Below are 72,089 nucleotides of genomic sequence, written 5' to 3'. Positions count from 1 at the left end.
TCCAAGCAAAGCTTCCTCCCGGATTCGTTCCAGCCTCAAGCCTCCAACAAGAGCTCCTTCCAAGTCTTACTCAATGGTGATATAAAGGATGAATGATCACCAATACACATGGAAACAAGGGTTTCCTATGCAAAGTGGGGGAAGTGCAGAAAGCACCAAGGACTTCAGACCTGGTCTAAGGGCAAAATCTCAGCATAATAATCTTGCTCTCTTTTTCTCTCTCCTCTCTCTCCCTTAGGCCTTCCCTTTGATGTCTTTTTATACCATCTCCAAAGTAGTTTTTTAGTTAGGAGTTGGTTGGGAACCATTGGGCCACGTGCACTAACAGGTGATCAGCAGGTAAAACCCGCGATCTCTGCCTGAAAATAAGGAATTTTTTTTTTTTTTAAGTGTTTTAATACATACACGCAGGTTGGGTATACACAGACCCGCGTGTACACGCATTTAACTCAGGGCAATGTCACGTATAGGGGATAAAACACTGTTTTTTAAATTTTAGGACCAGGTCTGGAAGGAGGGGTTGCCCTAGGCCATGAGTGCAGCATCACAAACCATAAGAGTGAGATTTGGAACTATAACAAATTGAATTAAAACTTAAACCCACAATAAGTTTTCCCTCTAACAGTGCATGCTGGAATAATATTCTCACTTGGAGAAGTGCAGTTAGCAACCTTGTGTGAGAATAATCATTTTATTTCAGGGTTTGGACGAAATTTTTTGCTCTTGCATATCATATTCTTTCTATTCCAATCTTAAATGAAAAAAACACTCATTTTTACTCTTGTTAACTTTTAGCTGCAAAGCCTCTCTTATTAGTTTTTATCTATCAAGTGCCTTTATATAGTTGTTTGAATTTTTTTTAATAGGGATGATCAATAAAATTAAAATATGTAGAAAGTAGGAGTTACAGGTTTGAGTACGGTCAGTGATTCCATTTGTGAAATTATTTTATGACTGATTATCTATTGTTGACAGGCCAAATTATGGATCAGAAAGTGAGATGGAAGATGAAGCAACAACAGTGAAACTTGTGAATGGTTGCGGTTGAGTAAATAGAACATCTACTCAAATTTCTGTGAAGCTTCATGAAATAGGACTACGGGTGACTTTGCAACTCCTGAAAGTTGAAGAAGGCCTAAGTTCTGGAGCTATCATCTTCCATGAATTTGGTTTGTTGCTTGCTTCCCTTTCATTTTTTCTTATTTAGTGATTCCATATGATGTTGAATGAATAAAGACTAGAATGAATAATAGGTATGCTTGTTCTCATTTTCTAGAAGAAATGACCTTTATCTGTAAAACCAGGTTAGGCCATAAACTGGCAATGGTTCAATCCATAGCCATGAGAAATTCTGGTTATTTTTAAGAACTTGTTTCATTCGATGGAGAAAATAGCTTTTTGAATTTATCTCTAGGCTCAAGTTATTTCTCTCAACTTTTATCAATATTTATCCTATTTAGTGTGTGCTTGGGTGCAGTCAGTGACCAAAGTCCACATTTTCTATTATTGATCCTCTGTAAATTTGAGAAATTTCTAACACAAGATTGTTACAAAGAAAATTGATTGTGGGATAAGCATCTAGGTGCTAGGACTCCCTTCTAGTTTCTGTATAATGTTAGATGATGTGAGATGACCAAACCGTTTTTTATTTAATTTGCAAGAATTCTGTTGAATGGTGATTGAAAATAACTATGTACATGTTTAATCATTAGCTTTTGTATGTTTGACAACATCACAAATAGGGATCTTGTTTTATTATAAACACAGTGAAGAGAAGTTCAATATCATTTATGTACATCTACTTCATATTGTCAATATAGTGAATAAGCTTCTTTTTTTCTTGGATGCAGTTAAAAAACACCTGAAGAGGTCAAAATGTTAAGAGAAAAGATAGAACAGAGAGAGGAATTATGGAAACAGAGGAGAGTTGAGCAGGAAGCAAATGTTCATCGGAAGAAGTACCATAACCTTTACAACATGTGTTGTAGTTGTCAAACATGGGGATTTTATGCCATAAAGGTTTTCAATGTTTGGTGTAGTAGTCTTACTGGCATCTGTCTACATATAAAAGTTTTTAGTGTGTGGTGTAGTAGTATTTTGGCATCTGTCTATATCAGGACATCTGGATATCTTGTAATTGTCTTTCTGGCACAAGAATATTTTTGGAGCTGTCAAAGGCATTTGGTTGGCTTCCAGGCACCTGAAATTAGTAGTTATATGTTGCCAGGACTCAGAACACTAGGTATTTTGAGTTTCTACGTTGGAGGTAAAAGAATGAATTCCTACTGAGAAGGCCACAATTTTGCAGATATACAACATTTGGCTGAAATGGTGGTGAAATTTATGTGCCTTTCAGTGAACACATCCACTAGATTTTTTGTGGAAGAATGTTGTTGGTCCCATTAATTTTCATTTCTTTGGATTAAGTAGACAATGTTGTGAAATTGTAGACTTGCCAAGCAAGCATTAAAGCAAAATCCAAATTGGATGAATCCTCAAGAAAGGCTTGGTAAAGCCTCCAACTTTTTTAAAGTAGAAAGATTCGTCATGGACTCTTTCTCAAACATGCAACTGCTTCAATAAAGAAATAAATAATATTTTAGATAGTTACAACTTCTCAAGACTTCTACAAGGAAAGAGCCAACAACAATAAATTAATTAATCTCCAACCAACTTCACATGATTAAATACGATGCAACCAACTCCCCATATGAATGTGCAAGATGAAGTGGTCAAGTCTTGAAATAGTAAGTCGGCAACCTCAAACAAAACGAATCCAGGGAGATAAGGGCCAATGAGCTTAATGGACTGAGTAGAGGAATGAACTACTTTTCTTGGCCAATGGACAAAGTAGAAAAGAAAGATAATTGGGGGTGCCATCCATTTACACCCTCTAGCCATGGTCTGAGTGAGCATCCCTCGAACTTCAATCTAGTTTTCCAAGCCTTTAATATTATTTCTTTCCTCTGGTCTGAGCATCAATCCAAGATAATTTAGTTGGAAAAACATATTTAGGTAGTGCCCTCCTTTAGTATCCTATCCTGAAGCCCCAGTTGCATTGTTTAAAAGGAAGGTCCATGATGCCCCTGTTGAGTAGAGCTTCACTCCTGCCTGATAGTAACATATCAAGATTGGTTAGGATGTTCATGGTCCATTATAATGGGCATTTCCTAGGATGATCGTGGTCCATTATAAAGCCACTAGATAACACCTGTAAAACACCTTATCACTGCTCAATGATAAAAATCTATCATAACCACTAGCTTCAACCCTTTTCAAAATTCCCTTAGGTATCTGATATACAATCGGAATTTCCATATCCCATTGCTGATGATGAACAATCTCATCTTCCTTGACCTCGTCCATAGTAGACCCAATTGTCAACCTAGTATTTGAGATCAGTGAAATAGGATTTTTTACCGACTCCTAAGTTCAATATCTCATTAAAGTATTTAGATTACCAACAACCATATTAAACAAAAATTAAATTCATTGGTTCCTATAATTGTTTGAGACATCAAATATCTAACTGGTAAATTCATAGCTCACTACATTCAACGCTCACTACATCGGCAATAAAAGTGCTCTCCCCATGGTAATTAAAATGGTGGGATTATCTACAACGTGAAATATTTTGTAGATAATATTGTCTCCGTGACCAGATCAAATTCTTCCTTGATGCAAAATTAAGGTAATAAACTTATTGGTTGCATGGGTCAAAGTCCTCTATCTCACATTTTAGGTTCTTTGGATAGAGTGCATGAACCCACTTGTATCATAAAAGACATGATATATCACCTGTCTGTTAGACAACTCATAGGACTTTGGTTGGCTACTATGAAACTTTTCAGGGGTACCATCTCTATGTCCCTCCCTCTCACCAAGTGACTAAGCATCATGATGCTATCTTTGATGAGCCTTTTCATGATGACTACTAGGATCTCTTCTATAGCTCCTTTCCGGTGATGACTCTCAGCATGTGTCCATGGAACATACCTCTTCTTCTCCTATTGGGTTGCTTGTTGATGACTTCCAGCTGGTTGTAGTGAACCTTTCCTCATCTCCATCTTGTGTTGGTCCACCTTTACAAACTCCTTCGAATTCATCCTTTGTAGTTATTGAATAGTCTATGGGGAGTCGGGACTAAAAGGATTACTTCATCATCTAGTCCATCCTCTCCTGTGGATGTTTCTTCCATCCTTCCCTTACTAGATGAGGTCATCATTGTTGGTACTTCATCTTGAGGTGTACAACCTAGAAATGCTTCTCCTTCCAGAATGTAGTGATGCCCAGCTTTGAGATGATATTGTTCATGTGGATGTACAACAGTTTGATGAATATGGTAATTTCCCTCTACTACATCGTCTCCATATTTTCATTGATGGTTTGTTTCTTGGTGATCTCATGCTTCTTATTCTAGGTTGATCTTGGTGATGCATGGACCTTTCATGTTGATGTAGATAGTTTGTCTTGATGCATATTTTCTTTCCACTCATGGTTTTATGGATCATAATAACATTTTCCTGGACACATGAATCAATATGTGTCATGTTATGAGGATGATGTGCTCTCAAAGTCTGTCTGTGTTTTGAAACTTGTCCACAGTCCCAAAGGAAAGATGACTTAGCACTTGCACACATGTTGAGATTATTGGCAGCAGTAATGGGACCACAAACATACATAGTTTGGAAGCTCTGAGCTCATCATTGTGACTGGAAAATATAGAAAAGGATAAAATAGTAAAATATGACCAAGCTACTCATGCACTGGCTTTTAAATCAAACTGGAATTTATGATAATAAAGATGTTGTTAGGCTAAGTGGTGTGTTCTTTGTTAGCAATTTGTTATACACTAGCTAGTGTTGTTCCATTTGATATATGGGAGAGAAATTCATTTCCAGCAACAAATAAGAATATACTTTATGACAGTGAATTTGAAAGGACATTGGCATGAATTTCACATGGATCTATTCACTTAGTAGCCTATATCCAAATAATTACAACAACATTCATTCTCAGGTCTGATATTATTGCATGTCCAACAGATTTTTCCAAGAACTAAACAGATACATAGCTTTTCATGGAGGTTTGACATCCAAGAATATTTACACTCCATTTGTAAATCATTATGCAATCGTAGTGTTCATCATATAATGTTACACTGTAGCTACACAGTTTTGTATTGATTGGGTCATAGGATTGAACTCTATCGCAGTTGTTTTGACAATTACAAGTTACTGTGATTTCTCATATTTCTTCGATCCTTTCTATTCTTGTAGCTCATTCTTTCGTATCCAAAATAAATGTACATACAAGCCTATCTCTATCTTAATATGCATAATCTCTTTTGGTCTTGTTGTCCGCCTATTTTTCTCATATGTTTTGGGTTTCTTGTTATGTATCACACTATAACTCTTAGGTAGAAAAGTTTTGTAGTGTCCCTTAACACACTTTTCCACATTAATGCACGTCTGTAATCCTAATTTCTTCTCCTTGGTTGAGTCTGATGCAATTCACGAACTAGGTCTCACAAAATTTGATTCACTAGCAGCTCAACATTCCAAAATATATCTTTATATAACTCACTATCTCTTTGTATTCCAACGCAGGGATTTGAAATTGAAACGTTGTCTCTTTGTATTCCAAAGTTTTCTCCTTGTGGTCCACCCATTCATTTCACATTCTTTCAAATTTTGAAGATCAAAACAAAACAAATGCACCACGAAATATTCAAAAAGGAGTAACATAAGCCAACTCCATTGAGTGCATAAACCATGACATGGATAAATGATCATAATCATCATAAATAGGAGGGACCTTAAAACTTAAGACATAAAATTTATGATTAGCTTGTTCAAATTTCAAGTTAATGATATTGTCATTTATAGAATCCAGAGAAACAAAACATGTTCTTTCCACTTCAAGATGTTTCCTAGTTTTCACCTCTCCAAACTTATGTTCAGTCTCTTTTCTTGTTTCCATATGCATCTATTCTAGAAGATCATTAGTTATATTAGTCAGTTCACAACTTTTTCTTGGAGAGATATGCAACAATCAAAATTAATTGTTTCTATTGACTCCAACCAATTCTAATGCCCCTAGCCTCATCAACCCAGAGCATAATGATTGATTAGTGTGCTCCTTTCCTACCAAGAAATGTCCAAAGCGAGTTGACTTCTCCTTGAACTTACACATGGTTTATTGATGTATGAACAATTTTGGATCCAAAAACCATTGGGAATCTGGTATCTAACCTGAGAATTTTGATAAGAATATACTTATTGATGCAATAGATAGCCTCATCAATCATTGTTTCGTGTAGCCTTTAGTTCACTTACTAACTATCACAATGTCTAATCTCATCCTTTCACTCCATAAAGTGTTAAAAGGTCACAATTTCACTATTATTTTTCGGTGAAAATAGTTCCAAACCTATCTACCCTTATCTTCATCATAACTGAGTCATATAGACATATGAACACAAGGTACCCTGTTGTAATTTGAGGCTTTATATGCTAATTAAACTCGGCCCATCAAAATACTCAATCAAACAATTTTGAAAGGATAGGTATATCACTGCCAAATTTACACCCACTGTTTAAAAAGGCTTCTTTTTCTCTAAGTTTGAATTGAATAAGATCATTATATAACAAGCTTTGATGGTTTCCTTGCTTCAGAAATTAAACCACCAACACAAACCTGTTCTCATCAAGAATGTATATATAGAACTTGTTTCCCTTGAAAATTGAAGTGTTTGTCGAATAATAGGAAACACGAACCACTTGTTCATCTTTGAGTCTTGCCTTCCATTTGGAAATCTTCCATTCCTTTAATTATTTTAGCTTCTCATCAATTTCCCCTCTTGTTGAGAGATGCTTCATTCATTTTCTCCTACATTTCCTTCAGTTTTGCATCTTCAACACCATTTATATCTGACAAAACCCTGTCAATTGCAACATTTGTTGCAGTAGATACTAGAATTCTCATTGCTTCCCCACCCTTGAAAGTTCTCGTGAGAAAAAGTGATGACAATAATCATAATGTAACTTTTTCTAGACCCGAAAATTCCATGTACAATACATATTTTTTGAAAGTCTGAAGAATTATTGGAAAGTCTAAGGACTGGAGCTGCTCATGAGGTTGCAATTTGAAAAGTGCGATGCAACATTTCTTTCAAGGTTTGGTTTCTCCAACACATGGCAATTTTTTTTGTTATATCAATTCTTTGGATGCACAATATTCAGTTGGTAAGGCTACCATGCCATCTAATGGTGGTAAGAGATTTTTACACATAAAGAAATGATATTTTCTTTGAATATAGGGTTGACTATATTTGAAGGTTAATTGTGGGTAAATAGGGTTACAACAGACATAAGAGATTCCACTAGATGCAGGAGAGAAATGGGTGTAGGATTGGAGGAAGCATCATATGCCAATGTTTCCTTAACATGCATTAAATAGAACTGACAAACTTGTGGGTGAACATTGGTTACAACTGTGACAAAGCTAGGAAGAGGGGTAGCTAAGTGCATTAGGTTTGCAATATGGAAAACATAAATGGTAAAATGCTTAGGTGTAGTTTCAATAGGAAAAATTGACATGCATAGAGAGGGAACAATTTTGGTGAGGGTCCCCACATTAAGGCCACGAAATTAATGGCCTTCACACATTTAAGTAGGCTACAAAGGAACCTACAATGATACCCGGTCAAGCACACACAAAATTGATAGGAAATATTTGAATAACTCCTGTGGATTTATTATATTCACAAGATGTACATATTAATACATAGTTTTATGACCCTTGGTTTTCATCTTCCAAGAGGTCACTTGGACTTCAATGAATATTGGAATTCCTCCCCACCAACCCTAACAAATTAGGTGTCTAACAAAATTTTATACTAATGGATTCAACTTGCATCTACATGAAACACAAAGGAGGAATCCAACAACCTTTTTGAGAACCCACTTAAATTTTTTAGAAACTCTGCAATAATACCAGAAATGGTTGCAAACTACAAAATGCTTTGACCATTTTACCAACAACTTTGTTATAAATTGTTGGAAATTATTGTGTATAGACCCTTCTAAAATATGGCTCTTCTTTCGCACATTAACTATTAGACAAATCTTCTAGGATAGTGATGACTCTTTGAACTACAATCTTTCTTTGGCATGAAGAAAACATTAAAATTTACAAGCTCTAGATATAGAAACTATGAAATCAAGCACTGTGTCTACACCATATATTTTGGAATAAAAATAGATTACAACATAAGATAGTTGGAATACTTTTAGAGAATATGGTTTGCAATCTATTATTTCACTCTTTTTTTCCACATAGGATGAAGCCACTTTTTTTTTGCAATTTGATATTTTTACTGAGGTATTAAAGATATATATTTTTAAACTCCTAGTCATTGATTCAATGCATTTATCTTCGTTACCTCTTCTATATTTCTTGTTATTCAACAAGATCGTTTTAGGTGCCTATACTTGTTGAAGATCATGCATATCAAAGACATTCTCAAATTTTAGAATTTTTTGGGAAGTAGCTTTTTGAAACTAGCCTTTTTCAAAATTCTTGTATAGGAAACCATCCAAATTCTTGCATAGGAGGCTACTTTTGCATTATGGGTTAAATTTAGTGTTTTGACGTATCTTTCCATGGTTTCTCAATTAGATGGAATAGTTCCTCTGCCAATAATTATTGTGGAAGAAGGATAACTTCTCCTATTTAACAACGTATAAGAAGGCTAGGTTGGATTTAAGAAATATCCCATAATTTGGTACCTCATAATATATGTGCATGGATGATCTTAAGCTATGGGGCTCAATGTCAAGATTGAAAAATAAAGGATGCTATGAGGTCTGTCAGGGTTGGAGTGCAATATTTTATCGAAAATATTTCATAATAGTATACTATCATGGTGAAACAAAATACAAAGTTGGTTGATAATATGTAAACTTCAAAATCATTAAACCCTGTAGCATCAAGGAAAGCATAGGTCAAATTCAATGCATAGGTAGTATAAGCAAAGGTATAGAGCATCTATCATTATTTATTTCGATAATTATCTTTTCCAAGTTGATCTCTTTGTAAATTATATATTTTTGTGGAAGAATGGATAATCTCTCTAAATGAATGTGATAGAAGGAAGGATCACTTGGTGTTGGTTTTTTAGAAAGGACATGGGATGAATACCTCCGAATTGGGGTTTTATATGTGTTCTGCTAGGGCTTAATGCTTAGTACTATTAACATTCAATGCCCATTATTTGTCTTTAATTCTTTTCTTTGATAGCCTGGTCGTTTTGCAATGGCCCTGGGCAGCTGACATTGTCACAAGGCATGATAGAACCTAAAAGTGGGTGCCCTTGGGCATGAATTGAGTTTGCCAATTCTTTGGTTATTCATAGAGGTAGCAATTGCAATGATTGTTTCTCTAAAAATGTCAAGAAAGGTTGTCTTAAATAGATTCCTTAAGGTAATAGAATCCTTTCTGTTGAAACTCCCATGCACATATTTTTTGGTGTTCATTTTGGTGTATGTGATAAGTTAAATCAATGCACACTCTATGTAATTTTTTGGTTGATTTCTATCTAATTAGATTTTAAGGCTTGGGTATAAGAGCTTTGGAAACCATGTTTGGTTGTAATTATTTGTGGGCTAACAAATTATCTTTCTTTTTTCATTTAAAAAAGAATTTGACTATGCTGGTATTATTTCTTGAGGCCCTTGAATTTATTGTAATACCTTAGTGGTTTTGTCTCCATGTGATGGAAAAATTGTTAGCTGAGTAAGCTACCAAATAATGTTGTCTCATCTTGGTGGAATTCATAGAGTTGCCCATGTAGTTATGGTATTTTCTGGACTGTATTTTGGCACACATATGAGGTCTTATATTCCATGAATGAAATCAATTCTTTAATCCTATGCCATAGAGATTCGTTTAACAATAACCACAAGAAAAACCCTAGTAATACCATTATTTAGTCTTTGTTGGCAAGGGTTTGGATCTCCAAGCGGTGGGGTTTGGATCTATAAGTGGCACGATCGGTCAAAACAAGCTCTGAATATACTCCAAGGGTTTGGATCTCTAAGTGGCCATGGGTTTGGATCTACAAGCGATGGGGTTTGTATCTCCAGGTATTAAGCTACAATATCTAAATCATTTGGTACAATATATGTATCTTAAATGGTATCTACAAGAAATCATGATGGAATTAGGTTAATCGGTGAAACTTAAACTAGAATTCTCACTCAATCTCAAGCCATTAGATTTGTTACCTTTGTATTTTATACCTTAGCTATTGTCGGCATGGAATCTAGATTCTAGCGAAGGGGTGCTTAGGCGGGAACTTAGTGAAGAGATTTTGGGACTAACACATGGCACAATCAGCGAAAACAAGTAGGGGTTGTGAAATGGTGAAGTGGTGTGACAGAGTAGTGTTTAGGTATCATGAATACTTGGTACTAGGTGTGCCCACCAAATGTTTTCATTGTTTTGCTTAGTGTGGTCATGCATAACTTTAAAAAGGCTACAAACATATATAAATAATATTCAATAACATAACATCATATATATATATATATATATATCTATATATATATATATATATATATATATATATATATATATATATATATATATATATATATATATATATATATATATATATATAACTAATACATATAACTAGATTTAGACCAAATAAAAAACATATATATAATGGTCGTCGCAATTTCGACAAAAAACATGGTTCTTCTCAACTATGACCACAAATGTGGTACCATATAAGTAATTTGTCGCAATTATTTTTCCGTAGAAATAATACGTCACAATTATGACTCATGTCAAATAGGACTTAGTAATTGTGAAAAACATGGGCACCAAAACTAAAAATATGACATTTTTCTTAACCTTTGCGACAATATGGGCCATACTGTCATACTTTGTAGTCACAATTTAGTGCTATATGTAGTAGTGAAATATACAACTTACACAATATCATGAGAATCTAGTTACTGCACAGTCTCAACCCATCACTTTTTGTAGGCTCGAGAAATGCTCAATGTCAGGTGGGCCACCTATCCCAATAACTATTCATGATCATAATATAAACATGGGCATATGAAATTCATAATCACATGACAATAAAATAATAGTAGAAAAAATTCCCTTTTCCTCAATGAATTCCTCACATAACCAGGAATCTCAAGTATGTCATCCATACATGAATTCAATTCATAAACATGATTAGTCATTCTTCCATGAGAATGATCCCTGACATGGACTTGTCAGTTTTAGTGGAATTTTTCTACACATTCATTTAACCATAACCATGTTCATGAATATAACACACACATAATCACACATGTCAATGAGATCATAGTTTAGAGACTCCCTGCATCTATGAAAAGCATGCATAGAATTGCATCAACAATTTCCAATGCTACCAAAGGAATTATTTATCCAAATTCCTCCCCTTTACCTTTTTACCTTGATGTTATTACCAATGTTCTAGCTATTATTTTTTTTCAATTGTTTCTCACACAATACTCTCACTTGAAGGTGTACATTAGAATTATGGAAGTCTAGGAAGATGCACAAGGAGAAATAATGTAGCACTATATTTTATGACTTCTCCATATGTACATCTATAGGAGGTTGTGTGCAATCAAGTATGGTTGTAATGCATATTTTAACATGAGAAATGCAATTTTACCACTTGGCATGCAATTTCGACACCTTGGGGTGCATTCTAAGTATGGAATGTGATGTTTCATGGCATATAGGTTAGCACCTTTTCCTTATCATCCACAAAGTTTGCAATTTATGTACATGGCATGTAGTTTTTATGCAAGTGGACATTTTGGTACTATGAAAATAATAGGTAGAAAGAAAAGTTGGTCTTACAAAAAGAATATTTTGGCCCATGGGAGTATAAATCAGGGTAGGAGATGGTGTTGGTGAACAATATGAGTAGGTGCCCCCTTAGACATGGCATGGAAAAAAATCATCATAGAGGCTAACTTGGAAAATTGCCCATTCCAAAGACCTCCAAGCATGGGATTGGTGGTAAAATTTGACTTTGCCAAACTCAATGATGACATATTTCATGGTAGGATACTTAACAGTTTTGGAACTTGTCTTTTAATGATTAAGGCCCAAGAGGAGGATTGTCATCTTTGACATTGTAAAAAATATTAATGTCGAGGGCTGCAAATTACTTCCTAGATTACCAATGGATGAGAGGAATGGTGATCATCTTTAATTTGATCAAAGGGATAATATATATTTATTGGAAAATAAACTGTGACCTTGCCAAATGGTAAAGCTTATAAATTAGATAATCATTTTATACTTTTTCAAAACAATCTACATTGAGGATATTGTAAAATCTGTAAATAGGGGGAGGAAATGACTACGTGAGACAGGTCTTAAGGTGTAAGAATGATCACATCTTGATGACACTTAGATTGCTGATAAGATTAGTTTGAAGATTAAAGTTGTGAGTGTTAATATCATCTTGAAAAATCAAGGGATTGGTCTTCACCTAAGTCTTCATGAACCATTCCTTGGTTTCCTCCATCATATATAAATGATGTGGATGAAGGTTGAATGGATATATTAGTGATTTGAATATGTTCAACACAAGGCACAAGAAAACGAGGAGGAGAAGGAACGAAAGGGGTAGTAGATTCCTCCTCTATACGAATGTATGATATAGAATTTATGAATGCATCTATGAGTGTTGTTGTGTTGATGTGTATGTTGGTGACAATATATCTCTAAGTTGTGATTTGCTTCGTCTTGCTTGTATGGTTTCCTTGAAAGATAAACAGATTGGTGAAAATAAGTAAATAATTTGAACTATAACGAAAAATATGATATGAATATGTTATTAATTAGGGATCTAATACCAATGATTTGAGCCAACCCAGAATTCTACGATTATAATCGAAATTTGAAATCCAAAAATTACAAAACTAGATCTGAAATTTGAAAAATAAAGTAGACCAAAAATAAGAAATTAAGAAGGCCCTAACTATAGAAAAAACTTGAATAATTACAAAATAATAGCAAAGATACGAAGACAAGCAATGACAAAAAATACTAGTGATTTCAACCAGAATTAGATATTGACTTTGAAGAACAAATGTAAATGCTAGCAGGAAGTAGTTTGTAGTTGAGTAACCTAGAAAATAAATATGATACAAAGGAATTCTTCTAAGAAGGTATGGATGCCAACTCAAGTCAAATCAACAGCAGTATGGACGCTGACTACCTCAAATAGTCTCTTCCAAAATTTGTGCAATAGCACATTTCACAAACAACTTCATCAAGGTATGGATGCTAACTTAGGACCAAGGCAGTATGGATACTGCCCTTGCCCCAAATGGTCTCTTTCAGACCGCATTCATAAAAAGCCTCTACTCCAATGTCTAATGGTTATTTTATAGTTAGTCTTCCTTCTTTTTGTAGAAAAGAGGAGCTGCAAACTTTGATTAGAGACATTTATGAGTGAAAGTTGTAACCGAATATGCATGGAGTTACAAAGGATTTTATGATGACAGGGACATAATTTTTAGCTTTTCGGGTTACTTTGAAAATGTTTACACAATGTTTGGGCCTTGGGGGTGCTTCGTGAAATGTGGAGTGGATGGTTTATGGTTGGACCATGCTCTTCCATGATGGACTTCGCCATTGGAGGTGGTTTACTATTTGCTGCTAGACCTTGTTTGGATGTTTGAAAGACATTCTTCCTCGAAGTGTTGGATAAGTATGGAGCTTGGTGACTTCATGTTGTTGGTGCATGAAGGAAGTTTATGTGCTTGGAGTAGAGTTGGGTATTTCAAGGGAGGTTATTGAGCCCTAGATAGCATGGGGTTGCTTGGTTTCTTGCATGGATATTTACACTTGACATGTGTATTCTTGGGTTGAGGAAGTGGATATGTAGGTGTGGGAGTCCTTAAGGTGACACATGACCTTGGATATGCATTGTCCTTAAGGAGACACATGACCATGGTGATGCATTGGAGCTTTGGACATTTCAAGGATTGTCGGACCTTGGGGAGTAATGCTCATGCCATGGTGTTGTGGGGAAAAATGCCTATGCAGGACGATCCTATCCACCTAAGGTGTGACAGTGCCTTAGCAACAAACAGAGACAGCTATTCTGGTTTCTTCCTTTATGAAATGTGAAAGAAGAGAGATAAATGGACTTACCGGTGTCTTCCGTTTGTCCCTCGATCTGGTCTCTCTTCTCTTTGGGAGTTCACAGCTACTTGCCTTCTCACTCACCCAACTTCAACAGGTTCATGCAAGATCACAAGAGAACAACTACTTGCGACAAGAGAAGAACACTACACAAAGACAGATATTCACATTCATAACTAGTTTAGGATTAGAAATAAACCAAATACACTAATGCAATCATATATCAAGAATACATCAGCATATAGCAAAAACCAAGATAGTTTTATTGATGAATAACAAGGTTCAGGAAGAGATACAACCCAGAGGGCTCCAATCCAGCATCTCCTTCCCAGCAAATGGAATTCCTATCTTCACCCCCTTCAAAGCATTAAGCACCCAATGATTCCAATCTCAAACAAACAACAATTCTTTGCAATAACAAAATTCCAGCCTCTAGATCTCATGGAGGAGAGATCCATATATAGATGTTTGGAGAGAGGATGAGTCAGCTTGAGATCTGACTAGTATCATCTCCCTCTGTTAGTTCTTGATTCCACTTGGAGGTTCTTGCTTCCACTTGGAGATTTGGAACCTCTTACTCATCACCAGTCGAATTCCCTGAGGCAAGTGTCATTTTGGAAGCTTCCTGGGTTCTGACACCTTGAGAAATGAGCTTGCCACATGTCCACTCTCGTTCAGCGCAGGTAGCCAGTGTTCCCTTTCACATTCAACGCAGGTAGCCAGTGTTGGATTTGACATTCAGCGCAAACAGCTAGTGTAGCCACTGAAATGATCCTGAATTGACTTGTTTTTGAGCAGTTTCTGGTGGAGAACTTCTGTGAATTACTATGGTTTGTTGGCCTTGTTCCTCTAGGGGTAGGAACAACATGTTTAGGGACTTTGGATCCCTTAGATTATGGACATTTCATGCTCAATGCTGTAAGGCACAAAAATGTCTATAACAGTTGCCCCCTAAAGTATGAGGTTGTTTATCGGGTGAAATGCTTTATCAGGGGGATCCGAAGTTCATCCAATGCTGGGAGGAGACCTGTAATAAGATACAATACAATACATTATTTTTCATACTGCTTTCATGATCTAGCTGAGGCGGGCATTCCCATGCTCAGCTTTATAAATTCATTTTTCTGTACATGGAACAGACAATCGTCTGGTGGTAGACTGATAATTTTGATGAAATTATCATCCTTTGAGTAGGATGATTATCTGCTGCAATGATGTACATGTCAATGTCTTTATCTTTCCTGAATATATATCGCAGCCCGGATGGATGAAACTAGATCCGGGGTCTTCAAACTCGTTCGATCTTCACTCTAAGTACAAGTCGATCCATGTGAGAAATGTTTTGAAGTCGAACATAGAAAGACATCGCTTGATTACCGGTCAATGATGTAAACCGTTAACAAGCGCGAGAGGAATCACCGATAATGATAATGACCCTCAAGGTACTGCAGTACAATTCACGTGGTGTGAATAAAGGACTTGGCGTCGAACACCACACAAAGTCTTTTGGTCCAAGGTCATTGATGTATACCTGTCGCCGGAAGTGAGAAACTTGCCATTGAGGCATGCAAGCTTCAAAGTACTGAAGGGGTTGTTCCTAGATCAACTTCTTGGATAATGAGCTGATGTCGACAAGAAGTGATCCGTCAAAGGAGGGCCTTAATGAATCCCACATCAATGACACAGAACGGAGCTAATGGTTTTAATGGAGGTGAAAACGATCTGTGACATATGATTCAGGGTGGTGGTCATGAAAGGATGAAGGACAATGTATGGCAGTGGATGGGACACGGTTGACTTTTCTGAACGACTTCTCTTGAACATATGGCGACACTGATGCGATGGATTGGTAGCATTACCGCAAATATGGATGGTATGGCGAGACCATGGATGTGACCGGTGAATGAAACAACCCAACCCGATTGTGGTACGGAGGAAAAGTGTCATGTTCAAGAGCGACTTGCTACCATCAAAGTTTTCTTGAGTTTCTCCCAATTTTTCCCCAGTCATTGCTGACTAGTACCTCTTTATTTTTGTCAAGCTTGAGGAGGATAACATATGCTTGTTCTATAACCTGCCCTTCGGGCAAGCCCATCGCTATGTTTTAACGAGCCTAGCGATAGTGAAACTCATTCTCGTCTAAAGACAAGTTTGTCGCTATTTAATTATTTTAACGAGTCTAACGACAAGGATAACTCGGTCCTTTTCATTTTTAGAGAGTCTGAAAAGGTACATAAAGTTAACTCCGAAATTCCTTTTTCGTCATCTAATCCCTTAAGTCCGAAAAAGTATAAAACAATACAGAAGGGATGAGTTTTCGATAGTTCTAACGAGCCGAATAAAACAAGCGCTCGATCTTTTTGTGCAACAATCCCTCAGGTCCAAAAAGATTAAAATCTAGAGGAGGGATAGCACTTCCTGTCCCTTTAACGATCCGGAAGGCCAAGGACTCGGTAATCTTTTCATATTTTACGAGTCAGATGAAAAGAGCTTAAAGGAGACTCGTCTTTTGAGGAACGAGTGATAAACAGGGTTAGCAGCTAATTCCAGGTACAGGTTGGAATTTTCCAATTACGGCAGTGTCACAAGGATGGCTAGGTGAAATCACTCTTCGCAGCTGTTCCTCAAAATGGGTAAACAAACATATGGAGGTGAACGATCGGCCAATGGAAAAGTGGAGGTGACGGTGCAAACACGACCAAGGCTTTAATGGCTGATGATATTAAATTCACAGTGGTTATTTATCGGGATAGTTCATTTTTTAACGAGCTTAAACGCGGGTGGAAACATTTGCTCGATCTTATGTTTATTTTTTAACGAGCATGAACTATGTGCTAAAACTGCTCGGATCTTGCGTTTATTTTTTAACGAGCATGAACTGTGTGCTAAAACTGCTCGATTACCCAGTCATATGATAAGAGTGTCTCATTGAGATTCTATTTTTTATGGAGCTTCATCTCACAAAGCTATGCCCCGCATCCTTTCTTTATGCAAGTTAGGAAACTGCTAACCCAAAAAACAGATAAATAACCGCTCTTTGCTTGCACTCCAAAAGGTTTGCATGCCTCCAGGTATAAAGTATGATTTCAAGGTTACCTCTACTTCTTTTCCTTCAAAAAAATTGTTTTAAAGAGAGAGGCTTACCTCTTTCAGGTTACCCAAAGATTGTCTCATTAATCTTTCAAACAAAACACTTCTTCGGCGATATCTACCGAAATAGACAACGGTGAGCGACGATGCCCGCCAACTCACATAACTTTGACAAAATAATCTTATTCTAGAACAACCCCTCTTCGAATCACGGACGGGGTATGGACTAGTCATATTCTGCCGCGGAAACCTACCCTATACCCAAAGTTTTCCTGCCGAAGCAGACCAGGACGCATGCCCCCTGGGTTCCAGTCATATCCTCCTGGATTACTCGCGCTCATTAGGAGGACAGACCGTGGGTTGAGACACTTCTTGCGTGCATAGACCATTTAGGGATGGTACATGACTATTTGCAATGTGTGATCCGGGAAATGAAAGTTGGTCCACGAGCTTGACCACTCTTCCTTCATGCGGAAAACACATTGCTCTAAAGAGTGAGGAGACTATAGCTCTTATGCAATATATATAGTCTCGTCCAAGGAGTAGGTTATAATCCAAGGGTCCTTGAATGACCATCACGTTCATTTGAACGGCCTTCCCTTTCAATGTTATGGGCACATTGGGGAGGATCCCTAAAGGTCGACTGGTTCCTTTATCAAAACCTGATAGATTTCTCATTTCAGGCAAAAGTGCTGGCGAACCAAGCGCTTTCCAAGCAATAGAGGAAAGGATACTCACAGATCCCCCCTCATCAATGATAGTGCCAGCCATTACCATTCTGTATATTTGAACGATAATTCTGAATGGTATGCTTGCCGGCAACCGGGGTCTGCCTAGTTGGTTCCAGTCGAACGAGACAACCAGGTTGATTGGTGGTGGGACCGAATAGACGGCCGGGTATGACTCTGACGAAGTTCCTTCCTGCGAAAAAGGAATGGGCAAATCGCCCCCTTGTTCGTCGGAGTCTGTGTTGATGAAGAGAATTTGGACGGTGTCGTCTTTATTCTCCTCTGTGATGGTATCATTCGAGGATAGAGCCTCTGAAGGCAAAACCGGGTCAACTGCCATATCAACCTGTTGACTTTCGTCAGGCATGGATCCAGACGGTTCATCTTCAATGTTAGGTGCTTCGGCTGACCATCTGGGCGGGCCAGCCGGGTTCTCAACTAGTGAAGGACTTGGCAGGAGTTTTTGATATCCAGGAGGAAGTTGCGCTCGTAAAATCGGGCGATCTTCCAGAAATCTTTTAGCCTCGTCTAAGAAGGGACAACGGTGGATGGCATGGTCGACTTCACACAGTTTGTAGGGAAATCTAGCTTTCCCTCTCTGTCCTGCGACTTCACTTTCACTAGTCGACGGTGAGCTGTCAACATGGCTATTAGAGGTCGACACTACCAAATTGTGCAAACGGGAAGACCAGTCCCTTAGTATCCGAGGGATGCAGGGACAATCTCTGTGGAAGTGGTCTCCCTTGCATATGACACATGGCGATTTAGGCTTGGTCAGTGCTGTGTGTGGATTTTTGTCAGAAGACTCTTGTTTGCCCCCAGTCGCTTTTGGCTCCTTCTTCTTCTTCTCTTTCTTCTTCTTTTCCTTCTTCTCCTTAGGAACTTGGTTTTTTATTTTACCAGTTCTGTCAAGCGAAGAGGAAGGAGGAGAGGAAGAGTTAGATGAAGTAGAAGGCTGGTTGGCAACTCTGGTCTGGTCTAACTGTTGACTCGACTGTTCAGGAATGGTGGTGTTCTGAACGACATTGGTTGAAAAGAGCCAGACTGGCAGGCCAATTGTCAGTCCTGGAAGCGACAATGTGGCCATATGAGGCGCACCAACATCTCCCCAAGAGGAGAAGGGACTAGGATTTCCACCAAGGGGAATTCCTTGGTTGGTGTGCTCCATTTTTTCAACCTAAAGATCAACGCAGGAATAAAGGGTGATTGTTCCGTTTAAAATAAATTTTAACGACGCTTTAGACACAACTTTATTTTTCAATTTTAAAGAGTCGAGAAAAAGCTAAAGATGACTCTAGTCTCCTTCGATGTTTTAACAAGCCCGAAGTGACAAATGCTCGGATGGAATTTTTCTGTTATAGAGTCTGAAAAAGGCTAAAAGGAACTGCTCTGGAGTTCTAGGCAGAGGGTGTGCCAAACTTTTCGCAAAACCGCAGAATACGTTTTAGGGTACGGGCAGTCGATCTTCCTGAATGCTGTATTCAGTGCATTGCGATCGGTAGGGAGGCCGACACGGCTTCCTAAGGATAAAGGTTTTATGCCTATAGGGGTCTCCCAATATATACGCGACGGTACGTGGGAGCACAATCTGTACTGGCACTATCGTCCCTCAGGAGGAATCACCCACCATCCACGAGATCGACAGTCACCAGGCTTTACGACGCCGAAACACGTCTCTAGCCTAGACCTCTATGTTGTGCGTTATGTTGCAAAGCGTTGTTAAGTTCATTCAATTTATTTTAGGTTGATCTTTTTAGAAGTTTGCCTTTCAAGGTTCACCACGAGATGTATGATACAATTCCTAAATGCAGTCTAAAGATGATAAGCAAGCTTTATATCTTTTCAACTTTGAAAATCCTAGCTACTAAGGGAAAAGAAAGACACCATCTTTTCTCAAAGAGCAATCAGCACACTCTAATGCACTTTCCCTAAATCAATCATGCAAACTATCAAGATGCAAATGCACAATGCAGGTGTTTGTTTTCCACTTTCTTAGTATTGATGCCTACAAAAGAAAGCTTTTTGTACAACTTTGAATTTGCTTTTAAATGACAAATACAAACAAGTTTACTTTTCCAAAATCAGAGAGGGTAGAAGAGATTACAACACTTAACGATTTTTGAAACGAATACTTGTTTCGACACTTAAAAGAGACAAACTCAAACCAATAAGCAAAAGTAAATGTATAATCAACTGTAAACAGCCAATGAACTCTCTCCTAAGATCACAATCAACAGATCTGAATCAAGGGCTACAGGATGATTATTTCACTCATGCAAAGGAAAACTGTAAATGACCCCACAAACACATAAAAACACTCACAATATTTTTGTACAAAAGGAGGTGGAATCTAAGCAGAGAAAAGGAGTTATCAGACTGGTACCTATGCTGGTTACAGGCTGCAAAAATCAGAGATCAAAACAGGGAAAAACAGAGCAGAGAACCCCAGCTGCACAAGGCCAAACTGGTTCAGCGCAACCTCAACACAGGGGTTTTGACATTCAGCGCAGGTAGCCTTCACGGGAACTGCGTTGAAATGTAGAATCCCTTCACTGGGTCTGCGCTGAAGGAGAAACTCTCGTTTCTCACTAGTTCTGGGTCACAGATTGCTATTTAATTCACTGTTTCAGGCCAAATAAAAGCAACAAGCAAGGTACAATCAAATGGATGCTTTGAGGGGTACTAAGATCTATCACAAGGATCATCAAATCATTTGTGAGTCCATTGTTCAGATCATAGACAAGTCTAGTGATTGGATCAAGGCAGCAACTGTCTACTTTGCATCCAGGAATAGCAGATGCAGTTCGATTGTTGCTGTCAAGTCTATGAAACAAACAATGATAGAAACACAAATAAAATGACTAAACAGATATCCCCAGCAGAGTCGCCAATTTGTTGTGGGGAAAAATGCCTATGCAGGACGATCCTATCCACCTAAGGTGTGACAGTGCCTTAGCAACAAACAGAGACAGCTATTCTAGTTTCTTCCTTTATGAAATGTGAAAGAAGAGAGATAAATGGACTTACTGGTGTCTTCGATTTGTCCCTCGATCCGGTCTCTCTTCTCTTTTCGTGTTCACAACTACTTGCCTTCTCACTCACCCAGCTTCAACAGGTTCATGCAAGATCACAAGAGAACAACTACTTGCCTTCTTGCTTGTCCAGCTTCAACGGGTTCCTGCAAGATCACAAGAGAACAGCTACTTGCGACAAGAGAAGAACACTACAAAAAGACAGATATTCACATTCATAACTAGTTTAGGATTAGAAATAAACCAAATACACTAATGCAATCATACATCAAGAATACATCAGCATATAGGAGAAACCAAGATAGCTTTATTGATGAATAACAAGGTTCAGGAAGAGATACAACCCAGAGGGCTCCAATCCAGCATCTCCTTCCCAGCAAATGGAATTCCTATCTTCACCCCCTTCAAAGCATTAAGCACCCAATGATTCCAATCTCAAACCAACAACAATTCTTTGCACTAACAAAATTCCAGCCTCTAGATCTCATGGAAGAGAGATCCATATATATATGTTTGGAGAGAGGATGAGTCAGATTGAGATCTGATTAGTGTCCTCTCCCTCTGTCAATTCTTGATTCCACTTGGAGGTTCTTGCTTCCACTTGGAGATTTGGAACCTCTTACTCATCACCAGTCGAATTCCCTGAGGCAAGTGTCATTTTGGAAGCTTCCTGGGTTCTGACACCTTGAGAAATGAGCTTGCCACATGTCCACTCTCGTTCAGCACAGGTAGCCAGTGTTCCATTTGACATTTAACGTAGGTAGCCAGTGTTGGCTTTGACATTCAGCGCAAACAGCTAGGGTAGCCACTGAAATGATCCTGAATTGACTTGTTTTTGAGCAGTTTCTGGTGGAGAACTTCTGTGAATTGTTGTGGTTTGTTAGCCTTGTTCCTCTAGGGGTAGGAACAACATGTTTAGGGACTTTGGATCCCTTAGATTATGGACATTTCATGCTCAATGCTGTAAGGCACAAAAATGTCTATAACACATGGAGGCCTTGCTTGTTAATAATTGTCACCTTTGAGCCTCACACATGTCACTTAGAGTAGAGTGCTTCAAATGGGTGGACCTACTTGTGTCTTTCAAGTTTTCTTGTAGTGGACTAGGTCCACTTGTTAATGTAAAGCCCCTTTACCTCTCGTATAAATAGAGGAAGGAGTGAATTGTTGTTATAGTCAATCATGCACTTATGCATGTTTCTTTTCATACTTGGGTTAGAGATGTAAGAGCAGTGCTACTTTCTCTCTCTCTCTCTTGTTCAATCTTCTTTGTACTTTATGTGTTCTTGTCTTAAGGTGCTAGTGTTTCTTGGAGAATTCACTCGAAAACTTCATATATATAAAGAAGAAATGAAATATGTGCGGTGCATGGTGTATGGTTGGACCATGCTCTTCTAGGATAGACTTGGACATTGGAGGTGGTTTACTATTTGCTGCTAGACCTTATTTGGATGTTTGAAAGACATTCTCCCTAGAAGTTTTGGATAAGTATGGAGCTTGGTGACTTCATGTTGTTGATGCATGAAGGGAGTTTATGTTCTTGGAGTAGAGTTGGGTATTTTAGAGGAGGTTATTGAGCCCTAGATAGCACAAGGTTGCTTGGTTGCTTGCATGGATGTTTACACTTGACATGTGGACTCTTGGGTTGAGGGAGTGGATATGTAGGTGTGAAAGTCCTTAAGGCGACACATGACCTTGGATATGCATTGTCCTTAAGGAGACACATGACCATGGAGATGCATTGGAGCTTTCGACCTTTGGAGGATTGTCAGACCTTGGGGAGTAGTGCTCATGCCATGGAGGCCTTGCTTATTAATCATCATCACCTTTGAGCCTCACACATGTAACTTAGAGTAGAGTGCTTCATGTAGGTGGACCTACTTGTGTCTTGCAATATTTCTTGTAGTGGACTAGGTCCACTCATTATTGTAAAGCCCCTTTACCTCTCATATAAATAGAGGAAGGAGGGAGTTGTTATAATACTCGATCATGCACTTATACATATTCCTTTTCATACTTGGGTTAGAGATGTAAGAGAAGTGCTACTTTCTCTCTCTTTCTCTCTCGTTCAATCTTCTTTGTACTTTATGTGTTTTTGTCATAAGGTGCTAGTGCTTCTTGGAAAATTCACCCGAAAACTTGATATATATAAAGAAGAAATGAAATCCATGAACACAATCACAACCTATCATACAATTCTCCATGATTTCAAAAACACTAGATAGGGAAAACCAAGATAATCATAGCTCCACCAAAGATACTCCAACAATCAATATTTTTGAGTATTTTTTGAAATATCTTTGGTGGAGCTAAGGTTTGTATTGGTTTTCTCTATCTAGGGTTTCGTAGATCTTAGAGCATTATATGATGAGTTGTGATTGTGTTCATGGATATCAGTTCTTACACACACATATGAAGTTCTCAATTGTCCAAAATTGTGTTATTTCAGATTCGACTTGAAGCTTACCATTGCCTAGCATACCTTGTCACTCCTATAAATTGTGTTATTTCAAAGATTTGACTTCTAGATTTTCATAAATACAATGCCCTCAAAAATATAGTTGAACACTTCCATATTCATAGTTAGATCATATTCCAAGAATATATACATTTGTTGTACAAATCAACAATTGTCTCATGAACAACAAGCAACAATTGAACTTGGTTGGAGAGGATATTAATTTATCCTCTCAAGTTCGTGAGTTATTTCTTTTGTCAAACCGAATCAAAACTAGATAAAAACCAGATAAAAAATTGGTTGACCACAAAATACATAAATTATTCAAATTTAGGAAAAAAACATATATATTAATGTGCATCCATATGAATCACAACCATTATACAAAGAAATTTCCATTTAACTTGAGTTTTCCTGGAAACAGATTTGGAAGTTTCCCAACATGAAATTCCTAAAGAATACGCTTGTCTTGAAGCTAAACATGCATCATATCATAGTTAAAATCTAAAGTCTTTGGCACCCTTAAACCTGGCACTAGTCTGAGAATCCTATACCATACTAAGAGTATATTTGTGCTAAGAGAGTTCACCATGCATTTACAACCACATTTTTTCTTAAGCGTGAAAGTGGTTTTGTGCCACATAAATATGTTTGAAGGACAAATATCCATGTCATAAAATAGAGGCAAGCTTGAAATGCTTGTTCTATAGCTAGAAGTATTGTTATGACATTGTTCACAACTTTTAAGTACTTTGTTGAAGGACTTCAAAAGGATGTAAAAGTGATTTAGTGGGTCAGAATGTTCAATGATGGGTATTATTGTGAGATTATTTTCCCAACATGCTCCTACTAAATTGAAAATGGGTTTTTTCTATTTATTTTTTGGGCCAAATATTGTAACAACAGAACTAGTGCATTAACTATTCTAAAAGTTCACTTTCTTGTTAATTTCGCCATGAATATCTCTTTTAAAAAGAAATATTTCTTAGCTTTGATTACATTAGTGGTTTTATAAGAACATTTCTATAGTCTCTTCACTAAATTTCTTAAAGTTTTTACATTTATGTTTTTTGACAAAAAATGGCTAACATTTTACCCTGATTAAGTAAGGATTCTTTAAATAACCTTCTAGATTGAATCCTTTTTGTTCCATCTAAGATTGGAAAAGTGTCATGAATTTACATTGAACAATGTAAGAATATAGTATTTTCCAGAAACAATCAAGCCAACTCTTTCATTTTGCAAATTACTTACCAGTTTTGGACATATTCTTTGAAATTTCTATGTTGAAGGTGTTGGATTTAGGTAAGTGAGGCAGAATGCACACCTACAGTTCTATTGTTCACCTATTAGACCAATGCAAATTATAGGCAAACTTGGAAGGGTTGGACATGACTATTCCAACCATACTTTTATTGGCCCGCGATACATATATTCATAACACATACAGGTCTAGAATACTATTGTTCACCTATTTAGCTAGTGAATATTGTAGGAAAATTGTTAAATGTCGGACTTCGTTGTCTCAAGTTGACACACCAGCACTAAAGATGCAATGTCTTGTGTGCATTCTTAGATATGTTTGAGAGTGCAAGCTATCTGTTTAAATAAAAACATGCATAAAACTTCTATATTAGAAAAATAACCATCAATATTTATTTCTAGCATTTTGGGCTAAATTCACAATAGTATGATAAAAAATGTAATTTCAATGTCTAAAAATTAGGATATATAAATGTGAGATATATACTCCACATCTTTGGGTTATCTCCTTTTCAAATCTAATCTTTTTTAGGCTACATGTTAATTTTTTGAACTTTGAACTTTGAAGAAATTCTTGAATGGACTTCGTAAATACTCAATGAATGGACGTCGTAAGGTAGTGGTACCATAAATTGTGCTATTTCAAAGATTTTACTTCCATATTTTGACAAAATACAATGTCATCGATAAATACTTATATGTATAGATGCTTATGTTTAGGATTACATATGTGTTGGAGCAGTTCCTTTATGTCTTTCTATAATCATCATGTTGACAAGCTTTAGCTGATTTTTTTCATCAATTGTTCATAGAATATGCAAAAAATTTCATTATGAAAATGTGGCAAAAATTACATTTCTCCTAATTTCTTTTTTTATTGTTCAGGACAAGATAATAATTTTGCGGGAATGAGGTATCCTATAGTGTGTTTCAATTTGTGGATTTTTTTTCCTCCCATTTTTTTACAAGGATGTAGATTTCATTTTCATGTCGATGGTTTTTGCATGTATCTTATCTAGCCCCAAATGTTGTTAATGGAGCGTGTTATCACCTGGATTGAACCTCAAGCTGAAGGAAGGAAATTCCAGGGTAACCACAAACAACGCTTAGCCAAGTAGCTAGCCGTACTAGGCCGGGAGAGGGCTCTCTCCATAAGGATCTCAGCCGAGATGACTAGATCAGTTAAAGGATATTAGGATAGGTATAGTAGCACGAAGATTTGATTGGATTTTGAAGGAGTTTTGCTGGATCAGGAGGAGCTGGAAAATTTAGGTCTAGGGAACTAGGTCAGAACTGCAGGTTGTTCAATGGGGCAAGGTAGGCATAGGCCTTAGCACTCAAGGATTTGATGGGGTGAGACGTTTAAGATTGGTGAAAAGCTAAGAAGACCATGTGAAAACCATGGATCCTTCCTAGACTGCAGAAAACATGAAATGGTAAATGGTTTCCCAAGGCAGATCATTGATGTAATGAATTCTGCCTATCAACTTGAAAAACTTCAACTAGAAGAAATGAAATGATTAGCGGAATACATAAAAAACATTAACATATGATCACATAAGAATAAATTGTACTAAAACTCCATACCACATGGATCCCATAAAAATAGTTGCAATTCTTACTAATCTCCTGCTAAACTGCTTACAAAAGGTGTACAATCAAGATCTGAGCATCTGGTTGAGTCCAACCCTTTACAATGAGAAAGAAGAAGAATATATAGACATGAATTCAACCACCTCCCATCCTCAGGGTTCAAATCCCTAAGATGAGGAGCTAATCCAACTAATAATGAACAAGAAATAGGAATATAAGCATTTCAACAACTTGTCTCTAAAATTGAAAAATTGATTCATTTGAGCTCAAACTGACTTCTAAAGCAATGAATCTATGATCTATTACTATTTATCTATCATATTTACATGCCAAGTCATCATTTACAAAGGTAAATCATCCTCCATGAGAGAGAATCCAAGAAGTAAAATATTGGAAAAATAGCCATCCTGAGCAAAAACTACCCTACGCGCAGTGCCAGTGGCCCAACACATAGTGCCACTTTTAGGTCCCTTTTAGAGGCCTTGCTGGCATCCAAATTGAGGTCATGATAGCTCATTGGAAAGGTATTCAATTCTACCTTCCAAAACACCTATAATTTCTGAATTTGAAGCTCATTTTCCCCCTCAAAACTTGATTCTCCAAAGACTTATTCTATGTGCCCAAAAAGTGGTAGAAAGGTCATTTTTAGGGTGTTTTTTGACCTTTTGGTGGACGAGTTCTACCCCAAAAGATGTGAAAATATCTAGGGTGCATGCCCTCATTGCTCTAGATCCAAAAACATAAACCATTTCTCCATTGGGTGCCCCTAGGAAAAGCACAACGCTAGGCAGTTTTGCTGTGTGTAAAGTTTCAAAATTTAGAAATGACAAAGGTTTCCCCAAACTTGCTAAATATTGGTGAGAAGCACCATTATTAAGTGTCTTGATGAGCCAAGGAAGCTTTAGCAAGAAATCTAAGCCTATCCTCCTCCTTTTTTCCCTTTAGAGCCTGCCTTAGCCTAGCTTTCTCGGCCACTATTTTCCTCCTCCTCATAATCTTTGTCCTCTGTATCCATCTTGGTTGAGTTTTAAAGCATTGAAACCCTAGAGAAGGTAATTGAGGAAAGATTTATGGTGGATAGAGGTAGGGGAAAGGGAGGTGAGCTCATTAGGGTTTGAGCTTATGAGTGAGCTTGTGAGAGTGCTAAAGAGGTTATGAGGGTTTTAGGAATTTGTTTTAGGGTTTGAAGGGGCAAGGAATGAATTTGTTTTAGGGTTTGAGGTTGTATGAAGGGAATGAGTGAGAGTGATTTAGGAGTGAGGAGATGGGAGATGACCTTATGGGCTATAAAATGAATGAGGGAGTAGGAATCATAAAATGAAAGGGAGGGGTTGTTTTGTTTGAGAAATTGCCCTTCGGGAAGAGGGATAAAGGGATAGGGATGATACAAAATAGGGATAAAGGGATAAAGGGATAAGGGGATAGGGAAATAGGGATAGGGAAAGATTTTAGAGTTGTAGTGATAGGTGATAAGAGGAACAATGAGGGTTTAGGGTTTTAGGCATAAAAGGGAGAATTTTAGGGTTTAGGCACTTGCCATACGAAAATTTAGCTATGGAGGACCACTTACTTTTATGTAAGTAAGAGAGGGTAAATTTGAAGTTTGTTTGAAGTTTGAGGCCTTTCTGGCCCTTCTTCTAAACGTGCAGTGCCAACCCACAGATGCACAACACCACCTCCTGAATCCGCAGCATCACTTTCAGATCACTTTTCACTACCTTCCCTGTGTCCCAATTAGGTGTGGGATAGCTCTTTGGAAATTGTATCCTGTCTACTTTCTCGAGCATCTTAAATTGTTCAATTTGGAGCTCATTTTCCCTGCCAAAAGCTCAATCTCCCAAGACTGGTCAAAATGTACAGAATGACGCTGCCTAAATGCAGAGTGTTGTTTCAGTCAACGTTTGGAGGTCTTTTGTAACTCCAAATTGAGCTAATGGTAGCACATTGGGAATATCTTTGTGTCTAGCTATCATTTGATTCATCAATGAAGTCATTTGGTCACTCCAGCGAGGAGAAAGCTTGATTTTCACAAGGTCACTCTAGAAGTGCATCAACTCTCCTAAGGAAAATGATGTTTTGGACATTTATCCCTAACCATGAGACCTGTGTAAAAATTGAAGGAGGTATTTATTTCATTGGGTCTATGATGAAAAAAAACCTCTCTCACATTTGTCAAATTCATCTTTTCTTGCTCAGAAACATCATTTGAATAAAACCTATCCCGATGTGTGGAACAAGGAATTTGTAGAAATGAAGGGAAACGAAGGGGATAAGGGGATTCTAATTTCTTGAGAAAATATTGGGATGTAGGTAGGGATGTTGGGAAGCAGGGGAAAGTAGAATTTCAAGGATTGAGTGAGGGGAAGGGGTCAAAAAGGGAAAAACACAGGCCTAACCTAGAAAAGTGTCAAATTGTAGCAATAGGTTAGGGTTTGTGGGAAAATGATGAACTTGAGGGATATCAGTGATGGGAAGTGTTTAAAAATGTAAATTAAGGATAGGGGAAGGTGTATGAGCATCAGGATATAAGTTTTGTTGATGATTTTACCATCCAAGAAAAATTACCTTCAAAACCCTAGGAGAGGGAAATGAGCCTTACCTAAGCACAACTGAAGCGTAAACAAGGTGTAAAGTGACCCATTGGACTCTTAAATAATGATGATAACTCTCTAAATGATGATACACTCAGCCGAATGGTGACATGGACCAATACGTGGAAAACTTAGGAAGGAGTGAAAACAATCCTAGACCTAATACCTAGTGACCAAATTTTACTCGAAGACTCACTGAAATGACAAAATTTGACTTTCATACCCTAAGACCACTTGATAAGAGCATATTTGATCACTGGTGGAAGGCTGCAAAGACTGACACTAACATTTCCTCCATTGGGGATGGTAGCTCCTTGGAGGTGCCAAGAACACCGTAGACCAAGTAGCCTTATCCATTGGGCATGGAGTAAAAAAGAAAAAATCAATCTTAAATACATGACCGAATACTGATGACTCAAAGACACAAACTGACTTTTACTCAACTAAAAACTGACTTGATACTAAAACACAACTGACAAACTGGAAAATATGCTCAAAATGGAGCTTATTCAATAAAACCTACTCTAATTGTTCCATTCATCACCTGATCAAGTGAAATGAAACAACCAATGCAACCAAGTAAGCATTCTGGTTGTTGTTTGAATTCTACACAAGTGCTTGCTTATGAGAAAGAAGAGAGAACTACTGAAATGCAACTCCCATGAAAACTTGTAAACAAATCCAAATTTTCCCAGATTGAATAATGTGGATGCTCTATTTGACTCCAAAAATACTGCATAAGGATCTTGAAATTCATGTGCACTAGGACGTAGCCCATCCAATGGATTACTTTGCTTCTCCTCATACCATGAATGCAAACTTTCATCTGAGTTTTGTGTTGAGACTCCTGCTGAAAATGACAAAGAAATCGTCTGTCGAATCAAGTTTATATCAATACTTTTTTCAAGCCCAAAGTTAGCTAATGGAGAAGGACTTTAACTGCAGATATCATCCAAAACATCAGCTATTGGACTGTGAAAAACTTGAAAAGACTATTGAAACCCATTCTCTATTGGTTCCATTGAGATTGCATGATTTTCTACAGGTTGCTCATCTTTTATTGAAGATATGCTATGCAAATTTCCCTTCAAAAACTAAAATGATTCAAAACATAATGGTACGGAATCATCTTGCATCATTTGATCATATGCTCCAGCTTCGAAGTCTTCATTTGCAACCTGATATTCAATGGCATTCAGGGGCTGCAAATCTATATATGATAAGTCTTGAACAAGGATTTCATTGCCCTCTACATAGTCCAGGTCAAAACTTATCGATGGTTGATTTCTGATTGCATGAAAGTTGTCTCTGATGAACTGAAATGAAGTAAAACAAAGAGGCAAAGATCCTTCACTTACTTCAAAAATTTTTGCACTTTCCTCCTCGCTTCCATAGCTGATATGCATCGACTGATCACCAAGATACTGAAAGTGAACTTCCTCCTTCCACAAACTAGCTGTTGATTTGTCTGCAAGATTAGCTTCTGTTTGGAGAACATAATCATCATCATATTGATCAAACATAGGGAAATCATCAGTATAAAACACATCATCAAGAATACATGTTAGATCAACAAATCTCTCTTCTCCAAAATGATCTATAAAACAATCATTATCAGATCTATGACAACTGAGATAAGAAAGAAAATGTTTTGGATCAACAACTTGTTTTTATTCAATCAGCAAGCCATGGTCTTGAACATCATACTCATTCCTTGTGGTGATCTTTTGCATCATCTCTTCCACTGCACTTACCAAAATGTCGATCTTTACCTCTAAAGATGTCGATTCCTCTGGATCTATGCTCTTCCTCTCTTCTTTCTTCAACTTTGCCCTTCTGATCAGCAGATTAACATCTACATCTACTGCACTGTTATGAATCTCTTCAAGTGTTGCAAGGTTCATTTCTCTTAGCTAAAACTCCATTTCTGGATCAAAGGCTTCCAGATAATGCAAGAGAGTTGAATCAGGAAGAGGTCTTATATTAAGAGGCATCGAAAGATAGACTTGGTTAAACCTGGTAGAAAACTGTTGTACTGTCTCCCCTGGCAGTCTTTTCAGCTAGTTATACTTTTCTAGAATCAAGAAAGGGTTTTGTTTTACCACCCACTTGTTGAGGAAAACTCTGACGAACTACTGGAAATCTGAGATGCTCACATTAGGCAGGGTTTTGAACCAACTCTTGACTTTTCCTTGCAAAGAAAGAGAAAAACGCCTAATACTGACATCCTCTTCATCAACTTCAAAAAGGTCAAGAAAAGACTCAAAATTTAGTACATGTCTCTTAGAAGTGATGTTGTCACAATCACCGTCAAATCTTGGTAGATATAGGTGATGATTTTTAGGGAAAGCATGGGATGTAGAAGGTAAAATCATAGGCTTGTATCTATCTGGAATTTTACAAGGTATAGGAATCTATACAGAAGCTATAGAATTATTCTTGATCTCTTGAGGCTCATCAGTTTGAAGATGGTCATCATAAGATTCAAAAGAAGGGTCTTGATCAAGATCAAAGGCATGCAAATATTTTGTATTTGCAATCTTCAAAGGGAAGGAATCATAGCCAGGTCTAGGATATTTTCACAAATACAATATACTTTGTAAAGCCTTCTTGACATTCTCAGGAAAAGAGAAGAAATAATTTATAACAAAGACCGTAATGTCTTGGATGAAATTTCAACTTGAATACCTGATCTTTCCATATTTTCCTTTCATGTTTTTGCTGGTCGGGTTCATCCTCCAGTGGAGTCCTTGGATCTGATCTCGAAACTGATTTAGAGTCACCAAGTGAATGATTTCAGCCTTCCAGTGTCTGATCATTTTCCACCATCAATAATTAGATCTGAACTTGATACATTTTGCTGAGGAACATAAAACTACGTTCCCGAGTATGGTCGCCACTATGTTATCACCTGGATTGAACCTCGGGCTGAAGGAAGGAAATGCCAAGGTAACTATAAACCATGCATAGCTAAGTAGATAGCCCTACTAGGCTGGGAGAGGGTTGCCTCTGTAAGGATCTCAGGCAAGATGACTGGATCAATTAAAGCATATTAGGCTAGGTATAGTAGCATGGATATTTGATTGGACTTTGAAGGAGTTTTGCTGGATCAGGAGGAGTTGGACAGTTTAGTTCTAGGGAACTAGGTCAGAATTGCAAAGTGTTCAATGGGGCCAGGTAGGCATAGGCTTTATCACTCAAGGGCTTGATGGGGTGAGATGTTTAAGACTAGTGAAAAGCTAAGAAGATCATGTGAAAACCATGGATCCTTCCTAGACTGTATAAAACATGAAATGGTGAATGGTTTCCCAAGGCAGAGCACTGATGTAATGAATTCTGCCTATCAAGTTGAAAAAATTCAACCTGAAGCAGTGAAATGATTAGTGGAATACATAAAACACATTAGCATATGATCAAATAATAATAAACTGTACTAAAGCTCCATAGCACATTGATCCCATAAAAATAGATGCAATTGTTATTAATCTCCTACTAAACTGCTTACAAAAGGTGTACAATCAAGGTTTGAGAATCCAACTGAGTGTAATCGTTTACAATGAGAAAGAAGAAGAAGATAGAGACATGAATTCAAACTCCTCTCATCCTCAGGGGTCAAACCCCTAACATGGGCTAATATAACTAATACTGAACAAGAAACATGAATATATCCATTTCAGCAACATGCCTCTAAAAGTGAAAAACTGATTCATTTGAGCTCAAACTGACTTCTAAAGCAATGAATCTACCCTCTATTACTATTTATATATCATAGTTACATTCCAAGTCATCATTTACAAAGTTAAATCATCCTCCATGAGAGATAATCCAAGAACACAATAAAAACCTAGAAAAGTAGCCATCTTGAGCAAAAACTGCCCTACGCGTAGCTCCACTGGCCCAACGCACAGCGCCACTTTCAGGTCCCTTTTGGAGGCCTTACCGGCATCCAAAGTGAGCTCATGATAGCTCATTGGAAAGGCCTTCAGGTCTACTTTCCAAAACACCTATAATTTCAACATTTGAAGCTCATTTGATTCCTTAAAACTTGATTCTCACCAGACTACTTCTGTGTGTCCAAAAAGTGGCAGAAAGGTCATTTTAAGGGTGTTTTTTGACCTTTTGGTGGACGAGTTCTACCCCAAAAACTTTTAAAATATCTCGGGTGCGTGTCCTCATCGCTCTGAATCCAAAGATGCAAACCATCTCTCCATTGGGCGCCCCTAGGAAAAGTGCAGCGCCATTGGCGCTACGCATTTAGGAAGTTTTCATGTGTGTAAAATTTCAAAATTTAGAAATGAAAACAATTCCCCCAAACTTGCTCAAAATTGGTGAGAAGCACCATCTCTAAGTGTCTTTATGAGCCAAGGAAGCTTCAGCGAGCAACTTAAGCCTATCCTCCCTTTTTCCCTTTAGAGCCAGCCTTAGCCTAGCTTTCACTCCCACTGTTTTCCTCCTCCTCATAATCTCTATCCTCTGTGTCCATGTTGGTTGAGTTTTGAAGCCTTGAAACCCTAGAGAAGGTAATTGAGGAATGAGTTATGGTGAATAGGGGTAGGGAAAGGGGAGGTGTGCTCATTAGGGTTTGAGCTTATGAGTGAGCCTGTGAGAGTGCTAAAGAGGTTATGAGGGTTTTAGGAATTTGTTTTAGGGTTTGAGGGGGCAAGGAATGAATTTGATTTAGGGTTTTAGGGTTTGAGGTTGTATGAAGGGAATGAGTGAGAGCGATTTAGGAGTGAGGGGATGGGATATTACTGGGCTAGAAAGTGAATGAGGGAGTGGGAATCATAAAATGAGATGGAGGGCTTGTTTTGTTTGAGAAATTTCCCTTAGGGAAGAGGGATAAAGGGATAGGGATGATATGGAATAGGGATAAATGGATAAAGGGATAAGGGGATAGGGAAATAGGGATAGGGAAAGAATTTAGAGTTGTAGTGATAGGTGATAGGAGGAACAATGAGGGTTTAGGGTTTTAGGCATAAAAGGGAGAACTTTAGGGTTTAGGCACTTGCGATAGGAAAATTTAGCTTAGAAGTTAAATTGCAAACCAATTAGCATAGTATGGAGGGCCACTTACTTGTATGTAGATAATAGAGGGAAAATTTGAAGTTTTTTTAAAGTTTGAGGCCTTTCTGGCCCTTCTACTAAATGCGTAACGCTAACCCACAAACGCGCAGCACCACCTCCTGAACGCATAGCGCCACCTTTTGAACATGCAATTCCACTTTAAGACGAATTTTGACTACCTTCCTAGTGTCCAAATTAGGCGTGGGATAGCTTGTTGGAAATATTTTCCTGTCTACGTTCTAGAACATCTTGAATTTTTCAATCTTGTGCTCATTTGCCCTATAAAAAGCTCAATCTCCCAAGACTAGTCAACATGTGCAGAATGAGGCTGCTAAAATGTAGAGTGTTGTTTCAGTCAACTTTTGGAGGTCTTCCTCAACTCCAAATTGAGCTCATGATAGATCATCGGAAATAACTCTATGTCTATTTATCATTTGACTCATGAAGCAAGTCATTTAGTCAATTCAGCTAGGCGAAAGCTTGATTTTACCAAGGTCACTCTAGAAGCGCATCAACTCTCCCGAGGAAAATGATGTTTTGGAAATTTATCCCAAGACATGAGACCCATGTAAAAATGAAAGGAGGTGTTTCTTCTTGGGTATATGATGGACAAAAACCTCTCTCAATTTTGTCAAATTCTGTTGGGTGTGGAGCCTGATTATCTTCTATATTCAAAGGTATCGCCACATAGGACCCCAGTTCAAAATGGGGACGGAAACACTGGCCGTAAAATATTCGCTACAGTGGGGGTCTAGGGGGGGGCGGCTGTAACCTTTGGGAGCCCCCCCTGGTGGGGGGTTTTGGGGGCAGCGCCCCCGAAGCTAAAAACAGCTGTAAAATTGCCTTGTAAAAGTATAGTAATTTCTAGTCAATTTGGGCCGTTCATTAGGCGGATGATCTGACGGTAGAAATTATGTTTAGTTTAGGGTTTTTTGCCCTAGAAGGCAACCCCTCTCTTTGTATGAGGGTATTGTATTTGAGGCTGTGTGATAGATGTGTATTCTGTGCGCGAGAAACAGAGAGGTGAGACTGTGAGAGAAAACAGAGGATATTACAACGGATTTGCTGTAGGTTGTGTCTCTTCATTTTGCTGGATAATAGAAAGGAAGGACTGGTTGTTCGGGGTGGACGTAGCCCAAACTGGGTGAACCACGTATATCTGCGTCTCTCTTGTTCTGTTCATTTTCTGTGTTTATATTTCTGCAATATTTTATGTGTTCCATTGCTCCGTAATATATAATTTTCTAACAACTGGTATTAGAGCCGAAGGTCTATTTGGCTGATAAACTCGCAGGAAAGAAGGGTTCCTGGCTCGAGTGGGAGCAATGGCGGAAGATGGTAAGTTTAGGGTCGAGAAATTTAACGGCCAAAACGTCTTGCTGTGGAAGATGCAGATGGAAGATTATCTATATTAGAAAGATCTATACCTACCATTGGGCAGAAAAATAAAGATGTCGACGGGTATGAAAGATGAAGAATGGAACCTTCTCGATAGAAAGGCACTCGGAACAATACGGTTGTGCCTTGCTGTGTCAGTTACCTTCAACATTTTGAAGGAAACCACAACAGAGGGTTTGATGCAGATGTTGTCGAAACTATATGAAAAACCCACGGCCTCAAACAAGTTATTTCTTATGAAACGGTTATTTAATATGAATATGTCGGAAGGTGGACCTATTGCAAACCATTTAAATGATTTTAATACAGTTACAAGTCAGTTAAGTTCTGTAGGGGTAAACTTTTATGATGAAGTTATAGCTCTATTATTCTTGTGCTCATTACCAGAAAGTTGGAATGGTTTGGTAATGGCCATTAGTAACTCCATTTCTGGATCTAGTACCTTAAAGTTTGATGATGTTGTCGGTACTATCCTTAGCGAGGAAATGCGACGGAAAAGCTCCAGTGAGACATCGGGAAATGCTTTGAGTGCAGAGTCTAGAGGAAGAAAAATGGAAAGAGGAAAGAGCTCAAGATATCACAGTAAATCAAGGAAAGGTAGATCCAAGTCCAGATCGGGGATAGTGTGCTGGAAATGTGGAAAGAAAGGACACCTAAAGAAAGACTGTAGATCTCGGAAGGGAAAAGAAGGAGATGCATAGCAATAAAACAATCATGAAGAAAATGTGACAGGTGAGGTGTTACAAGATGCTTTGATTCTTTCTTTCGAAAATATTACTGATTCCTGGGTGGTAGATTCAGGGGCTTCATTCCATGCCACACCTGATAAGAAATACTTTCATGACTATGTTCAAGGAGATTTTGGACAGGTTCGTTTGGGTGATGATAAACCCTGTAAATCGTTGGAATGGGTAAGGTTCTTGTAAAACAGCAGAATGGAAACCAATGGCTATTAAAGGAGGTAAGGCATGTTCTAGATCTAAAGAAAAATCTGATTTCAATAGGGCAGTTAGGCGGTGAAGGTTGTTTGACAACTTTCACAGATAAAGCTTGGAAGGTCACCAAAGGAGCCCTGGTAATAGCAAAAGGCGAAAAGGTTGGTACATTTTATTTATGCAATGGTATTTCTAACTTTGTTAATGCTTTAACTTCCAAAGGAGCGGATGCAGCATTATGGCATCATAGGCTCGGATACATGAGTGAAAAGGGGATGAAGATTCTTCACTCAAGGAATTTGTTGCCAGGTTTGAAGAATGTTGATTTGGACTTCTGTGAGAATTGCATTTATGGAAAACAGAAGAGAGTCAGATTTCTCAGAGTTGGGAAAGAAAAGAAGAATGAAAAATTAGAGCTTGTGCATACAGATGTATGGGGACCTACTCAGGTATCATCTCTCGGTGGCTCTCATTATTATGTTACTTTTATTGATGATGCAACTAGAAAAACTTGGATTTATTGTATTAAGAATAAATCTGATGTATTTGATACTTTCAAGAAATGGAAAGCTTTGGTTAAGATTGAGACAGGAAATAAATTGAAGTGTCTTAGATCGAATAATGGAGGTGAATATTGCAGCAAAGAGTTTGATAGGTATTGTTTAGAGCATAGAATTCACAAAGAGAAGACAGTTCCAAGAACACCACAAGAAAATGGTGTGTCAAAAAGGATGAACAAAACAATCATGGAGCATGCAAGGTGCATGAGATTGCATGCAGGATTGCCTTTACAGTTTTGGGTAGATGCTGTAGATATTGCTGTTTATCTAATAAACAGAGGGCCTTCAAGTTCCTTGGATGGTGGTGTTCCAGAGGAAGCATGGACAGGTAAAAATGTAAACTACTCTATTTTAAAGCCTTTTGGTTGTGAGGCCTTTGTCCATATTGATAAAGAAAATAGAACAAAGTTTGAGGCAAAGTCAAAGAAAGGTACCTTTATTGGATATGGTGTTAATGATTTTGGTATCGCTTATATGATTACGAAAATCACAAAATCATTAGGAGCAGAGATGTAATATTCAATGAAAAGGTCTTGTATAAGAATCAGTTGCAGAAAAAGAAATAGGAAAATGAAAACAAGGAATACGTAGTTCTTGATGAAATCACTAAAAAAGGAAAGGTGCCTGAAAATAATAATAATCAACAACCACAACAACATCAACCACCACAACAACAACATGCATATCAAACACCTGAAAGTGGTGTCAGAAGATCTAGCAGGATAGGTAGACCCCCTGAATGATACTCTCCTTCATTATATTATTTATTGTTGACTGATTCCGGTGAACCCAAATGTTATGAAGAAGCAATGCAGGTTGAAAGCAGGAAGAAGTGGGAGGTAGAAGAGATGGACTCCTTAATGCATAACCAGACTTGGGATTTAGTCAGGTTGCCTGTAGGAAAAACTACATTGAAGAATAAATGGGTTTACAGGCTGAAGGAAGAAGATGGAGGAAAACAAAGGTATAAAACTAGACTTGTGGTGAAGGGGTTTGCACAGAAGAAAGGTATTGATTTTGATGAAATATTTTCTCCTGTTGTTAAAATGACTTCAATCAAAACCATTTTAAGTCTTGTAGCAGCTGAAGATTTGCATCTTGAGTAGTTAGATGTAAAGGCAGCCCTTCTCCATGGGTATTTGGAGGAAGAGATATATATGCAGCAACCACAAGGATATGAGGTGAAAGGGAAGGAGAAACTAGTGTTCAGGTTGAAGAAGAGCTTGTATGGCTTAAAACAGGCTCCAAGGCAGTGGTATCTAAAATTTGACAAGTTTATGTCTGAACAAGGTTATACTAGATGTCACTCTAATCATTGTGTTTATTTGAAAAAGAAAAATGATGGGAGCTATATTATATTGATATTGTATGTAGATGACATGCTTGTTGCAGGATCTAACATGCAGGAAATAAATGTGCTCAAAAGAAAATTGGAAAATTCATTTGCAATGAAGGATTTGGGAGCTGCAAAACAAATCCTTGGTATGAGAATAACTAGAGATAGGAAAAATCGTAAATTAACATTGTCTCAGAATGAGTACATACAAAAGGTGTTGAAAAGATTTAACATGCACAATGAAAAACCAGTTAGTACACCTTTTGCTTTCCATTTCAAACTTAGCAAGGAAATGTGCCCAAAGACCCAAGAAGACATGGATTATATGTCTAAAGTTCCATATGCATCAGCAGTTGGAAGCTTAATGTATGCAATGGTCTGCACAAGGCTTGATATTGCACATGCAGTGGGAGTTGTAAGCAGGTACATGAAAAATCCAGGAAAGGAACATTGAATGGGAGTGAATTGGATTCTCAGATATTTGAAAGGTACCATAAATCAAGCATTATGCTTTGGTAGTTCAAACATCTCCCTATAAGGATATGTTGATGCAGATATGGCAGGTGACAGAGATAATAGGAGGAGCACTATAGGATATGTATTTACTATTGGAGGAACAACTGTCAGTTGGGCTTCAAAAATCCAAAGTGTTGTTGCACTTTCAACAATAGAAGCAGAGTATGTTGCTGCTACAGAGGCTAGTAAAGAAATGATTTGGTTACAAAGGTTTATGGGTGAATTGGGTAAGGAGCATGATATGGGCACGTTATACAGTGATAGTCAAAGTGCCATTCATCTTGCAAAGAACTCAACATTTCATTCCAGGACAAAACACATACAGCTCAAGTACCATTTCATGCGATCAGTGTTGGAAGATGGAGAGTTGAAGCTGGAAAAGATACACAATAGCCAGAATCCTGCAGATATGCTAACAAAAGTTGTAACTAGGGAGAAACTGAGAATATGCTCAGTTTCAGTTGGTATTCAAGGATGGCGATGAAGATGAGAAACAGCCAGGTCCAAAGAGGAGTCATTGTCTAGCAAATGGAGCAGCAGTGGAGTTGCTACAATCAGTCTCCAAGTGGGAGATTGTTGGGTGTGGAGCCTGATTATCTTCTATATTCAAAGGTATCGCCACATAGGACCCCGCCCGTAAAATATTCGCTGCAGGGGGGGTCCAGGGGGGGCAGCGCCCCCGAAGCTAAAAACAACTGTAAAATTGCCTTGTAAAAGTATAGTAATTTCTAGTCAATCTGGGTCGTTCATTAGGCGGATGATCAGACGGTAGAACTTATGTTTAGTTTAGGGTTTTTTGCACTAGAAGGAAACCCCTCTTTTTGTATGAGGGTATTGTATTTGAGGCTGTGTGATAGATGTGTATTCTGTGAGCGAGAAACAGAGAGGTGAGACTGTGAGAGGAAACAGAGGATATTATAGCGGATTTGTTGTAGGTTGTGTCTCTTCATTTTGCTGGATAATAGAAAGGAAGGAATGGCTGTTCGGGGTGGACGTAGCCCAAACTGGGTGAACCACGTATATCTGTGTCTCTCTTGTTTTGTGTGTTTATATTTCTGCAATATTTTATGTGTTCCATTGCTCCGTAATATATATTTTTCTAACAAATTCATCTCTTCTTGCTCATAAACATCATTTGAATAAAACCTATCCTGATGTTTGGAACAAGGGATTTGTAGAAATGAAGGGAAATGAAGGGGATGAGGGGCTTCTAATTTCTTGAGAAAATATTTGGAAGTAGGGAGGGAGGTTGCGAAGCAGGGGAAAGTGGAATTTCAAGGATTAAGTAAGGGGAAGGGGTCAAAAAGGGAAAAAAACAAGTCTAACCTAGAAAAGTGTCAAATTGTAGCAATATGGTAGGGTTTGTGGGAAAATGATGAATTTGAGGGATATCAGTGATGGGAAGTGTTTAAAAATGTATATTAAGGATAGGGGACGGTGTATGAGCATCAAAGTACAAGTTTTTTTGATGATTTTACCAAAAAAAAAAAAAAAAATTACCTTCAAAACCCTAGGAGAGGGAAATGTGCCTTACCTAAGCACAAATTAAGCACAAACAAGGTGTAAAATGACCCATTGCAACCTGAAATGATGATGACAACTCTTTGAATGATGGTACACTCAGCCGAATGGTGACTTGGACCAATACTTGGAAAAGTTACGAATGAGTGAAAACAATCCTAGACCTAATACCTAGTGACCAAATTTTACTTGAAAACTCACTGAAATGACAACATTTGACTTTTACACCCTAAGACCACTTGATAAGATCATATTTGATCACTGGTGGAAGGTTGAAAATACTGACACTAATAGAGCGGATCTTGGGAAGTAGTCGTGGACACAGACTATCAAAGGTTAATGTTACAAAACCACTTCCACGTGGTATGAGAAAAGGTTTAATGGTCTGTGACATAAAGAAGAGTTATTTAACGACAAGGTTGAAAGGGCAACCTCATGTCTTAATTCTAAGTCATTTATTTGGGTTTCTTAGCTGTAAGTCATTTGTTTGATTTTGAGCTTTATCAGATCAATTATTTCACTAATCCAATATGCATGGCCTGTATTTCTCACCTGATGTTAGTTACTTGACATAGTTGATATAACATTCAATTCTAGGCCACTTTTATTTTAAGCCAAAGATTTTATTGATTAAAAAGATGTTCACATTTTGATTGGTTTACATGGAGCTTGATTTAAAAAAGTTTTGTAAATTCTATGTGGATGTTATTTTTTCAAGGTGAGCTCTTTGCACCAGTAAGGTTAGATGATTCCTAGAACGTAGGTATACAACAAGCACATCTTTGGCCTTTGTTGTGTATCTGTTATTCTTTATATCATTGATGGATGGTTATTGATGATGTAAACCATAGGATGGGAATTCCCTGCCAATTCTCTTGACAAAACAAAATAAAATGGAGTGGTAGAATTGTGTTGTAAATGGTAAGCCAAAAATTAGTACATGAAAGGTAGAACTTGAGAATAACAAGCTATCTGATTTGGATCTAGAGACACAACAGACCGTGGAAAAAAAAAGATGGTATTGATGAGTCTTCTCGACAAATAAGCTCTAACTGTTAGACCACTACCCAAATTTCAGTTATCTGCAATGGCAATAGTGACTCTAGCTTTATTTGTATGAATAGTGACTTTGGCCATTGTCCTGTTTGTTTCCTATGAATGATTTTGATTTTCAAACTCCAACTAGTTTGTTGTTAAACTAATTAAAGCTTTGAAGACAAACTTATAGTTTTCAAAGCTCTTTTCTAAATCTATTTTCTTGAGAAAATTTGTCTTTTTACTTTAGGTAATGTAGATTTCTACTGTGTGACATGCTATGATATAATTTTCTAGATAAATAGACAGAAGTGTTGTACAACATAGTCTTTTTTAAATATAAAGAAACAATATTTCCAAATACAAAGTTTATTAATTAAGAACATCTTTTAGACTTCTTAGCTAAGTTATGATTATATTTCAGTAGGGGATTTTGTGTATGCTGATATTGTGTTGTCTCTTTGGTTTCTGTCAGGTAACAATGGTTAATAAGGAATGTGTTCTTGAGAAGCAGGCACCCATCTTATTCTAGTATCAACAAGAAACTCCATGGTTTTCAAGCATGGCAACAAAAACACCGATGTCAATGGGATATCCAAACTCTGTGTTGGATGAATTTAATACTAGTGATGATTTTGATTCCTTGTCAGAGAAAGAATGTCACAAGTCAAATTCAAATAAGCAAAAGAAACTCAAGAAAGAAGGTGAAGCTATTGCTTTCTAACCAAGTCAATTTTTTTCTTTGTTGGTTGTTGCCATGTTTTGAGTGCAGACTTGTGAAATTCAAAATTGCATGTTGGTTTATGTGAAGGGGATATATATATATATATATATATATATAGATATATATATATATATATATATATATATATATATATATATATATATATATATATAGAGAGAGAGAGAGAGAGAGAGAGATATCTAATTTTTTTTATCATATGTCGTTCATGGTTTCCGAAGATCTATGTTACATTTGTGCAAAAGTTTAGATATCATTTAGATATCTAAACACCAAATAAAAACATTGATATTTTTCTTTCACTCAACCTATAACTTATTGCATTTGTCTTCATCAATGCTCTTCTTCCATATGCTATCCACTTCTGAAATTTCCTTTGCAATATTTGGTGCATTTACTGGTTATAGGTCATTTATAGGTTATAAATGTTTTCAGAGTTTCACTTCTAATTGAGTATTCAACTGAACATATTGATTCTCTTAAACATAACTATTTTTCCCCCTACCCACTTTTCATAATTTCCATAACCATTAAGTATGGACATGTAGTTTTGATGATGCTTTGCTTGTTTAGTAAAATATTATTGAGAATTTACAGTTTATGAAGTTTCAAGGTCTAATTTTTAAAATATTAATTCTTTAAAGGGTGCCAGCTCAATGGAAGAGCACCTACTTTACAAGTAGGAGGTTGGTGGTCCGATTCCATCATGCCCTGACATTCATATGGAATGGCGATGATCAATTTTTTGTGACAGAGACTCTTTTGACCATCACCAATGAGCTTTGGTGACATTTTTTGACCCTCACCAAAATATGAAATGGTGACGGTCAATGAATGCCACCATATATACGCATCAATAGTGACGACCCTCAAAGGTCCATAACCATAAATCATTGTTGTTTATATAAAATGGTGATAGTCGATGTCCATCATTATAGTCATTATTCGTGACGAACCTTGAATGTCATCATAACACTATACTTTTGGCAATGTGGATTTTGATCACGGTGAATGAACGTCACCATATATATGCACCAATTGTGACGACCATGAAAGATCCATCACAATAAATCATTGTTGTTCATATGAAATGGTGACGGTCGCTATCTGTCATTATAATCAATATTCATGATGGACCTTGAATGTCATCATAACACCTATACTTTTGGTGACACCACTTTTGGTGACGTTCAATTTTTAGTGACTGAGGCTATGGTCCGTCATCATTGCCCATATGAAATGATGAAGGTCGATATTCGTCATTATAAATCATTATTGGTGATGGACTTTGAATGTCACTACAACACCTATACTTTTGGCAACGCCACCTTTGGTGACATTCAGTTTTCGGTGATGGAGGCTATGATTCATCACCATTGCTCATATGAAATGGTGACTGTCACTATCTGTCTTTATAAATCATTATTGGTGACGGACTTTGAATGTCGCCACAACACCTATACTTTTGGTGATGCCACCTTTGGTGAAGTTTATTTTTTAGTGACGAAGACTCTTTTGACCATCACCAATGAGCTTATGGTGACATTTTTTGCCCCTCACCAATGTCTTTTTTCCTTGTAGTGCGTGGTATATTTATATTTAATAAAGTGGCTAAATATTGTTAAATATTTGTGGTACAAAGCTGCAATGTTTTTAATAGAAAAGAAGTGGTTTTACATGTTGTCATAAATGTGCATGAGTGGTGTTTTCATTTCCTGAGTTTTCTTTCATTATTTACTATTGTTTGGGAGCCTTGTATGGAGTATATTTGCTCTTGTGTATCTCTGTTTGGGGATAATTATATTAAAGTACACTTACAATAGTTCGTGTCCCAATCATTTGTTAAAATACCATAGTGAACCAAATCAAATAAACTCAAAAATTTTGTGGGTTTTCAATATATTTCTGAGAGGGTATCTTACAGATTCACCAAAATAAGAATAAAACATGTTGCAGCCTTTGCAAGAAGTCCAATTAGAAAACACACCACTAGAATTAGCTCGAGAGAAAACACACCACCACAATTAGTTCGAAGGTCTATCAAGACTCATAAACCTTCACAAAGGTATCCACCCTCACATTAGATTTTGAACCTTCAAAAAGGCATCCATCCTCATACTATATTTTTCTTTCTGATGAAGGTGAACATGAATGTTTTAAAAAAACATATAAATTGGAAACTAGCAAAGAGTGAAGAAAAGAAACCTACTGAGGAACAAATGGGTGTACATGATTAAACATGAAAGTGAAGGGAATAAAGAAATGTTCAAGGTAAGGATGGTGGTAAAAGGGTTTGCTTAAAAAGAAGGTGTTGATTTTATTGAAATTTAATCTCTTGTTAAGATGTCATGCATAAGAGTTGTTCTTAGTCTTGATGCTACTTTAGATTTTGAATGTGAACAACTACATGCTAAAACAACCTTTGTTCATGGAGATTTGAAGGCCGAGATTTGTATGGAGCAATGAGATGGATTCAAAGAAACATGTAAAGAGAATTTAGTTTGAAAATTGTAGAAGAACCTCTGTGGGATAAAACAGGTGCCATGCCAATGAAATAAGAAATTTGATTCATTTATTTTGGAACATAGTTTTAAAAGATTAGAGGTTGATCATTGTGTTTACGTGAAGAGATATGAAGAAAGGTACATTATATTATTGTTATATGTGGATGACATGTTGAAAGGTACATTATACTATTGTTATATGTGGATGACATGTTAATTGTTGGACATGATAAAAACATGATCAACAAGGTGAAGAAAGATTTGGACAGTAAATTTGCAATAAGATATTAATGTCTAGTACAACAAATATTGGGTATGAAAATCATACGTGATAAAAAGAACAAAAATTTATGGCTATCACAAGAGAAATATATTGAAAAGTTGTTCGAGAGGTTCAATATGAACGATTCCAAACCAGTTGGTACATCCCTTGCACCTAACACCAAACTTAGTGTTGATTTATGTCCTTGTGATGGTGAGGAGAAAGAGGAAATGAGGAGGACTCATTATGCTTCACTAGTTATTTGTATAATCTCGATAGCACATCAATGTCTTGAGTGTTAAGATTGTAAAAGCTAGTATCTCTCTCCACAACAGAGGAACAATATATAGCTGGAATAGAAACTTTTAAGAAGATGTTATAGATGCACACTTTCTAGAATATTTGGAAATAAAACAAGACAAATATATATTTCATTGTGATTGTCATAGCGCTATTCACTTAGCAAAAAAGCCATTATATATTTCTAAAACAAGGTATATGGAAGATATATATCATTGGATTCACTGAGTACCAGATGAGGAGGAGCTTTGTAGAACACTGTGTGGTGTGACACAAGGGTGATGAGAAATTATTAGGAAAAGATTAGTGGCTTTAATATTTGGTCTCAGGTGGGAGATTGGAGATTGTTAAGTGTTGGTCCAAATATAGTTAAAAGTGAATGCAAATATAGTTAAGAGTGAACGCAAATATTTAAGTGTAAGTGAGTAGGAGATTGTTAAGTGTTGGTCCAAATATAGTTAAAAGTGAACGCAAATATAGCTAAGAGTGAATGCAAATATTTAAGTGTAAGTGGAAATATTTAAGTGTGACTTCAAATATGGTTGAGTGAAAGTGTAAATATTATTAATTTTACTTCTAGAATGAAATGAAAATTTCCCTTGTAAGTAAAACTGAGAAATCTACTATAAATAAAATTGATTTCATTCATTATTGAGCAATTGAGAGTTAAGCTGAAGAAAAAACTGAGAAATCTTCTATAGATAAAATTGAGTTCATTCAATATTGAGCAATCCAAAATTGAGCTAAAGAAAGAAGGCCCTTATAAGTATTATTGCTAGTAATATGAGAGTTGAGTGCTAGTAATATAAGACTTCAACTCAAAAGAGAAAGTTCCTAGAAAACTTCTCCCTTGTAACTAAAAGGGACAAATCTACTATAAATAAAACTGAGTTCATTCATTATTGAGAAATTGAGAGTTGAGTTGAGGAAAAAACTGAGAAATCTTCTATAGATAAAATTGAGTTCATTCATTAGTAAGCAATATAGAGTTGAGCTGAAGAAAGAAGGCTATTATTGCTATTGCTAGTGATATGAGAGTTGAGTGCTAGTAATATGAGACTTGAACTCAAAAGAGCCAGAGTTGTTGATAGTTGTAGAGTTGCTGATAGTTGTTGATATTTTCTATGTGAATTTTTAATGTTCCCTCCACCCAATGATAATTCTAAATCATTATTTTGTCTTCCATGCACACTATGGTTATTCTAAATCATTATTTATTCTATCTTGTTTTTGAAAAATACTATATTTTTGATACGAAAAGACCAAAAACCCAACATCTTCCTTTCGATGTAGTTATGAGCTCAACATCTTCCTTTCGATGTAGTTATGAGCTCTTACCGAGAGTCAAATTATGTTTGTATTTTCTGAGTGTAAAGATATTTTCACATGTTTGAATTTTCTAACGAAAAGATTTACTTTATTGTGATACTTTTTGATATTCTTATATAGTGTAATTCATCTCTTTTCCTCAAAGCATATATTGCATTCGCTGATTAAATGAGAGGAAGCCTGCTTTGATGGTGGCCATGACATGAAACAAAATGAGTTTTTGCTCGTTCATTCAGTCGTTTATTACATAGAAGGGAACACATCAAGCTATCATATAAGTGGTGGGCATCAAGTGAAATGAGACTAGAGCCTATAGATGTATACAACCATAACCTCCTCCGAAAGGAAACCCACAATTTCATAGCGGCTTAAGTTATCACTCCTTTGATTATTTAGTTACATAGACACATTATCTATATTTTCTGTTCGTCGCGCACTTAAAAGCCGCTGTCCGTCGTGAAATAGCCTGTCCTCCACACACCATTAACACCTGAATTAGATTCATGTGTCGGCAATGTTTCAAGCAAAAATAGATATAAATTACAGCAAACATGGCAGAATAGATGACGGATTTACATGAATAGCAAATAGCATCGTGAATAAATGAAAGAATGTGTTAGTCCACAGTATACTGACAGCAGCTTCCTACACACAAAGCTACAGAAATTAATTACAGTTTGTGTTGATAATGAGTAGTCATGGATATTGATCGATGGAAAGACTTACGAGAACGGCGTTGAACATCGCACCGGCGGGGAGGCTGGCGGACGTTGCAGGTTTCTGGAAGGTAAGCAGCTCTCTCCTCCGCCTCCTCCTCCTCTTCTCTTCCACGCGATTCGCGGCGGCGACGTTGGTTATGTGCAGCCTGAGAATCCATGGAGAGGTCCTCCGTGGTTGAAACATACGATTGAGATTGGTCGAGTACTTGCTGTATGGCTCGGCATCGGCATTGTGGAGACATTCTTTCCAATTCCTCGCAGCATCTCTCCGATGGCTGCTCTCTCCGGCACTCCACGTAGTCCCGGCACTGAGCCATGTTATAGAAATTTTTGTGTCTTACAGCATAGAGCATGAAATGTCAATAATCTGAGGGATCCAAAGTCCCTAAACATGTTGTTCTTACCCTTAGAGGAACAAGGTCAGCAAACCAGAGCACTGCAAACCAGTTCTCCACTGAAAAACACTCAAAAACAGGTCAATTTTGGATCAAAGCAGCTGCTCCAAAGGCTACTTGCGCTGCATAGCAGGTACAACAAAGGCTACCTGCGTTGCATAGCAAGTAGAACAAAGGCTACCTGCGTTGGGCGTACTTGGACATGTGGAGGAATCTTTTTCTCAAAGTACCAGTGCCGAGGAAGCTTCCAGAAAGACACTTGATCATAAGATTCGCCTAATAATGAGTTAAGAGCTTCTAAAACTCCAAGTGGAAGGCAGAAACTCTGAGTGAAGGACTGAAGAACAACTGGAGTCGAAGAGGACAACAAGTCACACATCAAGCTGACTTATCTTCACTCCAAAACTCTATATAAGGATCTCATCCCATGGGATCAGGAGGGCGGAATTCAGTGCAAAGAATCGTTGTTGGTTTACAGTTGAGAGTATTGGGTGATTGCTTGAGGGAGGTGAAGAAGAGATTTCTCTCCGTCGGGAAGGTGATGCTGGATTGGACCTCTCATGGTTGTATCACCGCCTGAACCTTACTTCCATATATTAATAAAGCATTTGAGGTTCTTCTATTCGCATGTGTTTCAATGGTGAATTGTCTTACTTGCGTTTTTTATTTATGCTAATCCTTGAATCATTTATGCATGCATGCTTCTTGTAGTTTCCTTTTCTTGTCTTATTTGCAGGATCTCGTGTAGCTGGGCCCGTGAAAAGACTTGGAGCTGGGAGCAAGCGGCAGACAAAGGAGATTGGATCGACCATTTGCGCAAGACATCGGTAAGTGGATCTCTCCCTTTTATCTCTTGCATGTCATAAAGAAGAAACTTTAGATAGCTTTGCTTTCAGCTGTTGCTAAGGAACTGTCACCCTTAGAGTGGGTTAGGGTAATTCTGAGTTGGATACTTTCCCCCACAACAGACTGGCGACTCCGCTGGGGAGCGTGTCTTGTTGGTAGCTTGTGTTTTTTGCTATTCATTTCTTAAACAAAAGAGTACTGAATCGAACTGCATTCGAGTCCTTCGAATGCAAAGTAGAGGGGCAGCTACTCTAGCCCAGTGCTGGGCATGTTTATGATTTGAAGAGCTGATCCACAAGGACTCTTTTTAGCTCTTTGTGATAGTGTTCATCTTCCTTTAATCATCCTCTAGTGTATACTTGACTGATAGCCTCTGATTTGGCCAAAAACCATTCATTTTTGAGCAAACTGTGAGCCGGAATCTGAGAGAGACGAGAGTTGTCTCATCAGTGCAGCTGCAACAAAGGCTACCTGCACTGCAACGCAGGTCCTGAAGGGGCTACCTGCGCTGCATCTCAGATTGACAGTGCAGCACCTGCGCTGATCCAGTCTTGCCTTGTGCAGCTGGGATTCTCCACTGTCTGTTGCCCAGTGTTCAGTATTGTTTTTGCAGCCTGTTGTCAACCTGTATACCCAGCCGAAACCACTTCTCTTTGCCTTCATTCCGCCTCAGTTGTGTGAAGAAACCGTGATTGTTCTTATTGTATTTCTTGCTGTCATTCACGGTTTCCCATAGCGAAAGTGAACTAGTCTTGCTATGACCTCTTGGATCTAGACCTATGAGAAAGTGTCCTTGTGATTCTAAGAGCTAGTTTATTGTTGTTCATAGCTGCTTGAGCATTTGCATTCGTTATATGGTTCAAATTTCAGTATTTCTTGTGTTGAAACGAGTGAATCTTAAGGTGTTATTTTGATTATTGGACAAAACTTATTTGCTTACGCTTGAAATCGAATTCAAAATTATACAACAGCTTTCTTTTTGTCATACACCAACATTAAGAAAGAAGAAAAGAAATACTTGCATTGTGCATGTGCATTTTGACAGTTTGCATGTCGATCTAGGAAAAGTGCATCAGTGTGTGCTCTATGATCTGTTTGAAAAGATGATGTCTTTCTTTTCCTTCAGTAGTTAAGGTTTTCATAAGTTGAAAGAATTGAAAAAGCTTGCTTATCATTCTTAGACTGCATTTAGGAGTTGTATCATACATCACGTGGTGATCCATAAAGGCAAACTGCTAAGCAAGATCAACCTAAAAAGAACGGAATTTATCTAACAACGCTTTGAAACATAACGAAACATAGTAGAGGTCTAGGTAGAGACGTGAACCGGCGTCGTTAAACATAGTGACTGTCGATCTCTACGAAGGTGGGTGATTCCTCCTGAGGGACGATAGCACTAATACGGACTTGTGCCCCCGCGTACCGTCGCGTATATTGGGGGACCCCTATAGGAACAAAGCCTTTATCCATAGGAAGCCGTGTCGACCGCCCTACTGATCGCGATGCAGTGAACACAACATTCATGAAGATCAACCACTCGTACCGTAAAACGTATTTTGTGGTTTCGCGAAAGGTTTGGCACACCCTTGCCTAGAACTCCAGAGTAGTTTCTTTTGGCCTTTTTCAAACTCTATAACTGAAAAAGTCCATCCGAGCATTTGTCACTTCGGGCTCGTTAATACATCGAAGGAGACTAGAGTCATCTTTAGCTTTTTCTCGACTCTTAAAAAGTGAAAAAGCAAGTTGTGTCTAAAGCATCGTCATATAAAATTCATCTTAAACGAAACATAATTACCCCTGATTCCTACGTTGATCTTAAGGTTGAGAACATGGAACACACCAACAAAGGGATTCCACATGATGGGGCCCCTAGCCCTTTCTCCTCTTGGGGATAAGTTGGTGCGCCCCACATGGCCACATTGTCGCTTCCAGGGCTGACAATTGGCCTGCCAGTTTGGCTATTCTCAACCGCTGTAGTTCAGACCACCACGGTTCCTGAACAGTCGAGTCAACAGTTAGACCAGTCTATAGCTACCCTCCAGCCTTCCACTTCTTATATGCCTTCCTCCAATCCTTCTTCTTCGAAAGGTCAAGCCGCCAAAAGCACGGCTCCCATAGAAAAGAAGAAGGAAAAGAAGAAGAAAGAAAAGAAGCAGAAGGAGCCAAAGGCACCTGGGGGCAAGCAGAAGGTATCTAACGAAAACCCACACACAGCACGGACCGAGCCCAAATCGCCATGTGTCATATGTAGAGGGAACCACCTCCACCGTGATTGTCCCAGTATTCCCCGGATACTAAGGGACTGGTCCCCTCGTTTGCACAGTTCAGAAGCGTCAACCTCTGACAACCAGGTTGAATGCTTACCGTTGACCAGCGAAAGTGAAGGCTCTAGACGACAAAGGGGAATGAGATTCCCCTACGAACTGTGTGAAGGCAATCACACCCTTCGCCGTTGTCCCTTTTTAGACGAAGAAAAGAGAGTTTTGGAAGATCAACCGGTTGCACCGTTGCTACTTCCTCCTGGATACCAAAAACTCGCGCCAAGTCCTTCATTGGTCGAAAATACAGCTGCCCCGCTCATAGGGCCAGCTGAAGTGTCAGTGACTGAAAGTGAACCTACTGAATCCAGACTGGACGAAAGTCCAAAGGTTGAAACGGCAGTTGACCCGGTTCTCCCTTCAGAAGTTTCATCTTCAAATATCGCAGTCACTGAGGATTCATCTTCAGTTGACACCCCCACCGAAGAGAGTAAGGATGACACCGTCCAGGTTCTCTTCATTAACACCGATTCTGATGAACATCAGGGCAATGTGCCCACTCCTTTATCGCAGGAAGGAGCGTCGTCAGGATCATATCCGGCCATATATTCGGTCCCACCACCAAGCAACCTAGTTGTGTCCTTTGATTGGAACCAACTAGGTAGACCTCGGTTACTAGCCAGTATACCATTTAGAATTATAGTCCAAATATACAAAATGGTGATGGCTGGAACTATCATTGATGAAGGGGCATCTGTGAGTATCCTGTCCTCTATTGCTTGGAAAGCACTGGGTTTCCCAGCGCTTTTGCCCGAGACAAGGCGTCTCTCGGGTTTTGACAAAGGAACCAGTCGACCATTAGGGATTCTACCTAATGTGCCTATTACACTGAAAGGGAAGGCTGTCAAGATGAATATGATGGTCGTCCAAGGACCCTTGGATTATAACCTACTCCTTGGACGAGACTACGTATATTGCATGGAAGCAATAGTCTCCTCACTCTTTCGAATAATGTGTTTTCCATACGAAGGAAGAATGGTCAAGCTCGTAGACCAACTTTCATTTCCGGGATCACGCATCGCAAATAGTCACATACCTATCCTGAATGGTCTGTTTGATCAAGAAAGGTCTCTACCTCCGGTTCTTCTTCCTGATGAGCGTGATTAATTCGGGAAAGGAAGGCTGGAACCCAGGGGGCATGCATCCTGGTCTGCTCTGGAGGCAGAAAAAACCTTGGGTGTAAAGTAGAATTTCCGCGGGAGAATATGACTAGTCCGTACCCCGTCCCCCCCTTCTTCTTCGTAAGACAAAAGAGCCAGGAAGAGCTCTCATGCGGAAGAAGGGGCTGTTAGGAATGGGGTTGTTCTGGAAAAAGATTCTTTTGTTAAAGTTAAGTGTGTGGCGGAGCGTCGTCATTCACCTTTGTCTAAATAAGTAGGCTCTACCAAAGAAGGGGATCCGTTTGCGGCAGCAAGTAGTAACCATCTTTGGATTAAAGGCAAGCCTCACCCATTAAAACAAATGTTTTAGAGGATAAGTAGGGGCAGCCTCCAAAGAAAGGGATTCAAAGGCTGCAAAAAATTGTAACCATCTTTGTGTAACCTAATGATAGACATCGCCGAAGAAAGTTTCTGTTTGAAAGAATTAGTAGAATGATCTTTGGGTAACCTGAAAGAGATAAGCCTCACTTGTTGAAAACAAAGGTTTTTGACGGAAAAGTAGGGGCAGCCTTGAAATTAGACTTACACCTGGGGGCATGCAAACCTCTTGGAATGCAAGCGCGGGCGGCTTTTTAGTTTTAGGTTGGACTAACCCCTCTAACCCGTAGGATAGGCCGATACCCAGCTTGCATGAAGAGAGGATATGGAGCAAAGCGTAGGGAGATGAAGCTCCTTAAAAAATAGGAATCTTCCATGAGACCTTACTACTTTATGACTGGTAAAAACGAGCAGTTTTGGCAAAGTTCATGCTCGTTAAAAAATAAACGCAAGATCCGAGCAGTTTTAACGCGGAAATTCATGCTCGTTAAAAAATAAAATAAGCTAGTGAGCAAGCTTCCCCTAGAGTTCAAGCTCATTCAGAAAAAATGAATCGGTAAATAACCATTTGAGACCGTAAATTCATCAGCCATAAAAGCCTTGGTCGTGTTTGTGCACCGTCACCTCCACTTTTCATTTGGCCGATCATTCACATCCACTTGATTGTTTACCTATTTTGAGGAACAGCTGCGAAGAGTGATCTCACCTAGCCATCCTTGTAATACTGCCGTGATTGGAAAATTCCAACCTGTACCTGGAATCTGCTGCTATCCCTGTTAATCACTCGTTCCTCAAAATACGAGTCTTCTTTGAGCTCTTTTCACTGACTCGTAAAAAATGAAAAGTTTGCCGAGTTTTGGCCTTCCAGCTCGTTAAAAGGACCGGAAGAGCTATCCCTCCTCTAGATTTTAATCTTTTTGGACCGGAGGGATTATTGCACAAAAAGATCGAGCGCTTGTCTAGTTCAGCTCGATAAAGATATCGAACATTCATCCCTTCTATATTGTTTTATACTTTTTCGGACTTAAGGGATTAGATGACGAAAAAGGACCCCTGGAGTCTACTTTATGTACACTTTTCAGACTCTCTAAAAATGAAAAGGACCGAGTTGTCTTTGTCGCTGGGCTCGTTAAAAATATTAGATAGCGACAAACTTGTCTTTAGACGAGAACTAGTTTCCCTATCGCTAGGCTCATTAGAAACATAGCTATGGGCTTGCCCGAAGGGCAGGTTATAGAACAAGCATATGTTATCCTCCTCAAGCTTGACAAAAATAAAGAGGTACTGGTCAGAAATGACTAGGGAAAAATTGGGAAGAACCTCAAAGCTTAATGGTAGCAAGTCACTCTTGAACATGACACTTTTGCCTCCGTAAATATCGGGTTGGGTTATTATCATTCACCGGTCCCTTCACCATGGTCTCGCCATACCATCCATACATGGGGTAATGCTACCAATCCATCATATCAGTGTCGTTATATGTTCAAGAGATGTCATTCAGAAAGTGTCAACCGGGTCCCATCCACTACCATACATCATCTTTCATCCTTCCATGACCGCCACCCTGAATCATATTTCACAGATCGTTTTCACCATCATCACTAGCTCCGTTCCGTGTCACTGATGTGGGATTCATTAAGGCCCTCCTTTGACGGATCACTTCTTGTCGACATCAGCTCATTATCCAAGAAGTTGATCTAGGAACACCCCCTCAGTACTTTGAAGCTTGCATGCCTCAATGGCAAGTTTCTAACTCCCAACGATAGGTATACATTAATGACCTTCAACCAGGAGACTTTGCATGGTGTTCGACGTCAGATTCTATATTCACGCCACGTGAATTGTGTTGCAGTACCTTGAGGGTCATCATCATTATCGGTGATTCCTCTCGCGCTTGTTAACAGTTTACATTATTGACTGGTAATCAAGCGATGTCTTTCCATGTTCGACTTCAAGAAATTCTCACATGGATCAACTTGTACTAAAGTGAAGATCGGACAAGTTTGAAGACCCCGGATCTAGTTTCATCCATCCGGGCTGCGATATATGTTCAGGAGATAAAAACATAGACATGTGCAACAGATGAGCATCCTACTAAAAGGATGATAATTAAAAGCAGAGAATTATCAGTCTATTATCAGACGATCGTCTGTTTATGTACAGCAAATGTATTTATAAAGCTGAGCATGGGAAATGCCCGCCTCAGCTAGATCATGAAAAGAAAGTATGAAAAGATAATGTATTGTATTGTATTTTGTTACAGGTCACCTCCCGGCGATTGAATGAACTTCGGATCCTCCTAATAAAGCATTTCACCCGATAAACGACCTCATACTTTAGGGGGCAACTGTTATAGACATTTTTGTGCCTTACAGCATAGAGCATGAAATGTCAATAATCTGAGGGATCCAAAGTCCCTAAACATGTTGTTCTTACCCTTAGAGGAACAAGGTCAGCAAACCACAGCACTGCAAACCAGTTCTCCACTGAAAAACACTCAAAAACAGGTCAATTTTGGATCAAAGCAGCTGCTCCAAAGACTACCTGCGCTGCATAGCAGGTACAACAAAGGCTACCTGCGTTGCATAGAAAGTAGAACAAAGGCTACCTGCGTTGCATAGCAAGTAGAACAAAGGCTACCTGCGTTGGGCATACTTGGACATGTGGAGGAATCTTTTTCTCAAAGTACCAGTGCCCAGGAAGCTTCCAGAAAGACACTTGATCATAAGATTCGCCTAATAATGAGTTAAGAGCTTCTAAAACTCCAAGTGGAAGGCAGAAACTCTGAGTGAAGGACTGAAGAACAACTGGAGTCGAAGAGGACAACAAGTCACACATCAAGCTGACTTATCTTCACTCCAAAACTCTATATAAGGATCTCATCCCATGGGATCAGGAGGGCGGAATTCAGTGCAAAGAATCGCTGTTGGTTTGCAGTTGAGAGTATTGGGTGATTGCTTGAGGGAGGTGAAGAAGAGATTTCTCTCCGTCAAGAAGGTGATGCTGGATTGGACCTCTCATGGTTGTATCACCGCCTGAACCTTACTTCCATATATTAATAAAGCATTTGAGGTTCTTCTATTCGCATGTGTTTCAATGGTGAATTGTCTTACTTGCGTTTTTTATTTATGCTAATCCTTGAATCATTTATGCATGCATGCTTCTTGTAGTTTCCTTTTCTTGTCTTATTTGCAGGATCTCGTGTAGCTGGGCCCACGAAAAGACTTGGAGCTGGGAGCAAGCGGCAAACAAAGGAGATTGGATCGACCATTTGCGCAAGACATCGGTAAGTGGATCTCTCCCTTTTATCTCTTGCATGTCATAAAGAAGAAACTTTAGATAGCTTTGCTTTCAGCTGTTGCTAAGGAACTGTCACCCTTAGAGTGGGTTAGGGTCATTCCGAGTTGGATACTTTCCCCCACAACAAGCAAGTCGTTGTGGATCGCAGGAGCGTTGTTGTTGTTGCAGGCCCTCTCCATACATAATGCCTTCACGTGCATCAACAGTTGGGGTGCCCCACTGAAGAAGGAGCAGAAGGGTTACGCCTAGGCTCGCCCATTTAAGAGCCAGACTCGTAGTGATCGGAGGGGAGAAAACATCCATTTCTTTTCTTCTTTCGTTACCGTGAAAGATTAATAGATATATGGAGCGGGAGTGTGAAGAGGAGCCGGGAAGCGTCTACTTGTCTGAACATAAAAGTAGAGAACAACACGACAGAAGAGTCCAGACGAAACACATGTAGCCCATGCCCCATCTCACACTCCACGTCCCAAAAATCGAACGCCTGCCTCCGCTTCCAATAGCCGCGTCTTTCATTTGGGTTCAGTTGTTTTAAAGAACAGAAGAATCTTCCAGGTGTGTAGAATCCCTGACAGTGCAGGGTAGAGTACCAATGATTATCGCAATTTAGAAAATTTAAACTCGGTCATGACAAACTGCCTTAGTGTGGTGGTGTTGATTTTTCACATTTAAATCAGTGGCTACCACAGGCAAGGTTACCACAACTACCCTCCTACGTCGTGCACTTATTCATGAAATGTTCCATTTTCACATGACGATGGCATGTGGAAAAAATGTTCACTACCTACCGTATGATAGTAGTGCTTGGCTCATTCTAACCATACTGTAAGTGACTACGGACAGGGTGGGTGTGACAGTTTCACAGGGTTGGTGTGACAGTTTCCGAGAGAGGAAGAAGTGTGATCGCTCAAACGAAAGGCCTCAGTTCGTCAAGTAAGCAGAATTGTAAAGTGGCTAGATGGTCTCGTCACTGGAGGTCACATTTAGGAATTTATGAATGGTATCCACAGTAGGGATGGATTACATTCTAGGAATGGTATCACACTCTTGTCTTTCTGGAGTTATAAAACCGAATACAAAGGAGAATATGAAAAACTGTCCACGCAGTAAATTTTCATTAATAGTTAACGCTGTTTTTTGGAAGTGAAATGTATAATTACTATTACAGTGAAAGATGTACATACATTTTATGTTTTGAGATAATTCCTTTTATCTCCATATAGTCATATTAGTTAATAATATTTTCATTAATAGTTAACGTTGTTTTTTGGAAGTGAAATGTATAATTACTATTACAGTGAAAGATGTACATACATTTTATGTTTTGAGATAATTCCTTTTATCTCCATATAGTCATATTAGTTAATAATATTATTAATTAAGAATTCTCAATTCCAACCCAAAAAAAATATTTTGGAATTACACACCACCCCCTTAGAAGGTAACCGAGGATTTTTAAAAAGTTACCACAGGGTCAAGAAGGAATTCTTTTTTGGATGACATTAAATATAATATTCATATCATTATAGCTAAATGTTTGGTTTGCCAAAAAAATAAAGTTGAGACAATTAAGAACGTGGGTCTATTACAACCTTTAGCCATTCCAAGTTCCAAGTGAGCATTGTGGGGAAGTCCCATTGGATTTTTATCACCAGTTTACCCAAGTCCAAAGGAAATAGTATCACTATGTTGGTAGTTGATAATCTTACCAATCATGAACACTTTTATGCAATATCTCATCCTATTAAAGCCACTACAATTTCTACTGCATTTAAGGAAACAATTCAAAAGCTACATTAAAACCCAAAAAATGTTGTAAGTCAAAGAGATTCCATTTTCAATGGAAATTTTTGGATAGAGTAATTTTCTTGTCTTGGTACTCAATTGACTCATAGCTCATATAATCATCGTCAATCTGACAAAAAAACCGAGATAGTGAACAAATGTTTGGAAGGATATCTTCGTTGCTTTGTATCTAATAATCAAACATAATGGGTCAAGTGGTCACCTTTGTCCAAATAGTTGTATAACATTTCCTTCCATATTGTAGAAAAAATGATGCCATTTATGGCACTTTATGGATACTAGCCACGATCCATCACATTACCTTTGAGAGGAAATTCTAAGGTTTAAGCAGTGGAGATCACATTGAGCATCAACAACAGGTTCTCCAACTCTTAAAGGATAACCTCACTATGGCACAAAATCGAGTGAAACAACATGAAAGATCGACATCATAGTGAAAGAATTTTTGATGTAGACGATTGGGTATTTTTACAGCTTAAACCATACAAACAAATATCCCTCAAGCAAGCTAAAAAGGATAATAAATTATCACCCAAGTACTATGGTCCTTACAAGGTGTTGCAAAAGATTGCTACTATGGCATACAAATTGGAGTTGCCTGCATCTTCCTAGGTACACCTAATTTTCCATGTTTCATGCTTAAAGAAGGCTATCAATGAGAAGCTCCCAGTTCAAACCATATTTCTAGAGCTTGACAAAGAAGGAAAAATTATATTTGAGCCTCATGCAGTCATGGAAACAAGAAGCCAACAAATGTGAAATCATTCAATTTCAGAGTATCTCATTAAGTGGAAGAACTTATATGTTGAATATTCTACATGGGAGGATAAGCATTTTATACAAAAGCATCCAATACTACTCAAATGTTGAGGAAAAAACCTTTTTTTGAAGGTGAGGGGCATGTTAGGTCCCTATAATACTAGTGTAGACTCCTTATTTTTATTGTTAATTTATCCCCCTTATTATTATTGTTGTGCCCATGTAGACCCCATATTGGCATTATTGTGCCCCATAGAAGCCCACTATTGCGATTGTTCTGCCGTTACATTATTATTGTTACGTAGGCTTTGATTATATTATGACCCCTTAGACTCCTATATATACCAAGGAGGTCTTTTCATTTGTATCATCCAAGAATTGTTCATTTATGTTATGTAAAGGAGGTTGCCCCATCGAAGAGGCTAATTTTCAAGTCGTTGAGCTATCTTTCTTTTTTTTGTGATCTGATTGCATAACACTCTAGGACATCATGTAGTTACTTCTTGCGAGTTTCCAGCCTAATATGAAGAAGGGGAGCTGGTTATGGTTTTGGAGGAAATTTTGGAGGTAAGGGAGTGGAAGTTAAGTAGTAGGGCTATGAAGGAGTACTTGCTAAAGTGGAAGGATCCAAGAATTATTCATTTATGTGATGTAAAGGAGGTTGCCCCATCGAAGAGGCTAATTTTCAAGTCATTGATCTATCTTTTATTTTTGTTTTGTTTTGCGATCTCATTGCATAACACTCTAGGACATCATGTAGTTACTTCTTTCGAGCTTCCTCCCTAAGATGAAGAAGGGGAGTTGGTTTTAGTTTTGGAGGATATTTTGGAGGTAAGGGAGTGGAAGTTAAGTAGTAGGACTGTGAAGGAGTACTTGCTAAAGTGGAAGGATCCAAGAATTTTACATCTATGTGATGTAAAGGAGGCTACCCCATCGAAGAGGCTATTTTTTAAGTCGTTGATCTATATTTTATTTTGTTTTTTGATGTAGTTGCATAACACTCTGGGACATCATGTAGTTACTTCTTCTGAGCTTCCACCCTTAGATGAAGAAGGGGAGCTGCTTTTGGTTTTGGAGGAAATTCTATAGGTAAGGGAGTGGAAGTTAAGTAGTACGACCGTGAAAGAGTACTTGCTAACGTGGAAGGATTTTCTTGTTGAAGATGCCATTTGGAAAGGTGAACAAATGCTTAGTTGTCCAGAGTTGAAATTGTTTGAGGAGAAGCAATCTTGGGAAAAGAGGACTATAATGTCCTGAACTTCTTAGGAGGCATAAGGGGGAGTTATGCTAGTGTAATAAACTTCTCGTAGAATAAGCCTAGGAAAAATTAACTAACATAACATGATTCACCTAGGAGAAACATTACAAATGCTAAAGTGGTAAAAAGGGTTCATGTACTAGCATAATGAAAAGTCACTTTTAATTTATAAAACGAATTAGATAGTAAAGTGAATTTATAAAAATAAAAAGCTAAAAAGATGGAAAAAGTGACACATAACTTATAAAAATGAGAGATTTAGGAGCCTCCCCTCATTCTAGATTTTGTCATTTGAGAAAAAAGAAATTAGAGATCCCTTGGAAGAGAGTCTGTGGCTTTGAAACCCTAAGATTTCACCATTGTGCTTTATTGGAGAAGAATATTTAAGGAGGAGAATGGAGATAACAATTTTATTAGTTGATTTTATTCTCTAATATTGAAATTTCCATATATCTATTTGCACAAGGAGTTTTAGTTGATTTTATTCTCTAACCTTGAAATTTCCATATATCTATTTGCACGAGGTATTTTCTGAAGATGAAGAGACAAAGATAAATCATATTCTTGTGATCCAAAGTGGGCATCATCTTGTGGGTCAAATTTCCATGTTTGAGATTTATTATGGGTCGATTTTGACTTGACGACGAGATTGAGTTCTTCCCCAAAGTCCTAGTTGACTTTTTTCCTATGTTGCACAAGTTTCTAGTATGTGGGTACTTCTGATACACGGGAATGAGTATCCAGCACGGCTAGAAGTATTGCCCAAATTTACAGGAAACATCAAGTTAGGAGTGACTATAATATAATATATTAAAATTTAATATATATTAAAAATAAAAATCAAATAATTTATTTATTTCCATCCAAAACTTGCCAATCAAATTCCATATTGAAAAGAAACATGTAAAAGATTGAACTTTGAAACATTGCCAAAAGAATGAAAATATTGATCCATCAACAATTTCTCAATCAAACTCCTTCCAAGCAAAGAAACATGCAGAACTCCCAAACCAGAAAAAATATTGTTATTACTAGATTATTAGGTGATTTCATGCAACGCTATATGTTAAGTCATTGGTTCAATTCTTCGCCCTTGATGTAACCTCACCAATATTATATATATTACATCTAATTATAATAAAGATAAGAAAAAATAAAATATATATTAATAGTAATTAAAAAAAATTAAGAGAATAGAGTTTAAATCCAATGTTATTTTAAAAAGAGTTTGTATAATAAAAGTATAAATTTCCAAGTTAGTATATATTTTATACTTAAATAAATATGAGAATTAAATTAAAAATTGTTTTTTAATAACATTTATATTTCATAATTTCATAATTTCAACTATTTTTTTTAATTTAGTATTCCATCTTTTGTCCATTCAGCTTGGGTGATAATGATGGTTTTTCCAGTGGCCAACAATCTTCCTAAACTCTTTTATCCATCTGCCATGCACGTATATGAGTAGAATGAATAGCTTTCCAATGAAAAAGATCAGGATTGGCCATACACCTTTGGATAGAAGGGCTTTCCATAAACATGTTGTGTCTCTTAGTTCCAGACCCATATCCAAATCTAAAACGAGCGGCATACCCTTCCCTTCACACAGTTCCATCAGTTCAAGAAGCACCCAAGTTGGCAATGTCAAATGCACCTACTTTTGCACTTACTCATTACATTGAAGCTCCCAAAACGTCAAAAATCGGTTGCAACGAAGCTCCCAAAAGGTTCCAAAGTACCCGTTGAAGCTCCAAACGACTTTGGAGCATTTTTTATAAGCTCCCAAGCTCCGAGGAGCAGGGGAGCTTCGAGTACTTGCTCTCCAATGCCTGGGAGCGGTACCATGTAACTATGCTTTTTTCATCTATAATTGGCTCGAGTTTCAGTTTCATAATGAGAAGTCAAGTTCCTTATCTTCTAGATAGCTAAGAATCTTTGTGTCTCAATCATACATTTCATCCATTCCAGACTAGGTTTGTTTTGGGTAATATCTATCACTATGAAAGGGTTGAGTTCGACCACCATTGTTGACCGAGTTGGAGCTGTTGAGAGGTGTTAAGCATCATTAATTTATGTGTTTGAATTTCAAGCTGAGAACCTCTTCCAAATAGGCTGTGAGCACTAAAGTATAGGTGGTGCACCTCATTCCCTTATCAGTACGAATGCAAATTTTGGAGGTTGAATATTCTCCTATTCATCTTTGGTTGCAAGTGGAGTGAATATGGGTTTCATTTTAGGTTCCTCTACCAAATTTACAAGCTTTGCAAACCATGATATATTTATATTTAATAAAGTGGTTGAATATTGTCAAATATTTATTTGTACAAATCTACGATGTTTTCAATAGAAGAGAAGTGGCTTTACATGTTGTCATAAATGTGCATCAATGGTGTTTTCATTTCCTGAGTTTTCTTTCATTGTTTACTATTGTTTGGGAGCCTTGTATGGTATATATTTGCTATTATGTGTCTCTATTTGAGGATACATATATTAAAGTACACTTACAATAGTTCATGTCCCAATCATTTGTTAAAATACCAAAGTGAACCAAATCAAATAAACTCAAAAATTTTGTGGTTTTTCAATATATTTCTAAGAGGGTATCTTACAGATTCACCAAAATAAGAATAAAACATGTAGCAGCCTTTGCAAGAAGTCCAACTAGAAAACACACCACCACAATTAGTTCGAAGGTCTATCAAGACTCATAAACCTTCACAAAGGTATCCACCCTCATATTAGATTTTGAACCTTCACAAAGGTATCCATCCTCATATTATATTTTGCTTACTGATGAAGGTGAACATGAATGTTTTAAAAAAACGTATAAACTGGAAACTAGCAAAGAGTGAAAAAAAGAAAACTATTGAGGAAGAAATGGGCTCTCTATTGAAAAAAAAGCTTGGGAATCAGCAACACATCCAAAGGAAGAAACATCTTATAGAACAAATGGGTGTGCATGATTAAACATGAAAGTGAAGGGAATAAAGAAATGTTCAAGGTAAGGATGGTGGTAAAAGGGTTTGCTTAAAAAGAAGGTGTTGATTTTATTGAAATTTAATCTCTTGTTAAGATGTCATGCATAAGAGTTGTTCTTAGTCTTGATGCTAGTTTAGATTTTGAATGTGAAAACTACATGCTAAAACAACCTTTGTTCATGGAGATTTGAAGGCCAAGATTTGAATGGAGCAATGAGATGGATTCAAAGAAACATGTAAAGAGAATTTAGTTTGAAAATTGTAAAAGAACCTTTGTGGGATAAAACAAGTGCCATGCCAATGATATAATAAATTTGATTCATTTATTTTCGAACATAGTTTTAAAATATTAGAGGTTGATCATTATGTTTACGTCAAGAGATATGAAGAAAGGTACATTATATGATTGTTATATGTGGATGACATGTTGAAAGGTACATTATATTATTGTTATATGTGGACGACATGTTAATTGTTGGACATGATAAAAACATGATCAACAAGGTGAAGAAAGATTTGGGCAACAAATTTGCAATAAGATATTAACGTTTAATACAACAAATATTGGGTATGACAATCATACCTGATAAAAAGAACAAAAACTTATGGCAATCACAAGAGAAATATATTGAAAAGTTGTTAGAGAAAACCAACTGGTACATCCCTTGCACCTAACACCAAACTTAGTGTTGATTTATGTCCTTGTGATGATGATGAGAAAGAGGAAATGAGAAGGACTCATTATGCTTCACTAGTTATTTGTATAATTTTGGTAGTGCATTGATGTCTTGAGTGTCAAGATTGTAAAATCTAGTAGCTCTCTCTACAACAGAGGAACAATATATAGCTAGAATAGAAACTTTTAAGAAGATGTTATAGATGCACACTTTCTAGAATATTTGGAAATAAAACAAGACAAATATATATTTCATTGTGATTGTCATAGCGCTATTCACTTAGCAAAAAAGCCATTATATATTTCTAAAACAGAGTATACGAAAGACATATATCATTGGATTCATTGAGTACCAGATGAGGAGGACCTTTGTAGAACACTGTGTGGTGTGACACAAGGGTGATGAGAAATTTTTAGGAAAAGATTAGTGGCTTTAATATTTGGTCTCAGGTGGGAGATTGGAGATTGTTAAGTGTTGCTCCAAACGTAGTTGAAAGTGAATGCAAATATAGTTAAGAGTGAATGAAAATATTTAAGTGTAAGTGAAAACATTTAAGCAGGAGATTGTTAAGTGTTGGTCCAAATATAGTTAAAAGTGAATGCAAATATAGCTAAGAGTGAATGCAAATATTTAAGTGTAAGTGGAAATATTTAAGTGTGACTTCAAATATGGTTGAGTGAAAGTGTAAATATTATTAATTTTACTCCTAGAATGAAACGAAAACTTCTCCCTTGTAAGTAAAACTGAGAAATCTACTATAAATAAAATTGATTTCATTCATTATTGAGCAATTGAGAGTTGAGCTGAAGAAAAAGTTGAAGAAATCTTCAATAGATAAAATTGAGTTCATTCAATATTGAGCAATCCAGAGTTGAGCTAAAGAAAGAAGGCCCTTATAAGTATTATTGCTAGTAATATGAGAGTTGAGTGCTAGTAATATGAGACTTGAACTCAAAAGAGAAAGTTCCTACAAAACTTCTCCCTTGTAACTAAAACTGACAAATCTACTATAAATAAAATTGAGTTCATTCATTATTGAGCAATTGAGAGTTGAGCTGAAGAAAAAACTTAGAAATCTTCTATAGATAAGATTGAGTTCATTCATTATTAAGCAATCCAGAGTCGAGCTGAAGAAAAAAGGCCCTTATAAGTATTATTACAAGTGATATGAGAGTTGAGTGCTAGTAATATGAGACTTGAACTCAAAAGAGAAAGTTCTTGTAATTATTATTGCTAGCAATAAAAAAGTGTTGTTGATAGTTGTTGATATTTTCTATGTGATTTTTTTATGTTCCCTCCAACGTATGATAATTCTAAATCATTATTTTATGTTCCCTGCACACTATGGTCATTCTAAATCATTATTTATTCTATTTTGTTTTTGAAAAAAACTATATTTTTGATACGAAAAGACCAAAAACCCAACATTGTCATTCTAAATCATTATTTATTCTATTTTGTTTTTGAAAAATACTATATTTTTGATACGAAAAGACCAAAAACCCAACATTGTCATTCTAAATCATTATTTATTCTATTTTGTTTTTGAAAAATACTATATTTTTGATACGAAAAGACCAAAAACCCAACATCTTCCTTTCGATGTAGTTATGAGCTCTTACTGAGAGTCAAATTATGTTTGTATTGTCTGAGTGTAAAGATATTTTCACATGTTTGAATTTTCTAACGAAAAGATTTACTTTATTGTTGATACTTTTTGATATTCCTATATAGTCTAATTCATCTCTTTGCCTCCAAGCATATATTGCATTCGCTGATAAAATGAGAGGAAGCCTGCTTTGATGGTGGCCATGACATGAAACAAAATGATTTTTTGCTCGTTCATTCAGTCGTTTATTACATAGAAGGGAACACATCAAGGTATGATATAAGTGGTGGGCATCAAATGAAATGAGACGAGAGCCTATAGATGTATACAACCATAAGCTGAGACGAGAGCCTATAGATGTATACAACCATAAGCTCCTCCGAAAGGAAACCCACAATTTCATAGCGGCTTAAGTGATCACTCCCTTGCTTATTTAGTTACATAGACACATTATCTATATTTTCTGTTCGTCGCGCACTTAAAAGCCGCTGTCCGTCGTGAAATAGCCTGTCCTCCACACACCATTAACACATGAATTAGATATAAATTACAGCGAACATGGCAGACTAGATGATGGATTAACATGAATAACAAATAGCATCGTGAATAAATGAAAGAATGTGATAGTCAGTATACTGACAGCAGCTTCCTACACACAAAGCTACAGAAATTAATTACTGTTTGTGTTGATAATGAGTAGTCATGGATATCGATCGATGGAAAGATTTACGAGAACGGCGTTGAACATCGCACCGGCGGGGAGGCTGGCGGACGTTGCAGGTTTCTGGAAGGTAAGCGGCTCTCTCCTCCGCCTCCTCCTCCTCTTCTCTTCCACGCGATTCGCGGCGGCGACGTTGGTTATGTGCAGCCTCAGAATCCATGGAGAGGTCCTCCGTGGTTGAAATATACGATTGAGATTGGTCGAGTACTTGCTGTATGGCTCGGCACCGGCATTGTGGAGACATTCTTTCCAATTCCTCGCAGCATCTCTCCGATGGCTGCTCTCTCCGGCACTCCATGTAGTCCCGGCACTGAGACAGTCGTTGCGGATCGCAGGAGCGTCGTTGTTGTTGCAGGCCCTCTCCATACATAATGCCTTCACGCGCATCAACAGTTGGGGTGCCCCACTGAAGAAGGAGCAGAAGGGTTACGCCTAGGCTCGCCCATTTAAGAGCCAGTCTCGTAGTGATCGGAGGGGAGAAAACATCCATTTCTTTTCCTCTTTCGTTACCGTGAAAGATTGATAGATATATGGAGCGGGAGTGTGAAGAGGAGGTGCATCCTTATGGTATTTATGGCAGCGTGGGGAAGCGTCTACCTGTATGAACATAAAAGTAGAGAACAACACAACAGGAAGAAAAGGTCGAGAGTCCAGACGAAACACATGTAGCCCATGCCCCATCTCACACTCCACGTCCCAAAAATCGAACGCCTCCCTCCGCTTCCAATAGCCGCGTCTTTCATTTGGGTTTAGTTGTTTTAAAGAACAGAAGAATCTTCCAGGTGTATAGAATCCCTGACAGTGCAGGGTACAGTACCAACGATTATCGGAATTTAGAAAATTTAAACTCGGTCATGACAAACTGCCTTAGCGTGGTGGTGTTGATATTTCACATTTAAATCAGTGGCTACCACGGGCAAGGTTACCACAACTAACCTCCTACGTCGTGCACTTATTGATGAAATGTTCCATTTTCACATGACGATGGCATGTGAAAATGTTCACTACCTACCGTATGATAGTAGCGCTTGGCTCATTCTAACCATACTGTAAGTGACTACGGACAGGGTGGGTGTGACAGTTTCCGAGAGAGGAACAAGATATCATGCTCGCGAGGAAGAAGTGTTATCGCTCAACCGAAAGGCCGAGGTTCGTCAAGTAAGCGGAATTGTAAAGTAAGTGGCTAGATGGTCTCGTCACCGGAGGTCATATGAAAACAAACTTCCACAGCAGGGATGGATTAGATTCTAGGAATGGTATCACACCCTTGTCTTTCTGCAGTTATAAAACCGAATACAAAGGAGAATATGAAAAACTGTCCACGCGATAAATTTTCATTAATAGTTAACGTTGTTGTTTGGAAGTGAAATGTATAATTACTATTACAGTGAAAGATGTACATACATTTTATGTTTTGAAATAATTCCTTTTATCTCCATATAGGCATATTAGTTAATAATTGTTTTTTGAAAGTGAAATGTATAATTACTATTACAGTGAAAGATGTACATACATTTTATTTTTTTGAAATAATTCTTTTTATCTCCATATAGGCATATTAGTTAATAATATTATTAATTAATAAATTGATATATTACACAATACTACATATTTTTTCAGAAAATATCATTAGGAAAACAATATAATTCTCCAAAATTTGTCTTTTTACTTGAATAAAAATTCACAGTGCTTATATGAATTGTTAGGGCTTCAATTCCATAAAAGAGGAAAAACTTGAAATTTTATCACAACATTTGAGCTAAAAATATAATTCATCTTCATGTTTTCACCCAAACCGTAGCATTTACAAGTTTAACAATTAAATATTTCATGAAAACCTAGGGCTGCATCCAGACCTATTGGTGAAGTGAACGAAAATGCAAAGAGTATATGGCACTTTTTTGCACCAAGGTTGATGCCATGTAGTCATCACAAATAACCTGGTCTACAAGTATGCAATAACCTGAACCCATCGCTAAGGAATTTGAAGAAGAGGATTCACTTGACAATGGAAATCTTCCCCAACTGTAACCATGTTTAATGAAGCCTACAAACCTGTAAGTGTGATGAGCCCCAAATTTGGTAACTTGTTGGGCTCATTTGGCCTAATTATCCTTGTTCAATCCTTCATTTTTCATAGCTTATGCATTATTTTTCAGTATGTTTATGTCATTTGTACGAATAAAGGTTGTCACTCTTCCTAGGTGGCTAACACGTGCTCATTTCAAGTTTTTTGACACATGTTGGAGCAAAACCGAGCAATCATGGGCTAGAAGACAGCCAAGCTTGAGGTGAGGATTCGTAGGGGGGTTGTCTATGGCATTTAATAGCCCTTGGGATCTTCACCCCCAACTCCGAGCTCCAAAGGCCACCAAAACCGGATCTAAGAGGCAGCCAAGCAGATTTTGGAAGGGGCTGTCTACTCACAGTTTGGACAGTCAAGTCCCATAGATTTAGGAGGCCGGCTAGGGCCCTCTTGGGTATAAATGTTAAGGCCTCAGCCTTCGTAAGTGACTTTTGGAAACCATTTCATATTTTGCACTACAGTGCTGTTAGCTTTACTTTGTTCTCTTGTAGACATTTTGGCATAACTCTTGACTGTTATAGACATTTTTGTGCCTCACAGCATGGAGCATGAAATGTCAATAATCTGAGGGATCCAAAGTCCCCAAACATGTTGTTCTTACCCTTAGAGGAACAAGGTCAGCAAACCACAGCTCTGCAAATCAGTCTTCCACTGAAAAAACACTCAAAACAGGTCAATTTTGGATCAAAGCAGCTGCTCCAAAGGGTACCTGCGTTGCAAAGCAGGTAGGACAAAGGCTACCTGCGTTGGGCGTAACTGGACATGTGGAGGAATCTTTTTCTCAAAGTGCCAGTGCCCAGGAAGCTTCCAGAAAGGCATGTGATCAAAAGATTCGTCTAATAATGAGTTAAGAGCTTCTAGAACTCCAAGTGGAAGGTAGAAACTCCAAGTGAAGGACTGAAGAACAACTGGAGTTGAAGAGCACAGCAAGTCACACATCAACATGACTTGCCTTCACTCCAAAACTCTATATAAGGATCTCATCCCATGGGATCTGGAGGGCCGGAATTTAGCGCAAAGAATTGTTGTTGGTTTACAGTTGTGAGCATTGGGTGATTGCTTGAGGGAGGTGAAGAAGAGATTTCTCTCCGTCGGGAAGGTGATGCTGGATTGGACCTCGCATGGTTGTATCACCGCCTGAACCTTACTTCCATATATTAATAAAGCATTTGAGGTTCTTCTATTCGCATGTGTTTCAATGATGAATTGTCTTACTTGCGTCTTTGATTTATGCTAATCCTTGAATCATTTATACATGCATGCCTCTTGTAGTTTCCTTTTCTTGTCTTATTTGCAGGATCTCGTGTAGCTGGGCCCGTGACGAGACTTGGAGCTGGGAGCGAGCAGCAAACAAAGGAGATAGGATCGACCATTTGCGCAAGACATCGGTAAGTGGATCTATCCCTTTTATCTCTTGCATGTTATAAAGAAGAAACTTTAGATAGCTTTGCTTTCAGTTGTTGCTAAGGAACTGTCACCCTTAGAGTGGGTTAGGGTCATTCCGAGTTGGATACTTTCCCCCACAACAGACTGGAGACTCCGCTGGGGACCGTGTCTTGTTGGTAGCTTGTGTATTCTTGCTATTCATCTCTTGAACAAAGGGGGTGCCGAATCGAACTGCATGCGAGTCCTTCGAATGCAAAGTAGAGGGCAGCTACTCTAGCCCAGTGCTGGGCATGTTCATGATTTGAAGAGCTGATCCACAAGGACTCTTTTGCTCTTTGTGATAGTGTTTATCTTCCTTAATCATCCTCTAGAGTATACTTGACTGATAGCCTCTGATTTGAGCAAAAACCGTTGATTTTTGAGCAAATTGTGACCCGGAATCTAGGAAGGACGAGAGTTGTCTCGTTCAGTGCAGCTGCAACAAAGGCTACCTGCACTGCAACGCAGGTCCCGAAGGGGCTACCTGCGCTGCATCCCTGTTTGACAGTGCAGTACCTGCGCTGATCCAGTTTTTCCTTGAGAAACTGGGGTTCCCCACTGTCTGTTGCCCAGTTTTCAATATTGTTTTTGCAGCCTGCTGTCAACCTGTATACCCGGCTTAAACCACTTCTCTTTGCCTTCATTCCGCCTCAGTTGTACGTTGAAACCGTGATTGTTCTTATTGTATTTCTTGCTTTCATTCACTGTTTCCCATAGCGAAAGCGAACTAGTCTTGCTATGACCTCTTGGGTCTAGGCCTGTGAGAAAGAGTCGTTACGTTTCTAAGAGCTAGTTTATTGTTGTTCATAGTTGCTTGAGCATTTGCTTTCGTTATATGGTTCGAATTTCATTATTTCTTGTGTTGAAACGAGCGAATCTTAAGGTGTTCTTTTGATTATTGGACAAAACTTATTTGCTTACGCTTGAAATCGAATTCGAAATTATACAACAACTTTCTTTTTGTAATCATCAACATTAAGGAAGAAGAAAAGAAATACTTGCATTGTGCATGTGCATTTTGACAGTTTGCATGTCGATTTAGGGAAAGTGCATTAGTGTGTGCTCCATGATCTGTTTGAAAAGATGATGTCTTTCTTTTCCTTCAGTAGTTAAGGTTTTCATAAGTTGAAAGAATTGAAAAAGCTTGCTTATCATTCTTAGACTGCATTTAGGAGTTGTATATACATCACGTGGTGATCCATAAAGGCAAACTACTAAACAAGATCAACCTAAAAAGAACTGAATTTATCTAACAACGCTTTGAAACATAACGAAACACAATAGAGGTCTAGGTAGAGACGTGAACCGGCGTCGTTAAACATAGTGACTGTCGATCTCTACGAAGGTGGGTGATTCCTCCTGAGGGACGATAGCACTAATACGGACTTGTGCCCCCGCGTACCGTCGCGTATATTGGGGGACCCCTATAGGAACAAAGCCTTTATCCATAGGAAGCCGTGTCGGCCGCCCTACTGATCGCGATGCAGTGAACACAGCATTCACGAAGATCGACCACTCGTACCGTAAAACGTATTCTGTGGTTTCGCGAAAGGTTTGGCACACCCTTGCCTAGAACTCCAGAGTAGTTTGTTTTGGCCTTTTTCAAACTCTATAACTGAAAAAGTCCATCCGAGCATTTGTCACTTCGGGCTCGTTAATACATCAAAGGAGACTAGAGTCATCTTTAGCTTTTTCTCGACTCTTAAAAAGTGAAAAAGCAAGTTGTGTCTAAAGCGTCGTCATAATAAAATTCATTATAAACAGAACATAACCACCCCTGATTCCTACGTTGATCTTAAGGTTGAGAACATGGAACGCACCGACCAAGGGATTCCACATGATGGGAACCCTAGCCCTTTCTCCTCTTGGGGAGAAGTTGGTGTGCCCCACATGGCCACATTGTCGCTTCCAGGACTGACGATTGGCCTGCCAGTTTGGCTATTCTCAACCGCTGTAGTTCAGACCACCATGGTTCCTGAACAGTCGAGTCGACAGTTAGACCCATCTAGAGCTACCCTCCAACCTTCCACTTCTTATACGCCTTCCTCCGATCCTTCTTCTTCGAAAGGTCAAGCCGCCAAAAGTGCAGCTCCCATAGAAAAGAAGAAGGAAAAGAAGAAGAAAGAAAAGAAGCAGAAGGAGCCAAAGGCGCCTGGGGGCAAGCAGAAGGTATCTAACGAAAACCCACGCACGACACGGACCGGGCCCAAATCACCATGTGTCATATGTAGAGGGAACCACTTCCACAGAGATTGTCCCAGTATTCCCCGGATACTAAGGGACTGGTCCCCTCGTTTGCACGATTCGGAAGCGTCAACCTCTGACAACCAGGTTGAATGCTTACCGTCGACCAGCGAAAGTGAAGGTTCTAGACAACGAAAGGGATTGAGATCCCCCTGCGAACTGTGTGAAGGCAATCACACCCTTCGCCGTTGTCCCTTTTTAGACGAAGCAAAGAGAGTTTTGGAAGATCAACCGGTGGCACCGGTGCTACTTCCTCCTGGATATCAAAAACTCGCGCCAAGTCCTTCGTTGGTCGAAAATACAGCTGCCCCGCTCATAGGGCCAGCTGAAGTGTCAGTCGCTGAAAGTGAACCTACTGAATCCGGACCGGACGAAAGTCCAAAGGTCGAAACGACAGTTGACCCGGTTCTCCCTTCAGAAGTTTCACCTTCACACACCACAGTCACTGAGGATTCATCTTCAGTTGACGCCCTCACCGAAGAGAGTAAGGATGACACCATCCATATTCTTTTCGTCAACACCGATTCTGATGAGCATCTGGGCAATGCGCCCACTCCTTTATCGCAGGAAGGAGCATCGTCAGGATCATATCCAGCCGTATATTCGGTCCCACCACCAAGCAACCTAGTTGTGTCCTTTGATTGGAACCAACTAGGCAGACCCCGGTTACCAGCCAGTATACCATTTAGAATTATTGTCCAAATATAAAAAATGGTCATGGCTGGAACTATCATTGATGAAGGGGCGTTTGTGAGTATCCTGTCCTCTATTGCTTGGAAAGCACTGGGTTGCCCGACGCTTTTGCCTGAGACAAGAAATCTCTCGGGTTTTGACAGAGGAACCAGTCGACCGTTAGGGATTCTACCTAATGTGCCTATTACCTTGAAAGGGGAGGTCGTCAAGATAAATTTGATGGTCGTACAAGGACCCTTGGATTATAACCTAATCCTTGGACGGGACTACATATATTGCATGGAAGCAATAGTC

The 72,089-nt window shown here is 38.2% G+C and overlaps 2 protein-coding genes across 2 annotated transcripts; both read right to left on the bottom strand.

Annotated features, from left to right (window-relative positions):
- Positions 1–46,708: 46,708 nt before the first annotated feature.
- LOC149155441 (2S seed storage-like protein) lies at positions 46,709–55,893 on the bottom strand. The gene is made up of 4 exons (XM_089444427.1): positions 55,649–55,893; positions 47,629–47,653; positions 47,207–47,507; positions 46,709–46,946 (listed from the first exon to the last, which is right to left on the bottom strand). Exons 1-4 carry the CDS (start codon positions 55,837–55,839, stop codon positions 46,918–46,920), a joined length of 546 nt encoding a protein of 181 aa, XP_089300553.1. The 5' UTR covers positions 55,840–55,893; the 3' UTR covers positions 46,709–46,917.
- An 8,941-nt stretch (positions 55,894–64,834) lies between these two features.
- On the bottom strand, positions 64,835–65,896 carry LOC149155440 (2S seed storage-like protein). The gene is made up of 3 exons (XM_089440312.1): positions 65,357–65,896; positions 64,978–65,133; positions 64,835–64,941 (listed from the first exon to the last, which is right to left on the bottom strand). Exons 1-2 carry the CDS (start codon positions 65,835–65,837, stop codon positions 65,105–65,107), a joined length of 510 nt encoding a protein of 169 aa, XP_089296438.1. The 5' UTR covers positions 65,838–65,896; the 3' UTR covers positions 64,835–64,941; positions 64,978–65,104.
- Positions 65,897–72,089: the final 6,193 nt, after the last annotated feature.

Source organism: Pinus tabuliformis, chromosome 9, assembly GCF_031772625.1.
Source record: "Pinus tabuliformis cultivar Carrire ecotype Pingquan chromosome 9, CPIR1, whole genome shotgun sequence".
Taxonomy (NCBI): Eukaryota; Viridiplantae; Streptophyta; class Pinopsida; order Pinales; family Pinaceae; genus Pinus; species Pinus tabuliformis.
This window is presented reverse-complemented; position numbering and strand designations above follow the sequence as displayed.

Excerpts from the sequence above, each read along its gene's own strand:
- LOC149155441 (XM_089444427.1), bottom strand. The coding sequence starts at position 55,839 with ATGGATGTTTTCTCCCCTCCGATCACTACGAGTCTGGCTCTTAAATGG. Across the intron at positions 47,508-47,628 it reads AACTGGTTTGCAGTGCTCTG|TGCCGGGACTACGTGGAGTG; the intron begins GTTTGCTGACCT and ends AACATGGCTCAG. Across the intron at positions 46,947-47,206 it reads CGATGTTCAACGCCGTTCTC|GCTATTTCACGACGGACAGC; the intron begins GTAAGTCTTTCC and ends TGTGGAGGACAG.
- LOC149155440 (XM_089440312.1), bottom strand. The coding sequence starts at position 65,837 with ATGGATGTTTTCTCCCCTCCGATCACTACGAGACTGGCTCTTAAATGG. Across the intron at positions 65,134-65,356 it reads CGATGTTCAACGCCGTTCTC|GCTATTTCACGACGGACAGC; the intron begins GTAAATCTTTCC and ends TGTGGAGGACAG.